This window comes from Eumetopias jubatus, unplaced genomic scaffold (genome assembly GCF_037043125.1).
Source record: "Eumetopias jubatus isolate StellerSeaLion01/CBP00866 unplaced genomic scaffold, mEumJub1_p1.0 scaffold_1, whole genome shotgun sequence".
In the NCBI taxonomy this organism is placed as follows: domain Eukaryota; kingdom Metazoa; phylum Chordata; class Mammalia; order Carnivora; family Otariidae; genus Eumetopias; species Eumetopias jubatus.
In genome coordinates this window covers 105,286,155-105,358,243 of record NW_028274807.1, presented here as the reverse complement: position 1 = coordinate 105,358,243, position 72,089 = coordinate 105,286,155, and the positions used below count along the sequence as shown (strand labels likewise).

Genomic DNA, 72,089 nt, shown 5'->3' with positions numbered 1-72,089 from the left:
TTCTTGTTCTTTCTTTTGTTAATATATTGTATCATGTTGATTGATTTGCGGATATTGAACCAACCTTGCAGCCCAGGGATAAATCCCACTTGGTCATGGTGAATAATCCTTTTAATATACTCTTGGATCCTATTGGCTAGTATTTTGATGAGAATTTTTGCATCTATGTTCATCAAGGATATTGGTCTGTAATTCTCCTTTTTGATGGGGTCTTTGTCTGGTTTTGGGATCAAGGTAATGGTGGCCTCATAAAATGAGTTTGGAAGTTTTCCTTCCATTTCTATTTTTTGGAACAGTTTCAGGAGAATAGGTATTAATTCTCCTTTAAATGTTTGGTAGAATTCCCCTGGGAAGCCCTCTGGCCCTGGGCTTTTGTTTGTTGGGAGATTTTTGATGACTGCTTCAATTTCCTTAGTGGTTATAGGTCTGTTCAAGTTTTCTATTTCTTCCTGGTTCAATTTTGGTAGTTGATGCATCTCTAGGAATGCATCCATTTCTTCCAGGTTATCTAATTTGCTGGCACAGTGTTGCTCATAATATGTTCTTATAATTGTTTGTATTTCTTTGATGTTGGTTGTGATCTCTCCTCTTTCATTCATGATTTTGTTGATTTGGGTCATTTCTCTTTTCTTTTTGATAAGTCTGGCCAGGGTTTCTCAATCTTGTGAATTCTTTTGAAGAACCAGCTTCTAGTTTCGTTGATCTGTTCTACTGTTCCTTTGGTTTCTCTTTCATTGATTTCTGCTCTGATCTTTATTGTTTCTCTTCTCCTGCTGGGTTTAGGCTTTATTTGCTGTTTTTTCTCCAGTTCCTTTAGGTGTAGGGTTAGGTTGTGTATTTGAGACCTTTCTTGTTTCTTGAGAAAGGCTTGTATTGCTATATACTATCCTCTCAGGACTGCCTTTGCTGTGTCCCAAAGATTTTGAGCAGTTGTGTTTTCATTTTCATTGGTTTCTATGAATGAATTTTTTAAATTCTTCTTTAATTTCCTGGTTGACCCATTCATTCTTCAGTAGGATGCTCTTTAGCCTCCATGTATTTGAGTTCTTTCCGATTTTCCTCTTGTGATTGAGTTCTAGTTTCAAAGCATTGTGGTGAAAATATGCAGGGAATGATCCCAATCTTTTGGTACCAGTTGAGACGTGATTTGTGACCTAGGATGTGATCTATTCTGGAGAATGTTCCATGGGCACTAGAGAAGAATGTGTATTCCGTTGCTTTGGGATGGAATGTTCTGAATATGTCTGTGAAGTCCATTTGGTCCAGTGTGTCATTTAAAGTCTTTATTTCCTTGTTGATCTTTTGCTTAGATGATCTGTCCATTTCAGTCAGGGGGGTGTTAAAGTCCCCCACTATTATTGTATTGTTGTCAATGTGTTTCTTTGCTTTTGTTATTAATTGCCTTATATAATTGGCTGCTCCCATGTTAGAGGCATAGATATTTACAACTGTTAGATCTTCTTGTTGGATAGACCCTTTAAGTAGGATATAGTGTCCTTCCTCATCTCTTATTACAGTCTTTGTTTTAAAATCTAATTTGTCTGATATAAGGATTGCCACCCCAGCTTTCATTTGGTGTCCATTAGCATGGTAAATGGTTTTCCACCCCCTCACTTTCAATCTCGGGGTGTCTTTGGGTCTAAAATGAGTCTCTTGCAGACAGCATATTGATGGGTCTTGTTTTTTAATCCAATCTGATAGCCTGTGTCTTTTGATTGGGACATTTAGCCCATTTACATTCAGGGTAACTATTGAAAGGTATGAATTTAGTGCCATTGTATTGCCTGTAAGGTAAGTGTTACCGTATATTGTCTGTGTTCCTTTCTGGTGTATGCTGCTTTTAGGCTTTCTCTTTGCTTAGAGGACCCCTTTCAATATTTCTTGTAGGGCTGGTTTCGTGTTTGCAAATTCCTTTAGTTTGTGTTTGTCCTGGAAGCTTTTTATCTCTCCTTCTATTTTCAATGACAGCCTAGCTGGTTATACTGTTCTTGGCTGCATTATTTTCTCATTTAGTGCTCTGAATATATCATGCCAGTACTTTCTGGCCTGCCAGGTCTCTGTGGATAGGTCTTTTGCCAATCTAATATTTCTACCATTATAGGTTACATATCTCTTCTCCCGAGCTGCTTTCAGGATTTTCTCTTTGTCTCTGAGACTCGTAAGTTTTACTATTAGATGTCGGGGTGTTGACCTATTTTTATTGATTCTGAGAGGGGTTCTCTGTGCCTCCTGGATTTTGATGCCTGTTTCCTTCCCCACCTTAGGGAAGTTCTCTGCTATTATTTGCTCCAATGTACCTTCTGCCCCTCTCTCTGTTTCTTCTTCTTCTGGGATCCCAATTATTCTAATGTTTTTTCGTCTTATGGTATCGCTTATCTCTCGAATTCTGCCCTCGTGATCCAGCAGTTGTTTATCTCTCTTTTTCTCAGCTTCTTTATTTTCCATCATTTGGTCTTCTATATCGCTGATTCTCTCTTCTGCCTCATTTATCCTAGCAGTTAGTGCTCCCATTTTTGATTGCACCTCATTAATAGCCTTTTTGATTTCGACTTGGTTAGATTTTAGTTCTTTTCTTTCTCCAGAAAGTGTTTCTCTAATAACTTCCATGCTTTTTTGAAGCCCAGCTAGTATCTTTAAAATCATGATTCTGAACTCTAGGTCTGCTGTCGCACTACTGTCTGTATTGAGTAGGTCCCTGGCAGACGGTACTTCCTCTTGTTCTTTTTGTGAGGTGATTTTTTTTTTGTCTTGTCATTTTGTCCAGAGGAGAATAGATGAATGCGAGAAAAAATGCTAACAGGTTAACAACGTCCCCAGAAAATGTACTCTAAACAAATCAGAAAAGACCTGAAACCAGGGGGAAAGAAAGGGAAAGAAAGAAAAAAGAAAGAGAAAAAAAAAGAGGGCACCTGGGTGGCTCAGTTGGTTAAGCCACTGCCTTCGGCTCAGGTCATGATCCCGGAGTCCCGGGATCGAGTCCCGCATCGGGCTCCCCCTTCTCTGTGGGGAGCCTGCTTCTCCCTCTGCCTCTGCCTGCCACTCCCCCTGCTTGCGCTCACTCTGTCTCTCTCTCTCTCTATGTCAAATAAATAAATAAAATATTAAAAAAAAAGAAAAAGTTAAAAACAGACAAAAATAGAACAAAACAAAAAAGACAGAATATGATCAAATATGATCAGGCTGGTTTATAGATCAGTGCCACACACTAGATTTTGGGTGTATTTTGGTCTGTTAGAAGAAAGTGCCTCCTAAAAGTTTAAAGAAAGAAAGACATATATGTAGAAAATAAGGGTTGATCTGATGAAGGGATGGAATATGAGTATAAAGATGAAAATTATAATAAATTTTAAAAAGAATTCATAAAATTTTGAAAAAATAAAGAAGAGGATGAGAAAAAAAAGAAAGAAAAAAAAGGGGGAGAGAATGTGATCAGGCAGGGATTGGAACAAAGCCATCCACTAGAGATTTAGGGTATACTTTGATGTTAGAAGAAACTATCTCAGAATTTTAAAGAGAGAACAACTTATATATATATATGCCAAAAATAAGGGTAACTACTATGAAGGGATAGAATATGACTCTAAAAATGAAAAATAATTTTTTTTTAAAAAAAAGGATTGATAAGATGTTGGTTGAAAAAGGGAAAAAGAAAAGAAAGTTAAAAAAATTAACTTTGAAAGACTAATGAATCATGGTAAAAAAGCCATGAATTCTATGTGCAGTATTCCCCTAGCGCTGGATTTCTCCCGTTCTCCTTGATTGGTAAACCTGGTCTTGGCTTGCTGGCTGTTCCTGCTGATCTTCTGGGGGAGGGGCCTGTTGCTGTGGTTCCCAAATGTCTTTGCCGGAGGCGGAATTGCCCCGCCCTTGTCGGTCCGGGCTAAGTAATCTGCTCTGGTTTGCTCTCGGGAGCTTTTGTTCCCTGCAAGCTTTCCGAACAGCGTTGGAGAATGAGAGTGAAAATGGCGGCCTCCCAATCTCTGCCCGGGAGGAGCCAAGAACTCGGGACCCCGCTCCTCAGTGCGCCCCCAGAGAAAAGCAGTCACTCCCATCTCCCCGGTCTCCGGCCGCACTCCGTGCTCACCCGGCCTGTGACCGAGCGTTTCTATCTCTGGCACCCGACCGCGTGTGGAGTCTCCAAACCCAGCAGATCCCTGCGGTGCGTTCCCGCGCCGCTCCTCCCGGGGGAGGAAGGGGAGTCTCCCCGGATCTGCTGCTTTTTGGGTCCCTGCTGGAGGAGCAGTGGCCCGACTGGGCCGCGGATCACAGTTTATGGCAACCCCGAGCTGAGAGCCCGCACCTCAGCTCCGTCTCTGCAGCCGGCTTCCCCGCTCTAATACCTGGGAGCTCTGCTGCACTCAGGCACCCCTGGTCTTTCTGTGACCCCGAGGGTCCTGAGACCACCCTGTCCCACGAGGGTTCCACCCCCCGCTTAGCCACTGGAGCGACATCCCTCAGCGGAGCCGACTTTTAAAAGTTCCGATTTTGTGCTCCGCGGCTCTATCACTTGCCAGAAGCGGCCGACGGAGGCCCCCCTCCCCCGCCGTCTATCCTCCCGAATATCACCTCGGATTCACTTCTCTGCACATCCTACCTTCCAGAAAGTGGTCGCTTTTCCATTCAGAGAGTTGTTGCTATTCTTTTCTTTGATCTCCTGTTGAGTTCATTGGTGTTCAAAATGGTTTGATCTCTATCCAGCTGAGTTCCTGAGACAAGACGAAATCCAGGTCTCTTACTCCTCCGCCATCTTGCTCCACCCTCGTATTTTCTATTTAAATGTTAATCACAATTCATTTGTGGTCTGGGACCATAGTTTGGAAAAAAAACGTAAATCCTCCCATAGTAGGAGCCTCCATGGGAGTTGCATTATTTCTCATCTTCCAAAGAAGGGCCTACATAATTGCCTGCATCCTTTCAGCATTAATGCACACAGTTTGTACAGAGTTAATTTACACTTATCACTCAAAGTATTCTGGCATTTTGGGGGGGTTCATATTGTATTCTTGTTCTCTTCTTCCATTTTTAAAAAAACATTTGTCATCTTTGCAGTGAAAACTAGGATACAGGAAATTTGAACTATGTATCAGCATCCTGTAGTAAGTAGTTTAACAAACTTAAATACGTTTGAAATTATTTTTCAATGTGGCATAAAACATGATTATAATAGAGCCAAATATTTTCTGTTTCTCTGTAAAAACTTAAAAGCCAAAGTAGATAAACTTTTGTTTACCATTTAATGTTTATCTTATTTGTAAATGATTTAGGTATTCAACTAATATCCATTATTCGATTTAACTAAGTATAAACTTTGATCTTAGTTTTATTTATATTTGTTTCACTTATTTGCTTTTAATACTTATTCTTGCATTAGACATTAAACAGCCAACCATCATCTTATTTCTCTCGATAATTCTGTAACATAAAGATGACATGAGCTATTTGATTAGTAAACCCATGTAGAGAAATTGTGTATCTGCATTATATTTAATGCTATAACTCTGAATACATGCCTTCTTATTATTAAATCAACAAACTTAGACTAGCATTTAATTTATCAGAGATTATCTCAGATCATATGAGCTTGAAAATATTTCCATTTCCATATTTCTGAGGACTTATTTGACTTATATAAATGCTTAATTTTCCTTAAGCCAATTAAATAGAGCTCTTTTCAAAATAATTTTAACAATACTATCTGGAGGTAGAAAAATATCACATATTTATAACATAGACACATATCATGCAGAGATTTTATACATTTGTTTAGAAATTGTAGCCATGTTTTGGGGACAAAACTCAAGGGAAAATATAGTTGACCCTTGAACTATGCAGGTTGGAATTACAAGTTCACTTATATATACATTTTTTTAATGGATAAATATAGTACAGTACTGTGAATGTATTTTCTCTTATGTTTTTATTAATGACATTTTTTAGCTCTTTTCTTGTAAGAAGATAGTATTTAGGGGCACCTGGGTGGCTTGGTTGCTTAAGTGTCTGCCTTCAGCTCAGGTCAGGATCCCAGGGTCCTGGGATCGAGTCCTGCTCTGTGGGGAGTCTGCTTCTCCCTCTGCCTGCTGCTCCCCCTGCTTGTGCTCTCTCTGGCTCGCTCTCTCTCTGACAAAAAAAAAAAATGCAGTATTTAGTACACATAACATACAAAATGTGTGTTAATCAACTACTTATGTTATCTGTAAGGTCAACAGTAGACTATTAGTTAGGTTTTGGGGGAGTCAAAAGTTTTATATGTGGATTTTTGACTGTGTGGCAGGGGGTAGATCCCTAACGCCTGCATTGTTCAAGGCTCAGCTGTAATGGGATCCAAACTGTGCAGTTGGGCTAAGTTAATATTACCTGCTCAGATGACCAAAGCTTTTCCTAAAGACATTTTTATTTGCCTCCTCTAAGGATCCTTTCAGAACTATTTGTCAAGGCATTTTGTCCTTAGAAGATTCTGCACATCAATCAATAGATGCATGCCTTCATCTCCCAGAGGTTTGTAATCCTCTCTTTTAAGGCTCCCCTTAAGGTGGACTTATCTGAAACAAAGTTTTGCCAGAATGGCCATTACAATTCACATTCTCCAAAAGCTCACCTATGTTCTTTTTCTTTTCCTTAAGATTTATTTTTTTATTTGGGAGAGAGAGAGAGAGTGTCTGTGTGCGCGCCCGCGCGCGTGCCCATGAGTGGGGGGAGGGGCAGAGGGAGAGAGAGAAAAGCAGACTCTCCCCTACCCCCAGCTCTGAGCCTTGGTGAGGCTGGATCTCAGGACCCTGAGATCATGACCTCAGCCAAAATCAAGAGTCACATGCTTGACCAACTGAGCCACCCAGGTGCCCCTCACCTATTTTTCAAGAAACACGAAAGATGCCGGTCCAGAGAGACCAGGTAGAGCCTATCTTGCCTTTGGATTCCTTAAGATGTCCTTAAGGGGCCCTGTTTTCCAACCGCTGTTCTAAAATCCCAGGAATCATGTGTTTTCCCACCTTGTGAACAGGTTGGGTGACTTACCAGGAAGTTTCAAAAACCAGAAACAAAAAGATACTCACTGGGAAGGGTGATGCCTTCATAAAAACAAAAAGAGATCCCAAATAAGCCCAGAGAGCTCACACTAAAAAGAGTGGATTTCAATATCCAGGAAAGATACACCCTCAGGCTCCAGGGTCAGCAATAAAGCAATGAACTCAGTGGGTTTTGTGGGTACTGGCATTTGTTGGTTACCCATCTCCAAGTTGTGGGGGTCTTCTCTGGATACCCCTTCTTTGACACCATTTAATGTCAACTTTAAAATAGCCAGTTATTTTACTAGAAAAATGAGTTTATTCAGGAATAGCAGAGGAATTGCAATTTGGGACTAGCAAACTATGGCAAACTAATGGTGAGTCCAAAGACACAAAATGAAGGTCAGCTTTTATTAGGTTTTAGGAGAAAAATGGGGAGAGTTGTTTCAAACAAAAGTTCACTGGAGAACAGAATTTGAGGGTGTGGTAATTTCTCACTGGCTGCAAGCAATGGTTAGTTCTTGTTGCTAGGGCTGAATGGGATCTTCCTTCTTTTTCTTAAAAGCAGGAGATAAAATTCCTGTGAGGATGTCTTACCTTGTCAAGATAAGAATTCTCTTCCTTCTTCTGGTTATGCAGGCTGCAAGGAGTGGTATGTACATGAGAGCCCCCCCGCTCCCTTTCAGGGCTTCCTGATTCCATTTTAAATGAGGTTTCCTTTACTCATTTTCACAGGGAAAAGCTGTATGAGGACCCACAGGCCCTAGCCTACCCAATGGGCAATAACCCCTTTGAAGGCAGAGCTCCAGGTGACTGGACTGCCTTGGCAGGGCAGGGCTGGGAGAGCTGGCCAGGGTATTGCCAGGGCATCCTCTAAGAAGAGACTCCTGGGAGCCCTGTCCTCTGGAAAAGTTCTGGAACCGCACAGGTAGCAAGTCCAAATGGTAAGGGTCTGTCTCCAATTTGCAGCTACTGCCCCAGGGTGATATTTGGGGGCAGTACCTTCCACACTGAACCTATGCAGGAATTTGGGGTCAAGACCCAGCTACCCTGACCTGCTGGGGCCTGGCTTCTTGAGGCTGGCAGAAGGGCTCCCAACTCCAGGTGCCTTGACAGTACAGTTCAGGGGAGCTGGGAATCCGGAACTTGGCAAGAGTCAGGGGAGCCTGGGTCATGGGTGTGGGCTACTAGAGGTTCAAGGCATCTGCCTCAGTCCAAGCCCTAACCTCCACAGATGCACACGTGGGGTCAAGGGCAGGCCACCACAAAACATGCCACCTCAGCAGATTGGTTATTTTGAGTTACAGTTCCTTATAAAATGGCCAGTGCAAGAATAATACCCTGACCTCCCTTTATCTCCACAAAGCAAAAAATAAATCTCCCATGTAAAATGTACCTTCCCTTTACCAGGTGGTAAAGAGACATCAGTATCGCCAGAGATCTGGAATTCAGAGCTAAGAAGGCTGTGTAAACAAGCCTTGTTACTTTTACAAATTTTACGACCCCAGCTCAAATTCTGTTAGAATTTCTTGAAAATTGAAGCTTGCAAACATAAGTTTTCTTTGTACTGTCAACTCATCACAGATGTATTATTTCTGTGTCTAAAAGAAGCCTCGAAGCTGCCTGCCTTGGTGGTTTCCTTGGATCTCAGTGTTAATATCAGGCCTCTCTGTGTACGGAATTAAACTTTCTGTTTTTCTCCTGTTAATCTGTCTCTTGTCAATTTACTTCTTAGATCACCTGGGAGAATCTGGAGGCGCAGAGTTGTAATTTTTCCTCCTTAACAGCTGGTAGAGTCGGCAGGATAAACGCTAACTGGCCAGACTGCTGCAGCTGAGAGATGGTGGGACATCTGACGAGTGACAGAAGGGAAGAAGCCTCACCACCACATCACCTACTGGATCTCTGCCTGCACAGGCTCAATTTAGGCTAGCAGGAGACAATATTTGTGGAACTAGTTCCTTGGCTTTAAGGACTCTGGTGACGTCGGTAGAGCTCTCGTGGCTTGAGAGCTCCATTTCCATCCAGAGATGGCCACAGTTTTCCTTTGTCCTTGTCTTTTGTGTCATTTGTCATAAAAAAAGAATTACCATAGAAAAGAACACAGGCACGGGTCCAATCAGCCTGTAGTTTGAGTTGGCCTCACAGACTGGTGAGTTCACAGTCCTCATCATAACCTGCATCTGTTTAGACAGACTTTGCTGTGGGTCCTCTCTGTAAAAGCTGGAGGAGGTTTATCCTTTTGTCTTGTTTCATGTCCTAAGAGCTTTGGTTTGTGACCAGTGAGGATATTCTCTCTGGTCTCTATACTCCAAGGGTCCACTTACCGGGGTGCACCTTGGTGGCCCGTTGAGTTGAGTGGGGTTCTGAGACTCACACTCGCAAGCAGTACTCTGATTGTCCACCCATGCCAGCTCACAAGGGAGTGTGTTGTAAGAGGTCCCAGCCCAGAAAGGACATTTGTCATCTTAACCTTTGTTAGTTCTGGAAAAGTTTCATTACAGTTGTGCTTGTCCCATGTCACTGATTTGTGACAGATGTCTCACATTTTTGTGGGAGACTTGAGGCTACCGTTTTCTCTACACCATCTTTACTGCCTGAACAATGGAGGCCTTTGCTGTCTTAGACTATTTTGGGGAGTAAAATTTTAGGTTATGGGGAATGCATCATTTATTCCTTCTACAGGCATTCCTCTTGTATCCATGGTCTGAGCCTGGAAGGTTGCCTCTGTGTCTTCCCACAAAAACAATTATTGGTTGAGTCACTGTTGAGATTAATAAGATCCTACTCATCATTGCCAGATAATGGAGGCTTTAAATTAATTATATTTTAATGAAAAAAAACCCCAGAAATTAGACTTAAGACAAAAATGAATGTCCACATGGAATGTAAATTCCCCTTCTCAGAATCTGGCCCCATTTGCCTATTTTAATTTTCCTTTCCCAACAAGATTACAGAGAGCACTGTGTTCTAATCTCAAGGTTTAAACTATACAGGTGTTAAACTTAAAAATAAATTGCAAAAAAGGTTTTTTTTAATAAAAATTAAATTGCCAGTTATTTTAGCATCAAAAGATGGTTTTTTTGGAAGTAGCAAAAACTTCCAACCTGGGGCAAGCATAAGGCAAGTCCTTGGAACAAAGGAGAAAAAGGACCTTTTATAGAGCAAAGTTGGGAATTGGGATGGCTGTTGAAAACAAAAAGTCATTGGAGTAAACTTGGTGCTGGAAGTATAATGGCTTTTCATTGGCTGAGTTGTGATGGTCTCTAATTGGCTGGGCTGTTGCTGGGGGGAGGAGAAAGCCTTCCTTCCTCCTGCTTGGAATGTAAAGTCCTATCCCTGAGCAAGGTCTAGTCTTTTCCTGTCGGGTCTGCAACTGACATCCAGGAGTGGTAGGATGTGAGAGCTCTCCTTTCCAAATCTTGTAACTCCATTCTGGTGAGGTTTCCCTGTATTAATTTTCACACAGGTTATTTATATAAATGCTGAAAGGCAGGAAATGAATTTTTTAAAAAAATCACCAAAGACTGGCAGTAAAACTTGCTTTGTTCCTACTTTCCAGGGCTCTATCATCAGGCCGCCAGCTTCAGGCATTTCTGTGCAGTGTCTTTTGTAGGTGTATCCTAGGACACGTCCACTCCCCCACACCGCCAGACAGACACACATATACAATTTGTGTCCCCTGGACAGCGGCAGATATTTTAAATTACAAAGCTCCTTTACCTCCATTTTCAGAAGTTCCTACCAAATTTAGAGAAGAACTAGAAAGATTAGTGGCCATTCACCATACCCTTCTTCACAGAGAAAACGATGGCCAAAATGTGTCTCCTAGGCCCTCTTGCAAAGGATCAGCGGAGGGTCAATGTTCAGGGGCTAATAGAAACCATGGTTAGAATGTATACTCAGAAGGCTTTTGTTAAAATGTTTTGTACAGACTTTACAAAGGCATAAATATTTTGATTCCCATTTTAGTTAAAAATCTCTCTGTTATAAAGAAGCAAGTTTAAAAAGGTGGGTCAGTCCCTTGATATTTAGGTTGTAATGCAGTTCTTTGTGGTAATTAAAAATAACTGCCTTTGTCTTGCAAATCTCTACAAAACCAGAAAGGCAACTGTGGAAACAAGTCAAAGCCCACCTATTTTACGAATCCCCAAAGTGTGCCTTGTCCTCTCAAATGCTTGTAGGTATATATTTTTTTAAGATTTATTTATTTTAGAGAAAGAGAGATTGGGGGAACGCGCGGGAGGGGCAGAGGGAGAAAAATCTCAAGCGGACCCCCGGTTGAGCATGGAGCCTAAGGCCAGGCTCAATCCGGAGATCATGACCTGAGCCAAAACCAAGAGTCCACCATCAACTGAGTGAGCTGTCCAGGATCCCTCAAATGCTTGTAGGTATTATAAAAGATCATAATTTTGGAACAAAATTATCCTATACTTAAGGTAACTTGTAATTGCCCCAAAATTCTTTTTTTATTATTAAAGATTTTATTTATTTGACAGAGAGAGAGAGAGAGAGACAGCAAGAGAGTGAGCACAAGCAGGGGGAGTGAGAGAGGGAGAAGCAGGCTTCCCGCTGAGCAGGGAGCCTGAAGTGGGACTTGATCCCAGGACCCTGGGATCATGACCTGAGCCGAAGACAGATGCTTAATGAGTGAGCCACCCAGGTACCCCGCAATTGCCCCAAAATTCTTAGGAAAAAAACTTGGCATTCTTTCTCTGTCCTTTTAAGTTATAAATTTTATCATGTCTTTGAAATGTAACACAGTCTACAGTTACCTGAGACTGAATAAAAAAATAAAAGGAAAAAGGCCTTTTTAAAATATAAACTGCTGGGGCAGCTGAGTGGCTCAGTTAAGTGTCTACCTTTGGCTCAGGTCATGATCCCAGGGTCCTGGGATGGAATCCCATATCGGGCTCCGTGCTCAGTGGTGAGCCTGCTTCTCCCTCTTCCTCTGCCTGCCATTCCCCCTGCTTGTGCTCTCTCTTTCACTCTATCTCAAATAAATAAATAAAATCTTTAAAATATAAAATAAAATACAAACTGTAAATGGGCTTTTGTGACCAAACTCTAGCACAGCTTCCTTAAGTTTATTGCAAGGGGCAATACAAATCTTAAAAGTCTTCTCCACAAATAGTGAAAGACATTAGCCATCTGAGTGAATAAACTTAATTTATTCCAATTGTTATATAGAAAGTAGTGAATTTTATATTGTTTTAAGCAGAAGGTATAAGATTTGGCTTTATGTGTATGTATGTACATTATAGATATGTTTTTTTCCTACCTCTAGATAATATTACTAAAAGTAACTTGCAAAAGAGCTCTATTTAATTGGCTTAAGGTAAGTTAAACACAGGGGTGCCTGAGTGGCTCAGGTGGCTAAGCATCTGCCTTCGGCTCAGGTCATGATCCCAGGGTCCTGGGATCAAGTCCCGCATCGGGCTCCCTGCTCAGTGGAGAGCCTGCTCCTCCCTCTTCCTCTGTTGCTCCCCCTGCTTGTGCTCTCTCTCTCTTTCACAAATAAATAAAATCTTAAAAAATAAAAGCCAAGCACTTGTATAACTTTAGTATTCATAAAAACTCTCAAAAATAAAATAGAAATAATCCAAATGAATTTCAACTTCATGTGACCTCAGAAAATATTTAGTATTAAAAGTAATGTAAGATTATTGGTTTAATTAGAATAGCCATGTCTTTAGAGTTTTCAGCATTAAATATAAGACTTTGATCCTACCTGAGTTTACTAATCAAATAAGTTATTATCCCAGTTACAGATTTTGTCAGCAAAAGAACTTAGAATGATAACTGATTTTGTTTAATATCTCCTGAAGTTTTCTTGGGTAATCTAAACATAATTCTTGGGAGCAAATTATTTAGATAAGTGGAATAAGAGTTTATAAACTTTTTAGCAACAATGATATTTAATGGTATCTTTAAAAAAAAAAAGACTTGCAAAACTTTTTGGTAATCTGAAATCTTAACTCATTTAATTTAGCAAAATTTTAAGTTGAATTCATTGAGTATCCAGATCATTTCCAAATAACATAATGAAACATTAATTACTAAACATAGTTTATCTGCTTTTGGCTTCCCTATTACAGAGTAACATATTTTGTGCTTTACTGAGTGATTGTACTATGAAGAAGTATGTGTTTCTAGAAATTATAAAATGTATTCATAAATTAGCGAAATTAAAAAAAATTTTGGTATAACAGTTCACAATTGCTTGGCACTTGATTTTCACTAGGAATTAAGGTTTCTAAGAGTTAAGAATAGTAAGTAATATATATAGTTAAAGCTACTAGATATAATAAGGGAACCATGTCCATATGCAGGAAAAGCAGGATGTATGCTTTTGGTAAAAGAAAGTGTGAGGAAGAGAAATGCTTTTTTGTTGAAGGAAAGGAAAATAATTTTGTCCTAAGAAGGCTGAAAAGGAAAATATAAGACAAAATCTAGGGCACCTGGGTGGCTCACTTGGTTAAGTGACTGTCTGTGGCTCAGGTCATGATCCTGGAGTCCCAGGATCGAGTCCCACATTGGGCTCCCTGCTCAGCAGGGAGTCTGCTTCTCCCTCTGACCCTCTTCCCTCTCATGTGCTCTCTATCTCTCATTCTCTCTCTCTCAAATAAATAAATAAAATCTTTAAAAAAAAAGACAAAATCTGAATGTAAAAAATGAAGTTGTAAAAGGTTTATAAAAAATAAAAAAAGGAATTTTATGTGTGATAAAGACTGAATAAGATTGAAATAAATTTAATTAAGTAAATGAGTTTTAATGTCAAAAGTACACTGGTGCAAAACTAAAGTTTGGGTTTCTCTTTGTTAAAAGGATGAAGTTTTCTTGAATAATTGGTCTGCTTTAGATAAGAGATTATAAAAGTTTTTGTGTTTTGTGTTTTTTTACCTTTTAAAGTTATCTGCCTAGAAAATAAGGATGTTATGTTTTATCAAAATACTTTCCTGTGCTGCATGATATCTTTATCATCAGATCTGTGATTTTCAAAGAATGCTGAGTCTTCTCAATACTACAAGCTAAGTTTTGCTCACAACTATACAACCTTCTGGTTTTGCCTTTGAAATATTTTATTGTCACTTTGGAAACATAATTAAGTATTGTTCCATACTAGTCTGTGATGCTATTTAAACAGATTTTCAAACCTTTTAATATATTTTTATTATTACTGAAATATACTTGACATACAATATTGTATGAGTTTCAGGGGCACAACAGAGTGATCAATAACCATATATTATGTGATGCTCACCACAGTTGTAGCTACCATCTGTCACCACCCATCACTATTATGGTACCATTGACTTCAGTCTCCATGTTGTACCTTTTATGTCTGTGACCTATTTATTCCACAACTGGAAGCCCGTACCTCCCACTCCCTTCATTTTGCCCATCCCCTAACACCCCTCCCCTCTGGCCTCTACCACTTTGTTCTTTGGTTTTATGGATTTGATTTTGTTTGTTCATTTGTTTCTTTGTTTTTTAAGGTTCCACATATTAGTGAAATTATATGGTATTAGTCTTTCTTTGTCTGACTTCTTTCACGTAGCATTATACCTTCCAGGAGCATTCAAGTTGTTGCAAATGGCAAGTGAAATTTTTTTCTTTCATATGGCCTGTTCTCTCCACTTAAAGAATTCCCCTTAACATTTCTTGTAAGGCTGGTATAGTGGTGATGAACTCCTTTAACTTTTGTTTGTCCGGGAAACTTTTAATCTGTCCTTTAATTCTGAATGACATGCTTGCTGGATAGAGTATTCTTCGTTGTAGGTTTCTTCCTTTCAGCACTTTGAACATATCCTGCCCCTCCCTTCAGGCCCGCAAAGATTCTGCTGAAAGATTGCCTTATGAGATTTCACTTGTATGTTACTGTTTGCTTTTCTCTTGCTGCTTTTAAGATTCTCTCCTCATCAGCAATTTTTACCATTTTAGTTATTATGTGTCTTGGTGTGGACTTCCTTGGGTTTATCTTTTTTGGGTTTTTTTCTGCTTCCTGGAGCTGGATATTTGTTTCCTTGCCCAGATTAGGAAAGTTTTTCATTATTATTTCTTCAAATACGTTTTCTGCCCACTTCTCTCATTCTCTTCCTTCTAGGATCCCTATAACGTGAATGTTATTATGCTTGATGATATAGCAAAGGTCCCTAAGCCTGTTCTCATTTATTATTTTTCTTTTTACTGTTCAGCTTGATTGTTTTCCATTACCCTGTCTTCCAGATTAATGATCCATTCTTTATAATCCCAACTGATTTTTTAATTTTTATTTTATTTATATTTTTCAGTTATTCTTCAGCTCTAACTCATTTTTTTAAATATATTTTTTATCTCTTAATTGACATTCTCACTGAGTTCATTCACTCTTCTCAAGTCCAGGGAGTATCTTTATGACCATGACTTTAATGTCTTTATCAAGCATATTGCTTATCTCCATTTCATTTTGCTCTTTTTCTGTAGTACTGTTTTGTTCTTTCATTTGGGAGATCTTTGCTTCCTCATTTTCTCTCTGTGTTTGTTTTTATATATTAGGTAGATCAGCTGTGTCTCCTGGTCTTGACAGTGATGACTTGCTCCCTGTGAGGCCAGCTAAGCTGTGGGAACTGGGGGTGTAAGGGTAGGTGTGGTTATCTCCCCTTTGTCCCAGGGCAGGAGTCCCTTTAGAGGGTCGCTGGCCCCAGCCAGTGTTGCCTGCCAGGTATGGTAGGGCAGGAGCCACTTTGGAGGGGTGTCTACCAAAGCCCCTGGATTGGGTGGGGCAGATCTGCTGAAGTGGGGCCTGCAGTGCTAGCAGGGTAGATGCAGGATGTTAGAACTGACTCCTACAGGTGCCCAGCTCTCTTGGCTGAAGGAGGGCAAGAAAAATGGCACCCACCCACACCTCTGTTCCCAGAGAAATCTACTACAGATCCTGCCCCTCCGCAGCACATGTTCTAAGATGAATAAATGAATCTCCTTCATATATACCCCAGGCACTTTTCAAACCGCTACTTTGTTGCTGTCTCAGGCCAAGTTATTTATTGTCCTGGTTTTCCTGTCCTCCTCCAGCTCTCCCAGAATTAAGCACCACTGATTTTTAAAGCTCCTGGAATTAGACCCATAGATTTTCAAAGCCAGAAATTATGGGGAGTCATCTTCCCAGGGGGTCCCCAGGGGGTGGGGATCCCCAGTGTGGCCTCTGATACCCTCCCTCCTCTGTGCTTAGGCTGTCTCTCCCATTTGTGGTTGGTCCTGCTGGGGTCTGGTTCCCGAGCATGTCTCTACCCCTCTTACCCCTTTTGATGTGGTCCTTTATGACTAGCTGTGGAAGATCTTTTCTGCCAGTCTTTGGGTCATTTTCAGAGTTGGTTGTAATAGATGCCTCAGTGTGTCTGTGGCGCAAGGTGAGCTCAGGCTCTTCCTACTTTGCCATTGTCCCCCCCACTCTCCCGCACCTTTTGATATGTTTTGCCAAACTTCCCCAAATCATATTCTAAAATGAAGTCTATTGACCACAAACTAACTTTGAAGTTTTTTGGAGGGTCCATGATACATTTAGAAAAATGTGTCCTCCTCAGAAAAGAGAGAGGAAACTAATTAGACTTCTTTGGTATATTAAATTACATGAGAAACATTGTCAAATAAATAATGGTAAACCTGCTTTGATTACATTTGTGTAGATGTATGTTAAAGCAAATGTTGTAGAAATTGTATAAAATTCCTAAAAATCTGATACATCCTGGTATGTTATCACTTGTAATGTTACTTATCTTGAAGTGTATGTCACAGATAGCCAAAATTTTCTTTTCAATTGTGTTATAATGAACTCGTAATCAGATATTTAATCATTGTCCTTTTTAAGGCTTGTTATTTACAAATAGCTATACTTTTACTCAAAAGCTTTTACAAAAGCGTTCTTGCAAAAATAGTGCATTTTCAAGAAGATTCATGAAAAATCTCTGGTATACAAATTTCTGATAACCTTAAGATAATAAAATTGAACTGGTAAAAAATTTCCAGAATTAATTAAAACACTGCATTCGAGCCAAACAAAAATTAATTACATGGGACTGAATAAACTGAGGAGGACTATAAGTTATATGACTTTTGGTTTGAAATGTTGCTGAACTTTTCATGTTTTGTTTTTCCAGATTTAAAGAAACTTTCTCTTAAGCTGATTTACATTTTTGCAAGCAGAATTCAGACACTTCTTCTTACCTAATCCCTTCAGAATTTGGAACCTGAGTATTTTTATATTTTCATGGCACTATATTTATTTGTATAAGTTTAAGGAACTGAGGTTGGCTTTATGGAACCAGTAAAGGCCCTTGGAAATATCAGCCTGATGCCGCTTACCAGGTAACCAGCAGCCTTACCAGGTACATAAAGAAGGTCACTTCCTGAGAGGTGCAAGAACCTAGGATATTTTGGGGGCCTTGAGAAAAGAGGAAGTAACCCTAATTTGTGGGTATCGCAAGTGAAGTCTGATGGCCAAACACTTGGCTTGGCCTCTTTGCCTTAAGAGGCCATTAAAGTTCAATCTACAGATTCCTTTATTTATTTATTTATTTTTTATTTTTTTATTATTTTTATTTTTTTTAAGATTTTATTTATTTATTTGAGAGAGAGAGAATGAGAGAGAGAGCACACGAGACGGGGGAGGGTCAGAGAGAGAAGCAGACTCCCTGCCGAGCAGGGAGCCCGATGCGGGACTCGATCCCGGGACTCCAGGATCATGACCTGAGCCGAAGGCAGTCGCTTAACCAACTGAGCCACCCAGGCACCCTCAATCTACAGATTCCTAATGAAAAGTTCTAGCAAAGAAAATTTAAAAGAGCCTGTAGGATCCATCACTATTTTTGGTGTCCTTATGTAAAGAATCAGGCCAAGTTTATTAAAAGTAAACTTATTTTATAAACAAATTAGTCTTAATTTGGCTAATTTTGAAAATGAGGATGACTTCAGAGAAAAATTATGTGTCAGTAACATTTTCATGGTTATTAGATTTTAGTTCTATTGATTGTCTTTGAGATTTTGTTTTCTACCTGTAAACTAGATTCTGAATTCTAATTTCCTCCAACGTCTGGCTACAACTCTCCAAACTAATATTTCTAGTATTTCCCCCATCATTGTGACTTGGAATCATTGAGAACTAAAACTGACCTTTTTCCTCAAGCCTGGCAAACCGAATATGGATGACTTAATGTAATTTTCAGAGAAATCACAGTAACTTACATAGACAATGTTTTTGCCTGTTACTCTATGGGCCACTCAAAAAATGACCAGAGACATTCAAACAACAAACCAGAAAAACTTGTCCGACTGCCACAGCCTGTCTTCACTCCACCTGAAAGTACTGAGCCTGACATCTATGCAGGGGGTTGTGGGTGGCCTGAGTTCCACAGCCCTGGAGGGCCCAGCTGCATAAGGCCACCTGACCAGGCATGGTCTGCACATGCTTGGGCAATGCAGGTCAGGTTAGCCAGGGACCTGGGACTGGACATGTGTTTTGAGGGGCCTGTTGGAGATACAAGGTTTCTGCCTACTTCCAAGCCCTTACCTAAACAAATGTGCATATACCCCTGAAGGTGTAGCTGGAAGGATCTGGACTGCCTTGACAGAGCAGAGCTGAGAATCCTGACTGGGGTTTTCTCTAATAACAGATACCTGGACGCCTCGGTTGCTGGAGATGTTCAGGACCTCATCAGATAGTCCAAATGGGGACTTACTATCACCAATTTAAAGCTGCTGCCTCAGAAATATTTTTGAAGGGAGGGCTCTCTCCACCCTGAGGTCATTCAGAAAGTTGGGGCATAGCAGGAGCTCCACAGGACAGGTATGCCCCAGCAGCCCAAGGGTGGCAAGCACTGAGTTTACTGCACATGCATAGGCCAGCACAGGTCAAGGTAGCCGGGGACCTAGAACCGGGCAATGTCATGCAAGGCTGGCTCACAGGAGTACGCTATTGCATGTACCTGGCATCCTTCTATTTCTAAGCCCTGATCTGCACAATTGCACATATTCCTGCTAAAGCAGAACTGGAGAAATCTGGACTGCTTTGCCAGGGTGGGACCGGGAGGGCTGGTTAGGGTCCTCTCCTATAACAAACTCCTTGGAGACAAAAGAGCCTTGTTTGCTGGAGAAGCTCAGACTCCATCCAAATGCGGATTGACAGTCACCAGTTTAAGGCTGCCTCCTCAGAAAGCTTTCAGTGGGTGGGCTCTCCATCCTGGAGGCTAAGTAGGTGGTCTGGTATGGTCTGTAGGGCATCGCAGCCAAAGGCCGGCTGACAGGGTATGGATTGCACATGCTTGGGAGGCCAGGGACCTGGAACAGGACAATGTCAGGCAAGGCTGGGTCACAGGAGGGGGATATTGGGGGTACCTGGAATCCACCTAATTCTAAGCCCTGGCCTCCACAAATGCACCTATTCCACTTGAAGGCAGAGCAAGAGGAATCTGGCCTGCCTTACCAGAGCTAAACCAGGTGAACTGGCTGGGGTCCCTTGTAATAAGAGACACCCGGGAGCCTGGACAGCTACAGAAGCCTGGGACCCCAGCAAACAGTAAGTACAATGGCAACTGACTTTTGGCCATTTCAGGGGGTGCCTGAGAGCTATTTGGGGGGGGGTGCTCCCTCCACCCTTGAGGCGATGCCAGTGGTTGGGGATGGGCTTTGATTCCACAGGCCTGGGAGGCCCCCGGCTGCCAAGCATGGCCGATGGCGTGCAGACTGCTCCTGCTGGGCAGCCAGGTCAGGGGAGCTGGAATTCTGGGACCGGGCATTGTCGGGCAAGGCTGGGTCAGAGGAGAAGGCTATTGGTGGTACCTTGCATCTGCCTAAGTTCTGAGCCCTGACCACACAAATGCACATACTCCCACTGAAGGCTGTTCTGTGGTGGGAGACAAATAATGCTCACAGACTGATCTTGTCTTTGCGCAGTGTATTTAACACAGGTCCACTGTAAATTTCACAAGCCAATAGCACAGAATATAATGTCTTCTGTTAGCTGATAAATTCATAACCTACTCCAACCCAGTGTTAGATTAATGACACTGTTGTTCCAGGGAAGGTGAGATGAATGAATAAAGTCCAATTTTAAATTGAGGTATAGGGTGCCTGGGTGGCTCAGTTGGTTAAGCATCTGCCTTCGGCTCAGGTCATGATCCCGGGGTCCTGGGATCGAGTCCCCCATCAGGCTCCTTGCTCCTCAGGGAGCTTGCTTCTCCCTCTGTGTTCTGCCCCCTCTCTCTCATTAATAAATACAATTTTTTAAATAAATACATAAACTGAAATGTACCCTTAGAGGAACTGGCACTCAGAAGAGAAAGCTTAACCAATCACGAGTGGACATGCCAGCGACTAGTACAAAAATAAGAGCCTCTGTTGATAGAGCACATTGCTAGAGAACAAGGGTGCTGGTGATGACCAGCAAGATGATCTTCTAGCCTCCGCATGGCTTTTGTCCCTGTCAGTAAGAGTCCCCTTATCTCAAAAGAACCTAATTGCCCCAAGGTCTTCAGAGACCTGTTTAGATGAGCAAAGCGTAGCCTTGCCCAGAGTGAAGGGTCTGGATAGTCCTCACACTCAGCAGTTACAGTCTTCTGTCCCCTTGCCGTAGTTGCTTCTTCCTATGTTTTTATTGTTAAGCCTCCCCATGGGGCCCCTCAGCAGCTGATGTACAAAGTTCTTATGGGTAGGAACAGATGAGATGATGACATCCTGACACAGTTTTCTTCATTGTTATATCAAAACCGCTTTTGTTCTAAAAACAACTGTTTTCAGTCCTTGTCATAAACTAGTGGATTTGAAATCAAATCAAGCCCATATACAATAATCCATCCAGTGATTTCAAATCACTCACATGCTTATTTATACTCAGGGCCTAATGTCCTATAAAAACCTAAGTTCACAAAAATATCCACCCACCCTGTGACTCTACATCACATTCTTAATCACAAAAAAACATATTTGGGGAGTATTTTTCCTTTGACACAGACACATTTACACCATAGTTTAATGAGCAGTTTAAACAACCATATTCCTAATTATGAGCAATCTAAGCCTAACAAGGAATGCTTTACCACGATACCATATCCAATCTCCAAACAACCAAAAGATAGGTTTCTTAAACCAGGCAGTTTAACAATGACATTTCCAAGGAAAGATCATTTTTACCGAGCTCCAGGGAGTACACACTTGCATGGCCCCGTCAGGCACATGCCCACCTGCATAACATCAGAATTCAAGGCTGTCATTATTCTAGGGAAGGCATGCTTTTGTTCTCTTTCCAATTTTGTGAAGTTATTTTTACTTTATTAGTCCCATCTTCCCAGTGTTCCTTTACTTAAGTTTTCTAAAGCATAATTTACTTTTATTAATTTTAAGAGGTTCTATGTGAAATATTTCTCCAGTTATTTTAATAGGCCCTTTATCTTGGCCTCAAATAATATCTTTTTCCTTCTGTTATCACATTCATTACCTGTTCTGTTTTTACGCATCCCATTGTGTTGGGTTCGTGTTTTTCCCTGGACGCCTAATAGGTTAGGGTGGGTTTGGGCTTAGAGTACCCTATCCTGGTCCAATGTCCCATATTACATGTAACTAGCTGAGGAGCGTCAAGGCCATAGTCCTCAGTACTTGTACTACACGTATGTCCAAAGGTCTTGCACTAATAAAGTTATTTTAGATCCATTCCACCAGGATATCCTTAAGTACATTGTTTCCTTCTATCATAAGGTGGCTTTCTGTGGCATTCTGATATTGAAAAGCCACAAAAGTGTGGTACCCCTATGTCACCTGCCTCTAAGAGCCAATATTGTATTTTCACAGTCACCCATTGAATCACAGCCCCTAGAATATATGGTATCTACTTTACTTCTGCCTGGGTTGTCTGTTATCTCAGGTGACCACTATTACCCCAAGAGTATAGCTGTTCTAAGAATATTCCACATATTGACCAACCTCAATGGCAACAATTCACAATCTACATTCAGAGAAACATCTTCTGGGGCACCTGGGCGGCTCAGGCCAGGAAGAGGAAGAGCCTGCTTCTTCCTCTCCCTCTCCCCCAGCTCATGTTTTCTCTCTTACTTTCTCTCAAATAATCTTTAAAAAAAATATATCTTTTATGTCTTTTTTAGTATTATGTTAGTTTTAGCATTTTCTGCTTTATGTCAAATTTCCTTTGCTGTATTTCCGTGTGAAATTCTTTTGTTTTTTAATATATTGCTAATTTGATCCAGTTGTGTGCCCAACAGTGACAAAGCTGCCATTGCCAGTGTGTTAAATCCAGATTGGTTTCAAAATTTTTTATTTAAAGATTTTTTTTTTAATTTATTCATTTGAGACACAGAGATAGGGCATGAGCCGGGGAAGAGGAAGAGGGAGAGGGAGAAGCAGGCTTCCCGCTGAGCAGGGAGCCTGATGCGGAGCCCAATGTGGGGCTCGACCCCAGGACCCTGGGACCATGACCTGAGCCGAAGGCAGACGCTTAACCATCTGAGCCACCCAGGCGTCCCTGGTTTCAAAATTTTTGAAACAATGGGATTTAATCAATTTCGAAGTGAGAAAAAGCAGCTACTCTTTTTCCTCAGGTAAACTTCTTGCCAGTCTGATAAGGAATTGTAAGGGTTTCTTTCTTTTTAGTGAACCTGTTATTGGCATAGTTGTGAATTGCACAGTAGCAAAGATGCACACAACTGAGGACAATTTGGGGATCTGTATCTGGTTGGAAGTCCTGAATATACAATTTCAGGGTGTAGGCAATTATGTCAGTTCCAGTATGACCACGAGAGGTCTTATTAACCTGGGTTCCCATATTCTTGGAGTAGAAATCTTTGGTGTGAGATAGAAGCCTGATGTGTACCACCAAGGATAATGATATGTTATATGCTAAGTTTCCTATGCGTCCTCTATACACCTTACAAGTTGTCTCTTTTTTCAAAGTCTGGAAACAGTGACCTTGGATCTATTGTTAATTTTCTAATAGGTGACAATGGATTGTACAGTGTAAGTTGAGAGTGTTGTAAATGATCATTTTTGGGCCTATTCATATTTAAATATATAATAGCCCATTCAGTATAGTCAGCTGCTACTCTTTTAGAATAAACTGCTGCCACACAAAGTAAATCAGGAATTAAATTGGGGTCATTTCCAGAGTCTCTGCCATGTATCCAGTATTGCACTCAACTCAGTAAGATAAGGGAAGAGTATAAGTGTGTACTAACCAGACTTGGCCTATATGCTGGGTTGTATTACCAAGAGACAATTAGTATTTCATGTCAATCTTTATGATCCAAGTCAGTGTCAAATAGGAAGTGTTGATCACGATCCTCATTGATTCTTGTGGAGATTGAAGTGGAGGTTACCACTGCCTCATCAGCTTTTCTTAGTATTTGGTTTCTCCATTGACTGAAGTTTTCCCAAGAAGTAGATGGTGCTGATAGTGAAGGGAGGGGTGAAAAGGCTGAGCTTGGTGATGCTGGTAACGCAGTTAAGTCTTCAGTCACAATAGGGTGACCAAAATGGCGATCCATGGAGGAATAAGAGGATGTCACAGACTCGAGGTGTATCTGGAGCAGAATGTTCCAATTTGGAACAGTGGCATGACTGCTATTGCTGGAGATATCAGAGAAGTATCCATAGCTTTACTGAGTATGATATACAAAGTGAGTGTCAGGAAGCGAGAATTCCTGGCCCCTCAAAGGTCCTTCTAGCTGGACTAAGAATCAAATTGACATGAGAGAGAATAACAGGAGAAAACAGAATCTAATAGCGTATGTATGGGAATCCACATAGACATGGAAATTCCAAAGATAGGCAAAATGGAGTATATATGTCATTCAGAACTGAGGAGAAGGGGGCAGGCGTGTGGGGTTTCAGAGGAAAAGAATGCACTTCACAGGTCAATGTGAAGAGTGGGTGTTTGGTAATTCGATGTTTGCCTTTCCATGCAGATGGGGCGCTCAGATAAAATTTACTTCTGTTAATAACCCTTATCCTGGCAAAGACCACCGATTTAGATTCTTCTGGGTGGTTAAGGAAGGGACAAAAGTTTCTCTTGAGCCCACATGATTTCAAGTGCCTTCAGAACAAAATAGTATGTATCCGAAGTGGTACATTCTGGGGTGACTATCCTGAACCCCTTCATGAACAATAGGCAAAGAAGGATGGCCTGCAGGCAGCATGGTACACTGACCTGTTTAGTAGTTATAGGGTTAAAGATGCATAGCGGAGTCAGGACTGCAAAATGTAATGTCCTACAAATTTGTAATTCTTCCTTGTTGTTCTTGCCATCTAAGGAATTCTATTGTTGTCATGGTCATTATTGACCATCTTGGTGCAAGCAGAATCGCTCTGCATTGTACCATGCTAAATATTAGTCTAGTTTTGACAAAATACAGAATGGTGTTCTACATGGCTGAGACTTTTATAGAGGCATATTGTGGTCTTTTTTTGCTGTAGTATGCCTTTTCCTTTGGTCACCCAGTAGGTGTTATTATTATGGCAGGTGGTATGTCCCCAGTACCATATATGTTTTTATGTTTTTAGTTAATACTTTCAACTGAGATTCTGGAGTGCTGTTAATACTAATTCCCATCTCTGTCGGTGCCTGCAATATTAATTCACTGGAAGTTTTTACACCTCTTCTATCTGTGCCTCTCAGATTGTTTTAGTCTAAGCTTTCGTATTCTAGATTGTTAGTAAGTAACTTTAAGCTTTGCTTAAGCAAGACATGATACCTTTCAACTGATCCAGAGGCAGTTGGGTTATAGGGTAAGAGGAAGTTCCAATTATGTCTTGTTTCTTAGCCCATTCTTGTATTAGCTTTCCTGTGAAGTGGGGGCCCTGATCTGATTTTATGATGGTTGGAAAACCAGAGCAAAAAAAATCCAGATTCCTAAGGCTTAGATGGTGGATTTTTGATCATTTCTCCTGCAAAGATAGGGCAATGCTATTCCTATGTGCCTACAGTGGTGCATGCATATGGTTTATTCTCTGATTTAGGCCAGGGTTCCATGTAATTAGTTTGTGTAATTTGGAAAGATTGTTACCTTTGACCTTACCCAGATGACTCATTAATGTAATGAAGAATGAATGAATGAATAAGCTTCAAAATGTTGATATTTCTCACATTTCCTAATTTTAAAATTGAAGCTATTTGGGAGTCATATTTGTGTTTCTTTTTGCCAGCAGTGTTCTAGTGCCACGTATGCCTGCGTGGCCTGTTTGGTAATGTGCCCAAGCAGTGATCCTCTCATTTGGCGTATCTGTGAGTCCATATTTTATGTTTTGTTGTCCTTCTTGCTTAGATTTGCTACCTGGTTATTGAACTTGGTTACTTCCGAGTTGTCCTTCTGATGTGCAGAGACCTAGATAATCACTACAGAGATGTCATCCAGTGCTATTTTCTGCCATATGTCCTTACCCCATATCTTCTTGTATCCTATTTCCCATTTTCCTGCCATGACGTGACCAAAGAGCTATTCATTTACACACTGGCCTTGGGTCCAAAAATATTTATATACCTCATTCTGATTTTCCTTAACAGAATGTTCAGTTACCAGTTTCATGGCTACTAATTTAGTCTATTGTACTGATTGCCTTCGGCCTGATTCTGATAGACCATTCTTAGTTCTCAAGGCCACAGACTGCCAGCATACTCTGGATAACAGCAGGGAGCCTGATTCGTCTAAAACCATAAATCTGTTGATGGATGTGGACCAGGCTGGTCCCTCTTGTCCAGCTGTTCAACCTTATGCCTTGAAATCCAGCAAGTCCACTACTGGCATTGCTGAGACATTTTTCAGTTCATACAGAGGTCAACCTTTCCTCTGGATGCCCCACTCAGATACGTACTATTTTTGTCTTAGGATTTTATGCTCATGAGTAGTTCTCATTTATTTGTCAGGGGTCTGCTTTACCTACTCCAGAAGGGGTTGTTAAAGTATAATTGGTTTATTTTCTATCAGTGGTTCTATATTTCATAAGGCCTCATAGAATGTCTGGGTGAACCTTTCAATTGCTTGGTGTATGTTCTCAGACAATGGGAACTCCATAGTGTAAAGCCCAGTCAGGTAAAACTTGGGGTTCTGTGGTGTTTCAGGCCACAGCGATGCTGCTGCAAACTCTCTTGAGTATAGGAACTCTAGTTTATATTTAGAGTCCTCATTAGCTGGTGCCCAGGTTTAAACATTCTGACGGCATTTTTCAAATAAATAAAGCCTGCATCTTAAGTCTCTATCCATCTAAATTCCCTGCTCTTCCTCTTTATTTCATAAATGTGTCTTAATATTATCCCCATAGATGGTATGTGCTGTGGCCAATATTCAAACAGTCCCATCAGTTTGAGCTGCTTCTTTTGTGGTAGGAGTTGATATGCAATCTATATTGTTTATGACTGGGTATGGTATTTTTATGCCTTCAGAGAACCAAATTTTGCCTAGAACTTTTACTGTGGTATGGGGTCTTCAGATCTCACCTGGGTCAATTTTTCATTTTCTGAGTGTAGAGAATTCAGTTAACTCTTTTTTTTTTTTTTACTAGCCTGTTTTTCCTAGTTATCGCCATAAATAAGGATGTCCTCAATATATAGGAAATACTGGGTTTTGTGTGTGTTTTCATCAAAGGCCTGGGTGTCTTGTGTTGGAAGGTTGTGGGCCATTACTGGGCTGCTAAGGTACCCTTGTGGTAGCACAGCAAACTGATCTCCTCTGCCTTCCCACGGAAATGCAGTCATGGGTTGGCTCTCCTCCTCAATTGAAATAGCAAAGAACATGTCACATAAGTCTCTCACTGTGTCATAAAGTCTGGATCCGGTGGTGATATTGGTTATGATGGTGCCTATATCCCAGAGTGCTCCCTCAGTTTGGGGAGAGTTTTTAAATTCCTATAATCTACTGTAAAATGATATGGCCTGTCTGGCTTTTTAACAGTTCAGATTGGGCTATTATGTAATGAAATAGTAGGCACTTTAATTTTTTCCTCTAGGAGTTCCTGAAGGTTTTCCTGATTTTGAGTATGTTCTATTACATCCATGCCAGGAATGTTTTGTGTATTGGGAAATTAGAAGGCATTTAACCTCAGTGGGTGGTCTATCATCTCTTGTTAGGAATCTCCATATCCATGTCCCTGGGGTTAATTTTCCTCCTAATCTTTCATTAGTCCTTTTTTGTTGTTAGGTTTATTGTAGATGAGTGGGCTAGCCTTGTATCATTGTTATGAACCCTATATCTAGTAACACGGTAGTGTATGTAATATTCTTATTTACCAAGGTGTTTCTATTGATATGGCCAGCACAAACTATGCACCAGTCTCCAGTATGGGCCAGGAGGGCTCAGTGGTGTGCTCTACTTTAGCTATCAGTGACTTGTCTAGTAATGGATTAGGTTTTTTATGAAGGGGTTGGTATGACAGTAAATGGGTTAATGGGTCTATGCGTTAATTTTCTGTAGGTCTATTTACTCTAAAACATTGGTTTCCATTTCTCTGCCACAGTTGTGGTTTCTGGGGTGTCTATTTGTGTTTCTATCTTTATAATTTTGTTAAAGTGGGGTGGTCTAAGTGGTTTATGTGGCCAAAAGGGCCTTGGAGATTTAGGTCTATATGGTCTATTTTGATGAGGTCTATTTATATTCGGTGTAGGCCTGTTTTGTCTCTATACATGCGTGTTAAAGAAAAAGCGTTTATCTTGACTTAGTTCCTCAGCTGTTCTTATCAAGTCAATCAGCTCTCCAGTGTTTCTGGTTCCTGCAAATACTATAAATAATGCTTTCTTGTCTGTGGGGGTTCAGCTTTTAGGATGACTTTTAAATTTGTTCTGGAGCAGTGAGGGTGTCTGTCCTCTATTATAAATCATAGTCAAAGGCCTATTTCATTATTGTCTTAGCTTCCCATGCCGTTTTCCAAAGAGATGTTTGAAGGAATAATATACTACATATAGGCCATCTTAATCTTTTTTTTTTTTAGCTTTTACTTATTTATTTGGCAGAGAGAGAGCAGGAGAGCACACGCAGTGGGATTGGCAGAGGGAGGAGAAGCAGGCCCCCTGTTGAGCAGGGAGCCCGATGCAGGGCTCGATCCCAGGACCCTGGGATCATGACCTGAGCTGAAGGCAGTCACTTAACCAACTGAGCCACCCAGGTGCCCCCAGGCCATCTTAATCTTTAGGTGGCTGCTACCCAGCCAAACCAAATTCCTTGTAAACTAGTAGTATTTTCTCCAAATGCTTGAAAGTTTTGATTAAATTTACCATCAGTACTCATGGGCCCAAGTTGCACAATCTCTGCTCCTTGTAAGGATCAGGTTTTGTCTTCCTTTGGAGCCTAACTTTCATAGCCACTGGATTTCTGGGTCCAGGTCTGTTTGTTGGAATTCCATTTTAGTTTTTCTGTTACAATCTCTCCCTTCAGTCACTCTGATTGGTTTCATAGTATCATTTGTTGTTATTTTGTCTCTTTTCCTGGGCCTAGCAAGAGCTGTTGCAAGAGCTAATTGTCCCAAGGTCTTCACAGAGCTATTTTAGACCGGCAAAGCGAAGCCTTGCCCATACTGAACACTCTGGATGAGTCCTCACACACTGTCAGTATTTACAGTCTACATGTCTCCTTGCCATAGTTGCTTCTCCAAATATGAAGGGGGCCCCTCAGCAGCTGAGCTACTTCTTGTTGTCAGAATGGATGAGATGATTCCTGACCAGCTTACTTCATTCTTAGATGAAAATAACTCTACTTCGAAAAACACTGTTTTCCTTTTTCATAAAACCAGTACACTTAAAATTAGATCAAACTAGTATACAACACAGGCAAACTTGGAGGGATCTGGACTGTCCTCCCAGGATGGGTCTAGTCTGGCTGGCCAAGGTATCTTTCACTAAGAGACACCTGGGAGTCTTGATTGCTGGGAAGCCCAGGACCCCACTGGCATCCAGTCCAAATGGGAGTGCCACCAGCATCAAGTTGCTGCCACAGAAAGATTTTCAGGAGTAGGTTTCCTTTGCTCTGGAGGCTATGCAAGTGGTTGGGGACTAGCCTAGCTCTACAGCCCGGGAGCACCTTGGCTCCCCCAGGCTATGCAAGTGGTTGGGGACTAGCCTAGCTCTACAGCCCGGGAGCACCTTGGCTGAGCAGGTGTGTATGGGGCATGTACCAGTCATGCATGTCCGGGAAGCCAGGGACCTGGAACTGGACAATGTCAGGAGAATACAGGTCTCTAGAGTGGGGTCTTAGGGGTCCATAGCCTCTGCCTAATTCCAAGCCCTTACTTAAACATATGCGCATAATAACCTTGAAGGCATCACTGAAGAAAACTGGATTGCCTTCTAGACCAGAGCCAGTAATCAAGGCTCCCAGGTGTTTCTCATTAGAGGATGCCTCATCAGTCCGCCAGGCCCCACCCTGGTAAGGCAGTCCAGTCTCTTCTATCTCTGACGTACACATTTATGTATGTTAAATCTTGAATTGAGGTGGAATCCTTGTACCCCTAAGGGCCTGTTCCTGTGCTCCAGGCTCTCTTGACACTTGTGCTTTAACAGGTCTCTGGCTACCTTGAGCTTTACCCCCAGCATATGCACCCTTTCAGATGCCCTTAGGCAGCCAAGGACCTCCAGGCTTTTAAGCTCAGGTTGTTTGAAACCACTTGCATAGACTCCAAGGCAGAGAGAACTCACCACCCCCCCCAAATCTTTCTGAAGCAACCTTTTTAAACAGGTGACAGTCCCCATTTGGACAGGCTGCCTGATGGGGCCCCAGGATTACCAGTATTGAAGACTCTGAGGTGGAGTCTTAGTGGAGAATGTCTAGGCCAATACCCCCCCGCCCCCCAGCCCAGTCATAGCAAGATAGTCCATATTCCTGCAGCTTTACCTTCAGGAAGGTTATGCACATTTGTGTACGTTAGGGCTTGGAATAAGAGGAGTTATACCCCCCAAAACCCACTGCTGTGACCTGGGCTATCCCAACACTTGCTCTGGAGTAGGTCCCTGGTCTCCTTGATCTTCATGGCCAGCGCACCTGCAGTACATGCCAGTCAGCTGGTCTTGGGCAGCTGCGCCCTCCAGGGCTAGGGAGCCTAGGTCAACCGCAGAAGCCTGCAGAGCCTCCAGGGTGGGACGCCAGCCCCTCGAAAATCTTTCTGAGCCAGCTTTAAACTGGTGACAGTCAATCCCCATTTAGTCTAGCTGCCTGACAGAGTCCTAGGTTTACCAGTATGGGGAGGGGCCCAGGGATGGCTGCTCCCCAAATTTTCCACAATGGCATATTAGTTATTTTGAATTAAAGTTACTTAAGAAATGGGGTAGTAAGTAATCTCCTGTGTGAAATAAATCCCCTGTGTGAAAGGTACCTTTCCTGCACCGGGAGGTAGAGAAATCTTTTTCTTTTCCAACAGTTTATGTAGTGAGCAGGACCAGCTTCCCTGGCTGGACATTGCTCATTGGTGAGGTTTCTGGATCTCTGTCTGCAGAGTCTAACGGAGTGAGAGCCGTTTTTCTCTTTCTAAATTTATATTAGCTATCCCTTTAGGTATCACGACTCTGGTAAATTTGGTGGAGTACTCTTGATTTAACTGATCTATTTCCTCCCAGAGATGGTCACTTTTTCTTGGTCTCCATCTTTTATGTTGTTATAAAAAGGAACTAGATAGGGAAAGAGTGCTGGGGATAGGCCCTTATAAGCCTATTGTTGAAGACAGCCTTACAGACTCAGGGGTTAATAGTTCTCATCAGACTGGCATCTGTTGAGCTAAACTTTGCTTTGAGTCCTCTATGTTAAAACAAAAGAAAAGGGTTTTTTCCTTTCACATTTTTAATGTCCTGAAACCTTGGCTTTGTGGCCACTGCCATCTGGAGGGTGCCCTCACTGTGGTGTACTGTGGTGGCCAAATGGACAGTTTCTGAGGCACAAAGTTACAAGCAGCACTCTTTGTCCAGCTGTGCTCAGGGGAGTTTCTCGTAAGAGGTTCCAGCACATAAGGGAACTTTGTGGTCCCAACCTTCATTGCTCCAGTGGTGTCCGCTTGGTGTCACAGATCAGTGAGTTGGTGCCTGGAGGCATCTCACATATTTACAGGAGACCAGAGATACTCTTCACTACCCTAGCCGTACAACCCAGGCAAAGAGGGCTTTTGCTATCTTAGATCATTTTGGGGAGAAAACTTTTGGATCATTAGGGCTGATCATCTTTGTCCTCTCCACAAACACCTCTTGTGTCCATGGTCTAAGCCAGGAAGTTTCCACTGGGTCTTTCCATACAAAGACTTATTTGGGGAGGGTATGTGTTATGGTGAGCGCTGTGAATTGTGTAGGTCTGATGAATCACAGACCTGTACCCCTGAAACAAATAATACATTGTATGTTAATAAGAAAGAAGGAAAGAAGGCTTATTTGAGTTGGTATTGAGATGATTCTACTCATGAATGGCCAAATGATGGATCCTTTAGATTAGCTATATTTGAAGGAAAAAATTCTTTATGGAGAAGTCTTTTTTTTTTTTTTTAAGAATTTTTTATTTGAGAGAGTAAGAGAGAGCGCATAAGCAGGGGGGAAGGGCAGAGGGAGAGGGAGAAGCAGGCTCCTCGCTGAGCAGGGAGACCAATGTGGGGCTTCATCCCAGGAACCCGGGATCATGATCCCAGGGTATCATGATCTGAGCCAAAGGCAGACGCTTAAGTGACTGAGCCACTCTCCTCTTTATGGAGAGTTCTTCATTGTCTTATTGTAACCAAACTCAAGTTCATGTGCCCGATGTCCATCAAAGTCGATCACTGAGACATTGAGCATGTGGCAACAGTTTATTTGAAAGGCTGCCAAATGAGGAGATGGGAGAACAGCTCCAAAACCATCTCTCGGAGAGGGAAACTCGAGGGTTTTTTTGTTTTTGTTTTTTGGGGGGATTTTTTGTTTTTTTTAGAGGAAAGCAGAAAAGAGTCTGGGTAAACGGGAAAGGAGCTATGCTACTCAAATCAGATAAAGAAAGTAACCAAGTCAAGGAGGGTTAATTTCATTTTGTTGTGCTCAAAGAAGAGTTCAGTGGTCCTGACTGGTTCTGGCTGGCTTCTTGATGAAAACTTGAGTTCCTGCAAAACAACTAAATTAACACTCAATTGTTTTGGCATCAGGCAAGGATATATAATCTTATAGGAACTTGGGGGCAGAGAGCATTCCAAGAACAAGCAGATCTTTGCTTATCTGCCTGGTTAACTCCTTGGTTACCAGTTTTATTTATTTATTTATTTATTTATTTATTTATTTTTAAGATTTTATTTATTTATTAGAGAGAGAGAGAATGAGAGATAGAGAGCACGAGAGGGAAGAGGGTCAGAGGGAGAAGCAGACTCCCTGCTCAGCAGGGAGCCCAATGTGGGACTCGATCCCGGGACTCCAGGATCATGACCTGAGCCGAAGGCAGTCGCTTAACCAACTGAGCCACCCAGGCGCCCGGTTACCAGTTTTATTATCAGTATAATGGCTAGCCTTAGAGACTATATTAACAAGATGGAAAAACAGAAATTAGATGGACTTAAGACAAAAATTAATGTCCACATCCAAAGTAAATTCTCCTCAAAATCTGGTTCCCCACTACCTGTTTTAACTTGCATTTCCTTAGAGAGCCGTCTAGCCTAATCTGTAGGCCCTAAATGCACAGGTTATTCCTGTAAATGCTTAAAAGCCAGGAAGAAAATGTAGCAGAACCTGTTCCTTACATTTTTTCCTACTTTTCAGGGCTCTGTAATCAGGCTCTGTCAGCTTCAGACATTTTTTTTTTTTAAAGATTTTATGTATGTATGTATGTATGTATTTATGAGAGAGTGTTAGCACATTGTGGGGGGGGAGTGCAGAGGGGCAGAGGAAAAGGGAGAAGGAGAAGTAAGCTCCCTGCCCTGCCCTACGTGGGGCTCTAACACAGGACCCCGGGATCATGACCTGAGCCCAAGGCAGACATTTATTTTTTTTTAAGATTTTATTTATTTATTTGACAGAGAGAGACACAGCGAGAGAGGGAACACAAGCAGGCAGAGTGGGAGAGGGAGAAGCAGGCTTCCCGCCGAGCAGGGAGCCCGATGCAGGGCTCGATCCCAGGACCCTGGGACCATGACCTGAGCCGAAGGCAGACGCTTTAATGACTGAGCCACCCAGGCGCCCCAGTTTCAGACATTTTTATGCAATGTGTTTTGCAGATGTATCCTATACCCCTCACTGAAAAAAAATAAATATGTCCCCTGAACAGCAACAGATCTTTAAAATTATAAGACCCTTTTACCTCCAGTTTAAGAAGATCCTACCAAATTTAGAGAGAAATTAGATTACTAACCATTCACAACCCCTCCCTCACAAAGAAAAGAGACGACCAAAATTTCTCCTAGGCCCTCCTATGTTAATCAGCTAAAGGCCAATATTCGGGGGCTGATAGAAGCCAAGGTTGAATTTAATACTAAGAAAGAAGGTTTTTGTTAAAATACTTTATACAGTCTTTACAAGGACACAAATTTTGATTCTAATTTTAGTTAAAATTTTCCCAGATATAAAGTAGCAAACTAAATTAGAAAAGTGGGTCAGTCCCTTGATTTTCAGGATGTAATCCAGTTCTTGGGGGAAATTAGAAACAATGGTCTTTTTCTTGCAATCCTTACAAACCAGGAAATACAACTCTAGAAACCAAAACCCACTATCTTTACCAATCACCAAAACTCACCTATTCCTTTCAAATGTTTCTAGATATTATAGAAGATCATGATATAGGGCGAAAATTATCCTGTACTTTGGAAAAGGAGAAAAAAAGGAAAAAATTAAATAGCAAATATGCCAAAACTCTTCAGAAAAAAATTATATTTTTTCTTTCAAGTTTTTATTTTAATTATTCTTTTAATTCTTTAAGTTTTTATTTTGATTCCAGCTAGCATACAGTGTGAGTTTCAGGTGTACAATATAGTGATTCAACACTTCCATACACCAGCCGGTGCTCATCACAAGTACTCTCCTTAATCCCTATCACCTGTTTAACCCATCCCTTCCATTTCCCTTCCAGTAACCATCTCTTTGTTCTCTATAGTTAAGAGTCTGTTTCTTGATTTGTCTCTCCCCTCTCTCTTATTTTTCAATTTGCTTGTTTATTTATTAAATTCCACATATGAGTGAAATCATATGGTATTTGTCTTTGACTTATTTCACTTAGCATTATAGTCTCTAGTTCCCTCTATGTTGTTGTAAATGGCAAGATTTCATTCTTTCTTATGGCTGATATTCCGTTCTCTCTCCCTCTCTCTCTCTATACATATATATAACCACCTCTTTATCCATTCATCAGCTGATGGACACTGGGGATGCTTACATATCTTGGCTATTGAAAATAATGTAGCTATAAAGATAGGGGTGCCTGTATCCGTTTGAATTAGTGTTCTTGTATTCTTTGGGTAAATACGCAGTAGTGAGATTAATGATCATAAGGTATTTCTATTTTTTACTTTTTGAGGAACCTCCATACAGTGGCTGCACCAGTTTGCATTCCCACCAACAGTGTACGAGAGTTCCTTTGTCTCCACATCTTTGCCAAAAACCTGTTGTTTCTACTGTTGTTGATTTTAGCCATTCTGACAGGAGTGAGGTGACATCTCATTGTAGTTTGATTTGCATTTCCCTGGTGGTAAGTGATATTGGGCATCTTTTTATGTGTCTGTTTGCCATCTGTGGGTTTTCTTTGGAGAAATGTCTGTTTATGGCTTCTGCCCATTATTTTCATTGCATTGCAATGGGCTTCTGCCCATTATTTTCATTGCATTATTTGTTTTTTTTGGTGTTGAGTTGTTTAAATTCTTTATATATTTTGGATATTAACCCTTTATCAGATGTGTCATTTGCAAATATCTTCTCCCATTCAGTAGGGTGTCTTCTGGTTTTGTTGATTGTTTCTTTTGCTGTGCAGAAGCTTTTTATTTTGATGTAGTCCCAATAGGTTATTTTTGCTTTTGTTTCCCTTGCCTCAGAAGACATATCCACAAATATGTTGCTAAAAGCAGTGTGCAAAACGTACTGCCTATTTTTTTTTAGGAGTTTTATGGTTTTAGGTCTCACGTTTAGGTCTTCAATCTATTTTGAGTTTACTTTTGTGTGTGGTGTAAGAAAGTGGTCCAGTTTCTTTCTTGTATGTAGCTGTCCAGTTTTCCCAACACCATTTGTTGAAGAGGCTATCTTTTTCCCACGGCATATTCTTGCCTCTTTTATCAAAGATTAATTGATTATATAATTGAGTTTACTTCTGGATTTTCTATTCTGTTGTATTGATCTATGTGTCTATTTTTGTGCCAGTACCATAGTATTTTAATTACTACAGCTTTGTAATATAACCTGAAGTCTGGAACTTCCCGTTTTGTTTTTCTTTTTCAAGACAGTTTTAGCCGTTTTGGGGTCTTTTGTGGTTCCATACAAATTTTAGGATTGTTTGTTCTAGTTCTGTGAAAATCGCTATTGCTATTTTGATAAGGATTGCCTCAAATCTGTAGATTATTTTGGGTAGTCTGGACATATTAACAATATTCCTTCAAAACATGAGCATGGAAAAGCTTTCCATTTGTTGTGTCATCTTCAGTTTCTTTCATCAGTGTCTTACAGTTTTCACAGTACAGGTCTTTTAAGTTTATTCCTAGGTGTGTGTGTGTATGTGTATTGGTGCAATTGTAAATGGAATTATTTTCTTAATTTCTCCTTCTGCTACTTCATAATTGACATACAGATATGCAACACATTTCTGCACATCGATTTTGTATCCTGCAGTCTTCCTGAATTCATTTATTAGTTCTCTAGTTTTTTGGTGGAGTCTTTAGGGTTTTCTATATATAGTATCATGTCATCTGCAAGTAGTGAAAGTTTTACTTTTTCCTTACTGATTTGGATGACTTTTATTCCTTTCTCTTGTCTGATTGCTATGGTTAGGATTTGCAAGACTATGTTGAATAAAAATGATGAAAGTGGACATCCTTGTCTTGGTCCTGATCTTAGAAGAAAAGCTCTCAGCGTTTCACCACTGAGTATGATGTTGGCTGTGAATTTTTCATAGATGGCGTTTATTATTCTGAGGTATGTTCACTCAAACCTACTCTGTTAAGAGTTTTTATTATGAATGGATGTTGTGCTTTGTCAAATACATTCTCTGCATCTATTGAAATGATCATATCATTTTTTATCCTTCCTCTTGTTAACATGATGTATCACATTGATTTGTAAATATTGAACTACCTTGCAGCCCAGGAATAAATTCCACTTGATCATGGTGAATGATTTTTTTAATGTATTGTTAGATCTGGTTTGCTAATATTTTATTGAGGAGTTTCCATAATATGTTCATCAGCCTTTATATTTCTTTTTTTCTGGTGTCTTTATCTGGTTTTGTTATCAGGGTAATGCTCATAAAATGAATTTGGAAGCTTTCCCTTCCTCTTCTATTTTCTGGAAGAGAGTATCTTCTTAAATGTTTGGTAGAATTCACATGTGAAGCCAGCTCATCCTGGATTTTTGTTTATGAGGAGTTTTTGGATTACTGATTCAATTTCATTGCTAGTAATCAGTCTGCTCAAATGTTCTGTTTCTTCCTGATTCAGTTTAGGGAGGTTATAGGTTTCTAGGAATTTATTCATTTCTTCTAGGGTGTCCAATTTGTTAGCACATCATTTTCCATAACATTCTCTTATAATCCTTTATATTCTGTGGTGTTATTTTTCCTTTTTCCTTTTTGATTTTATTTAAGTCCTTTCTCCTTCTCTCTCTCTCTTTGTTTTTGAGTCTGTTAAAGGTTTATCAATTTTGTTGATATTTTCAAAGAACTATCTTTTGGTTTCACTGATCTGTTCTATTTTTTTAAATCTCTAATTTGTTTCTGTTCTAATCTTTATTATTTCCTTCCTTCTGCTAGTTTTGGGCTTTGTTCCTCTTTTTCTAGCTTCTTTAGGTTTAAAGTTAGGTTGTTTGAGTTTTTTTTCTTATTTCTTGAGGTAGGCCTGTATTACTATAGACTTCTCTCTTAGAATAGCTTTTGCTGCATTCCAAAGATTTTGGACCATTATGTTTTCATGTTCATTTGTCTCCGTGTTTTTTTATCTCTTCTTTGATTTCTTCATTGACCCATCTGTTGTTTAGTAGCATGTTCTTTAATCTCCATGTATTTGTGCTTTTTGTAGATTTTTTTCTTGTGATTCATTTCTAGTTTCATAGCATTGTGGTCAGAAAAGATGAATGTTGTGATTTCAGTCTCTTCAAATTTCTTGAGACTTGATTTGTGACCTAATGTGATCTATTCTGGAGAATTTTCCATGTGCATTTGAAAAACATGTGTATTTTGCTCTGTTGGTGTGGAAAGTTCTGAATATATCTGTTAAATCCATCTGGGCCAATGTGTCATTCAAAACCACTATTTCCTTGTTGATTTTCTGTCTAGGTGATCTGCCCATTGATGTAAGTGTGGTGTTAAAACCCACTACTATTATTACATTACTATTGACTTCTTCCATTATGTTTGTTCTAGCTGCTTTATGTATTTGGGTGCTCCCATGTTGGATGCATAAATATTTACAATTGTTATACCTTTTTTTTTTTTAAGATTTTATTTATTTTAGAGAGGGGGAGGGAGAGGCAGAGGGAGAGAGAGAATCCTCAAGCAGACTCCCCACTGAGCACAGCACCTGATGCAGGGCTCCATCCCAGGACCCTGAGATCATTACCAGAGCCGAAGTCAAGATTCAGCCACCCAGCTGACTGAACCAGCCAGGTACCCCCACAATTGTTATACCTTCTTGTTGAATTGTTCCTTTTATGATTACATAGTGTCCTTCTTTGTCTCTTATTACTAGTCTTTGTTTTAAAGTCTATTTTGTTTGATATAAGTATTGTTACCCCAGCTTTCTTTTCACTTCCATTTTCATGATAAATATTTTTCCATCCCTTCTTTTCCAATCTGCATGTGTCTTTAGGTCTGAAATGAGTCTCTTGCAGGCAGCATATAGATGGGTCTTGCTATTTTATCCATCTGTTATCCTATTTTTTTGATTAGGTAGTTTAGTCCATTTATATTCGAAGTAATTATCAATAAGTGTGTATTTATTGTCATTATCTTACTTGTTTTCTGCTTGTTTTTGTAGTTCTTCTCTGTTCCTTTCTTGCTATCTTGTGGTTTGATGGCTTTCTTTAGTGATATGCAAAAACTAAAAAGAAAGGAATCCAAGCATATCTGTGACAGGTTACCATTAGGTCTGTGGTTTGATTTGTGGCTACCATTGGGTTTATATATAATATCCTATGGGTATGGCAGTCTATATTAAATTGATGGTTTGAACTAAAGTTTGAACTCATTCTAAAAACATTTTATTCCCTCCACCCCACATTTTAGGTATGTTTTCATGCTTTACATCCTTTTATTTTGTGAATGCCTCGACTGATTTTCATAGATATATTTGATTTTACTGCTGTTGTGCTTTAACCTCTATTGGTTTTATAAGGGATTCATATACTATTTTTATATGTATATGTAATTATATGTAATTACTGACATTCATATACTATTTTTATCATGTTTATATGTTCCTGTGAAAAATTTTCCTTTCCTATTTTTCATACTCCTGCTTATGTTCTTTCCTTTCCACTCAAAGACTCCCCTTTAACATTTCTTGTAAGGCTGGTTTAGTGTTCATGAATTTCTGTAATATTTTTTCAGAGGAGGGGTCCTGGGAAACTCCCTTTCTCTCTTATAATTCTTAATGGATAGAGTATTATTGGCTGCAGATTTTTCCCTTTCAGCACTTTGAATATATCGTGCCAAAAATCAGCTGATAGTCTTGTGGGGTTTCCCTTGTACGTAACTGTTTTCTCTTGCTACTTTTTTTTTAAGAGAGAACATCTTTTTAAAGATCTTACTCATTTATGAGAGAGAGAGCATGAGCAGGGGGAGAAACAGACTCCCTGCTGAGCAGAGAGCCCAATGCAGGGCTCGATTCCAGGACCCCGAGATCATGACCCAAGCCAAAGGCAGATGCTTAACCGACTGAGCCACCCAGGCACCCCTCTTGCTACTTTTAAAATTCTTTATCAGTATTTTTTGCTGTTTTAACTATTATGTGTCTTGGTGTGGACCTCCTTAGGTTGATTTTGTTGGGGGCTTTCTGTGCCTCCTGGATCTGGATTTGTTTTCTTCCCCAGATGAGGGAAGTTTTCAGCTATTTAAAATAAATTTTCTGCCCCCTCTCTCTCTCTTCTTCTGTGATCCCTATAATGTGCATGTTATTATACTTGATGGTGTCACTGTGTTCCCTTAACCTATTCTCATTTTCTAATATTTTTTCTTTTTCTCATTCCATTTAGTTGTTTTCCATTACTCTGTCCTCTAGGTCACCGATCCGTTCCTTTTGCTTCCTCTAGTCCATTATTTATGCCATCTAGTGTATTTTTAATTTCACTTATTGAGTTCATCTCTGAGTGGTTCTTTTTAATATTTTCTGAGATCCTCCACTCTTTTCTCAAGTCCAGTGGGTATCTTTATGACCATTACTTTGAATTCTCTATCTGGCATATTGCTTATCTCCTTTATGTTAAGTTCTTTCTGTGAGTTTGTCTTGTGCTTTCATTTGGAACATATTCCTCTGTCTCATTTTGTCTTTCTGTCTTCCTATGTGTTAGGAAATTCAGCTATGTCTCCTGCTTTTGAAATCAGTGGTCTTATGAAGAAGAGGTCCTGTGGTACCCTGCAATGTGATATCTCCTAGGCAGCAGAACCTAATGTTTCAGGGTTATCTGTTATGTGTATTGTGTGTACCCTACTGTTGTGATTGGGATGTATTTAACTTCAGTCCCATTGTCTGCAATGGCTCTTTGCCTGTTATGGGCAGGGTTTGGTCCCTATGTTATTAAGGGACCAGTCTGGGGCCACAGTGGGCTTGAGTTGGGGCAGACCAGATGCCGGCCCTCGGCTCATTTGCCAGAACTGTGGCTGCACTGAACTGCAGGGTGCTCTCCAGCATTGTCCCCTGAGAGGTGTTTGTTGGTGGGTGCGACCTGCAGTTGAACCAGATGTCTGCCCCAAGCCCACTGCTGGGGCTGCAAACTAGTGTGTATGGTTATCCTCCACTTTCCCTAAGGCACTTTGGAGTGGTGCTGGCCCCTCTCAGGGCTGCTTGCACACTGCCAGGCTTGTGGTGCCACTTTGGATGGATTCTTGGGTGGGTCGGATGGGATAGTCTGCAGGAGAACACAAGGGTGGGATGCACAGTGTAGGCAAAGTTTGCACCCGTCTGCTTGTAGGAAGAACCCTGCTGTGGAAAAATGCCTGGAGCTGTTTTGGACGAACTCCTGCCCAGTGTGGCTGGTTGGATGGGGGCAGATTCATAGGAGAAAGTGGGGGTGGGGTTTGGGCTTGTCCCCATAGGTGTCCATGTATCTAGGCATTCTTAATGTGGCTTCTTGTCTAAGATTAACTAAGAAAAGTCTGTTCTGTCAGTCCTTGTGTGGTTTTCTGGGGTATTTACAGTGATGTGTGTGTAATCCAGGTATATCCAGGGGATGACGGAAGCCTAGGATCCTCCTACTCTGACATCTTCCCTGGAAGTTTGATCAGGTTATAGAATTTTTCTATAACAGAAAACATGAAAGAGTGGCTGACTTTGATATCTTATGAAGTTTTTATGGGTAATCTAAAAGTTTGTAAATAAACTTTTAAAATAGTTTCTCCACAAAGTCTTTTTGGTAGCCTGAAACCTTAAAGCTTTGCTAAGTGATGAGTTCATCTAGATATTCAATGAATTAACTTCTTTCCCAATAAGATAGAATAAAACATTAATTACTGACCATATGTTAATCTATTCTTTTGGCTTCCCTATCACAAACTTGAGTCTCTAGTAAATAGTCTTTCTTTTGGTAGAAAAAACTTTTATTGGAAGATTGTTATGAAGAAGCACATATTTCTAGAAATTTATGAATATATTCATAATTTGCCAATCTAAAATACACTAAATGTAACAGTTCACAATTGCTTACAACTTATTTTTCACTATAAAGTTTCTAAGGGTTAAAAATTCTAATATATGTGGTTTAGAACTACTAAAAATAAGGGGAAACTCTCCATATGCAAGAAAAGTAGGACATGTGTTTTTGATAAAGAAGAGATCTTAAAGTGAGACTATTTAAAGAGGAAAAACAAAAGATCTACATGTGAAAAAAAGTCTTAAAACATTTGTGAACCAGGAATCTTTAAAATGAATTTTAACATATGGCTTAAAGATTTCTGGATAAGATTAAAATGATTTATTTAAATTTTAATATAAAAAGCTAGTACAATATGTATTCTGCTTTTAATAAATTATAAACAAAGGTTTAACTTTTAATGTAATCTATCTAGAAAAAGTGTTTTATCTTCAAGTCTTTGGTTACCTAGAAAAACTATAGTTAAATGGATAACTGAGTATTGTTTTATAGTGATCTGTGATTCTGTTTAATGAAAAGTCTGAATTCTGTATTTTTTTGACAAACCTCCCAAAATGAAATTCTAAAATGAAGTCTTCTTGAGTTTGCAATTTCCCAGAGGATCCCTGGAAGATTTTATTTATTTATTTGATAGAGAGCACAAGTAGGCAGAGGGAGAATTGGGCTCTCCACTGAGCAGGGCGCCCAACGCGGGGCTCAATCCCAGGAGCCTGGGATCATGACCTGAGCCGAAGGCAGACGCTTAACCGACTGAGCCACCCAGGCACCCCTCCCTGGAAGATTTCAAAGCTTTGTCCTCCTTATAAAAGAAAGGTGTTAATTGTTTATTTGGTATGTTAAGTTACAGGGGACTCGTTGTCAAATAAGTGATGCTAAACCTTATTAGATTATATTTCCATAAATATAATTAAAATAAATATTCTAGAAATTGTATGAAACTCCTAGAAATCTGTCTGGGTATATTATATAATATAATGTATTTTGCTTTTGCAAAAGTGCTTCATCTTCAAGGAGATGCAGGGAAAAGACTGATGAATCTCTAGACTACAGGTCTCTAATAACTTAAGATCACACCACTGAACTGAATATAGGAATTTAGAGAACTCTAATGGAGAAACCCATAGCTTTATAAAACAGAAGATCAAAATCAACAGAATTACAAATAGGACTGAATAAACAGAGAATTACAATTTTTATGACTTTTTGTTTGAAATACTGTTTTTTTTTTTAACCTTCTTTTCCAGATGTAGGAAAACCTTTCCTCAGCAATTTGGTAAATTATACCTTTGTGAGCCAAATTGAAATAATGATCTTCTGCCTACCTGATTCTCCCAGAATTGACTCACTGAGAGTTTCCAATTTTATACACGCATGGAAATATATGTATTTATGCTCAATTAGAAGCTATCTTCCTTAGGACATAGTTGGGAACACTGGTTTTATTACTAAGGTTTTGACAGGAATGTCATATTTAAGAGAGAGCTGCATAGGCTCAGATATTACCAGACAGCTGTAAGGAACTAAGGTTAACTTTATGGAGCCAATAACATGCCTTGGAAATATCAGTGTGATACCTGGCTGACGGGGATTTCAACATCCTTACCAGGTAAGTAAAGGAAGGCCACTTCCAGGCAGGTGTAGGAACCTCAGGATATTTTGGGGACCCTGTTAAGAAAGGAAGTAACTCAAGTCAGTAGGTATTGCAGGCAAAGAATGATGGCATTATGTCTTAGCCTCAAGAGGCTGTTAAAAATTCAGTCTGTGCCGCCTTATGAAAATTTCCAGCAAAGCAGATTTAAAAGAGCCCGCATTATCAGTCACTACGCTCACTGTACTAATGTATGTAATCAAGCTAAATTCACTGAAATTCTTCGCAAATTGTCTTACTATGGTTATAATTGATAGAAATGGGAGTAATTAGAGAAAAATTGTTTTAACTGAAACTATGAACTTTTTAGATTTTAGATCCTAGTTCTGTTACTGGTCTTTGAGGTTTTGTTTTCTTCCTGTAAGCTAGATCCTGAATCCTTCTAGTTTCTCAAACATCTGGTTACATCTTTCCAAAGTAACATTTCTGATAATCTTCCGTTCTTTTGACTTGAAATCATTGAAAAATAAAATTGCTTTTTTTTTTTTTTTTTTGAAGCATTGAAGAATGACTGCATGGGACCAGAGAAATCACAACAGTTTATGTATAGATAATCTTTGACCACAGAGCAACCAGTACAAAGATCACCAGAGACATTTAAACTGCAAACCAGAAAAATCTGATTGTGACTCCCTGCCCTCACTGTATCTAAAGATGCTTTGAAATGGACATCTAGAGGGGGGCAGAGCAAGATGGCGGAGGAGTAGGAGACCTGGATTTTGTCTGGTATCAGGAATTCAGCTGAATAGGGATCAAACCATCCTGAACACCTACGAACTCAACAGGAGACTGAAGAAGACAGTAGCAACAAATCTCTGAACAGAGAAGCGACCACTTCTTCTGGGTAGGATGTGCAGAGAAGTGAATTCGAGGCATATTTGGGAGGATAGATGGCGGGGGAGGGGGCTTCTGTCGGCTGCTTCTGGCAAGTGATAGAGCCGCGGAGCACAAAATCGGAACTTTTAGAAGTCGGCTCCGCGGAGGGACGTCGCTCCAGTGGCTAAGCGGGGGTGGAAACCTCGCGGGACAGGATGGTCTCAGGACCCTCACGGTCAGAGAAAGACCGGGGGTGCCTGAGTGCGGCAGAGCTCCCAGGTATCGGAGCGGGGAAACCGGCTGCAGAGACGGAGCCGAGGCGCGGGCTCTCAGCTCGGGGTTGCCATAAACTATGATCTGTGGCCCATTCGGGCCACTGCTCCTCCAGCAGGGACCCAACAAGTGGCAGAGCTGGGGAGACTCCCCTTCCTCCCCAGGGAGGAATGGCGCGGGAGTGCACCGCAGGGATCTGCTGGGTTTGGAGACTCCACACGGGGTCGGGTGCCAGAGATAGAAACACTCGGTCACAGGCCGGGTGAGCACGGAGAGCGGCCGGAGACCAGGGAGACGGGAGTGACTGCTTTTTTCTGGGGGCGCACTGAAGAGCAGGGCCCCAAGTTCTCAGCTCCTCGAGATTGGGAGGCCACCATTTTCATCCTGGTCCTCCAAAGCTGTGCCAGAGCTTACAGGGAACAAATCTCCTGAGGGCAAACCCGAGCAGCTTGCTTAGCCTGGACCGACAAGGGCGGAGCAATTCTGCCTCTGACAAAGACATTTGGGAACCACGGCAACAGGCCCCTCCCCCAGAAGATCAGCACAAACAGCCAGCAAGCCAAGACCAAGTTTACCGATCAAGGAGAATGGGAGAACTCCAGTGCTAGGGGAATACTGCACATAGAATTCATGGCTTTTTTTTACCATGATTCATTAGTTTTTCAAAGTTAATTTTTTTGAATTTTTCTTTCCCCCTTTTTCAACCAACATCTTATCAATCCCTTTTTTAAAAAAACATTTTTTATTTTTCATTTTTAGAGTCATATTTTATCCCTTCATAGTAGTTACCCTTATTTTTGGCATATATATATAAGTTGTTCTCTCTTTAAAATTTTGAGATACAGTTTCTTCTAACAGATCAAAATATACCCTAAATCACTAGTGTATGGCTTTGTTCTAGTCTCCTGCCAGATCACATTCTCTCCCCCTTTTTTTATCAATCTTCGTTCTTTTTTCAAACTTCTTATCAATTCCTTTTATAAAATCTTTTATAATCTTCATCTTTACAGTCATCTTCCATCCCTTCATTGTATCAACCCTTATTTTGTACATATATGTCTTTCTTCCTTTAAAATTTTAGGAGGCACTTTTTTCTAACAGACCACAATGCACCCAAAATCTAGTGTGTGGCACTGATCTATGCACTAGCCTGATCATATTCTGTTTTTTTTTTTGTATTGTTCTGTTTTTATCTTTTTCTTTTTGTTTTTCTTTCTTTCTTTTCTCTATTATCTTTCTTTCCCTTTCTTTTCCCCTGGTTTTGGGTCTTTTCTGATTTGTATAGAGTATATTTGCTGGGGATGTTGTTAGCCTGTTAGCATTTTGTTCTCTCATTCATCTATTCTCCTCTGGACAAAATGACAAGACGAAAAAAAAATCACTTCAGCAAAAAAAACAAGGGGTAGTACCATCAGCCAGGGACCTACTAAATACGGACATTAGTACGATGTCGGACCTAGAGTTCAGAATCATGACTTTAAAGATACTAGCTGGGATTGAAAAAAGCATGGAAGTTATTAGAGAAACCCTTTCTGGAGGAATAAAACAAAAATCTAACCAAGTCGAAATCAAAAAGACTATTAATGTGCAATCAAAAATGGGGGCACTAACTGCTAGGATAAATGATGCAGAAGAGAGAATCAGCGATATGGAAGACCAAAAGATGGAAAATAAAGAGGCTGAGAAAAAGATAAACAACTACAGGATCACGAGAGCAGAATTCAAGAGATAAGCGATAAGATAATACGAAACAACATTAGAATAATTGGGATCCCAGAAGAAGAAGAAAGAGAGAGGGGGGCAGAAGGTATATTGGAGCAAATTATAGCAGAGAACTTCCCTAATGTGAGGAAGGAAACAGGCATCAAAATCCAGGAGGCACAGAGAACCCCTCTCAAAATCAATAAAAATAGGTCAACACCCCGACAGCTAATAGTAAAACTTATGAATCTCAGAGACAAAGAGAAAATCCTGAAAGCAGCTCGGGAGAAGAGATATGTAACCTACAATGGTAGAAATATTAGATTGGCAACAGACCTATCCACAGAGACCTGGCAGGCCAGAAAGGACTGGCATGAGATCTTCAGAGCACTAAACGAGAAAAATATGCAGCCAAGACTACTATATCCAGCTAGGCTGTCATTGAAAATAGAAGGAGAGATAAAAAGCTTCCAGGAGAAACACAAACTAAAGGAATTTGCAAACACGAAACCAGCCCTACAAGAAATATTGAAAGGGGTCCTCTAAGCAGAGAGAGAGCCTAAAAGCAGCATAGATCAGAAAGGAACACAGACAATATACAGTACCAGTCACCTTACAGGCAATACAATGGCACTAAATTCATACCTTTCAATAGTTACCCTGAATGTAAGTGGGCTAAATGCCCCAATCAAAAGACACAGGCTATTAGATTGGATTAAAAAACAAGACCCATCGATATGCTGTCTGCAAGAGACTCATTTTAGACCCAAAGACACCCCCACATTGAAAGTGAGGGGGTGGAAAACCATTTACCATGCTAATGGACACCAAAAGAAAGCTGGGGTGGCAATCCTTATATCAGACAAATTAGATTTTAAAACAAAGACTGTAATAAGAGATGAGGAAGGACACTATATCCTACTTAAAGGGTCTATCCAACAAGAAGATCTAACAGTTGTAAATATTTATGCCCCTAACATGGGAGCAGCCAATTATATAAGGCAATTAATAACAAAAGCAAAGAAACACATTGACAACAATACAATAATAGTGGGGGACTTTAACACCCCCCTGACTGAAATGGAGAGATCATCTAAGCAAAAGATCAACAAGGAAATAAAGACTTTAAATAACACACTGGAACAAATGGACTTCACAGACATATTCAGAACATTCCATCCCAAAGCAATGGAATACACATTCTTCTGTAGTGTCCATGGAACATTCTCCAGAACTGATCACATCCTAGGTCACAAATCACGTCTCAACTGGTACCAAAAGATTGGGATCATTCCCTGCATATTTTCAGACCACAATGCTTTGAAACTAGAACGCAATCACAAGAGGAAAGTTCGAAAGAACTCAAATACATGGAGGTTAAAGAGCATCCTACTAAAGAATGAATGGGTCAACCAGGAAATTAAAGAAGAATTAAAAAAATTCATGGAAAACAATGAAAATGGAAACACAACTGTTCAAAATCTTTGGGATACAGCAAAGGCAGTCCTGAGAGGAAAGTATAGAGCAATACAAGCCTTTCTCAAGAAACAAGAAAGGTCTCAAATACACAACCTAACCCTACACCTAAAGAAGCTGGAGAAAGAACAGCAAATAAAGCCTAAACCCATCAGGAGAAGAGAAATAATAAAGATCAGAGCAGAAATCAATGAAATAGAAACCAAAAGAACAGTAGAACAGATCAACAAAACTAGGAGCTGGTTCTTTGAAAGAATTAACCAGATTGATAAACCCCTGGCCAGACTTATCAAAAAGAAAAGAGAAATGACCCAAATCAACAAAATCATGAATGAAAGAGGAGAGATCACAACCAACATCAAAGAAATACAAACAATTATAAGAACATATTATGAGCAACTCTATGCCAGCAAATTAGATAACCTGGAAGAAATGGAGGCATTCCTAGAGATGTATCAACTACCAAAATTGAACCAGGAAGAAATAGAAAACCTGAACAGACCTATAACCACTAAGGAAATTGAAGCAGTCATCAAAAATCTCCCAACAAACAAAAGCCCAGGGCCAGATGGCTTCCCAGGGGAATTCTATCAGACATTTAAAAAAGAATTAATACCTGTTCTCCTGAAACTGTTCCAAAAAATAGAAATGGAAGGAAAACTTCCAAACTCATTTTATGAGGCCACCATTACCTTGATCCCCAAACCAAAGACCCCATCAAAAAGGAGAATTACAGACCAATATCCTTGATGAACATGGATGCAAAAATTCTCACCAATATACTAGCCAATAGGATCCAACAGTACATTAAAAGGATTATTCACCACGACCAAGTGGGATTTATCCCTGGGCTGCAAGGCTCGTTCAACATCTGCAAATCAATCAACGTGATACAATACATTAACAAAAGAAAGAACAAGAATCATATGACCCTCTCAATAGATGCAGAAAAATCATTTGACAAAGTACAGCATCCTTTCTTGATCAAAACTCTTCAGAGTATAGGGATAGAGGGTACATACCTCAATATCATAAAAGCCATCTATGAAAAACCTACAGTGAGTATCATTCTCAATGGGAAAAAGCTGAGAGCTTTTCCCCTAAGTTCAGGAATGCGGCAGGGATGTCCACTATCACCACTGCTATTCAACATATTATTAGAAGTCCTAGCCACAGCAATCAGACAACAAAAAGAAATTAAAGGCATCCAAATAAGCAAAGAGGAAGTCAAACTCTCACTCTTTGCAGATGATAGGATACTGTATGTGGAAAACCCAAAAGACTCCACCCCAAAACTGCTAGAACTCATACAGGAATTCAGTCAAGTAGCAGGATATAAAATCAATGCACAGAAATCAGTGGCATTCCTATACACCAACAACAAGACAGAAGGGAGACAAACCAAGGAGTCAATCCCATTTACAATTGCACCCAAAACCATAAGATACCTAGGAATAAATTTAACCAAAGAGGCAAAGGATCTGTACTCAGAAAACTATAAAATACTCATGAAAGAAATTGAGGAAGACACAAAGAAATGGAAAAACGTTCTATGCTCATGGACTGGAAGAACAAATATTGTGAAGATGTCAATGCTACCTAGAGCAATCTACACATTCAATGCAATCCCCATCAAAATACCATCCACTGTTTTCAAAGAAATGGAACAAATAATCCTAAAATTTGTATGGAACCAGAAAAGACCCCGAATAGCCAGAGGAATGTTGAAAAAGAAAAGCAAAGCTGGCGGCATCACAATTCCGGACTTCCAGCTCTATTACAAAGCTGTCATCATCAAGACAGTATGGTATTGGCACAGAAACAGACACATAGATCAGTGGAACAGAATCGAGAGCCCAGAAATGGACCCTCAACTCTATGGTCAACTCATCTTTGACAAAGCAGGAAAGAATGTCCAATGGAAAAAAGTCTCTTCAACAAATGGTGTTGGGAAAATTGGACAGCCACATGCAGAAGAATGAAACGAGACCATTTCCTTACACCACACACAAAAATAGACTCCAAATGGTTGAAAGACCTAAACGTGAGACAGGAGTCCATCAAAATCCTAAAGGAGAACACAGGTAGCAACCTCTTCGACCTCAGCCGCAGCAACTTCTTCCTAGAAACATCGCCAAAGGCAAGGGAAGCAAGGGCAAAAATGAACTATTGGGATTTCACCAAGATAAAAAGCTTTGCACAGCAAAAGAAACAGTCCACAAAACCAAAAGACAACCAACAGAATGGGAGAAAATATTTGCAAATGACATATCAGATAAAGGGCTAGTATCCAAAATCTATAAAGAACTTATCAAACTCAACACCCAAAGAACAAATAATCCAATCAAGAAATGGGCAGAAGACATGAACAGACATTTTTCCAAAGAAGACATCCAAATGGCCAACAGACACATGAAAAAGTGCTCAACATCGCTCAGCATCACGGAAATCCAAATCAAAACCTCAATGAGATACCACCTCACACCAATCAGAATGGCTATAATTAACAAGTCAGGAAACGACAGATGTTGGCGGGGATGCGGAGAAAGGGGAACCCTCCTACACTGTTGGTGGGAATGCAAGCTGGTGCAGCCACTCTGGAAACAGTATGGAGGTTCCTCAAACAGTTGAAAATAGAGCTACCATATGATCCAGTAATTGCACTACTGGGTATTTACCACAAAGATACAAATGTAGGGATACGAAGGGGTACATGCACCCCAATGTTTATAGCAGCAATGTCCACAATAGACAAACTGTGGAAAGAGCCAAGATGATCATCGACAGATGAATGGGTAAAGAAGAGTGGTATATATACACAAAGGAATATTATGCAGCCATCAAAAGGAATGAGATCTTGCCATTTGCAACGACGTGGATGGAACTGGAGGGTGTTATGATGAGTGAAATAAGTCAATCAGAGAAAGACATGTATCATATGACCTCACTGATATGAGGAATTCTTAATCTCAGGAAACAAACTGAGGGTTGCTGGAGTGGTGGGGGGTGGGAGGGGTGGGGTGGCTGGGTGATAGGCATTGGGGAGGGTATGTGCTATGGTGAGCGCTATGAATTGTGCAAGACTGTTGAATCACTGATCTGTACTTCTGAAACAAATAATGCAACATATGTTAAGAAAAAAGAAAAAGAAGATAGCAGGAGGGGAAGAATGAAGGGGAGTAAGTCGGAGGGGGAGATGAAGCATGAGAAATGATGGACTCTGAAAAACAAACTGAGGGTTCTAGAGGGGAAGATGGTGGGGGATGGGTTAGCCTGGTGATGGGTATTAAAGAGGGCACATTCTGCATGGAGCACTGAGTGTTATGCACAAACAATGAATCATGGAACACTACATCAAAAACTAACGATGTAATGTATGGTGATTAACATAACAATAAAAAAATTAAAAAAAAAGAAATGGATATCTAGAAATCTTCTCAAGTGGCTACCCTCAGAATGGAGAAACTGATTTATAATTTGCTCCAATTATTAACCATTATTTTATTCTCTCTATAGGAATGACTTATTGAGGGATGACTGGGTGACTCAGTTGGTTAAGCAGCTGCCTTTGGCTCATGATCCCAGGGTCCTGGGATCGAGTCCCGCATTGGGCTCCCTGCTCAGCAGGGACCCTGCTTCTCCCCTGCCTGCCACTCCTGCTTGTGTTCTCTCTGACAAATGAATAAGTCATTTTTTTTTAAAAAGGTTTTACTTAATACTTGATTACCTGAACCACAGGCCTAACTTAGGGAACATACCTGTGAGACCATCTCCGGAAGTGAGTTTAACTGAACTAATTCTTTGTCAGGACTGAGACTGGCTTGACAAGATGGAACAATCTCCAGACTCAGTTGTTAGTTCCCTCTTCAGAAACTTTCCTGGAAGTTTCACATATTATCAGGACCCAGTGCTGGCCACCGAAAATGTGCCACGATGGCATAATTATTTTGAATATAGCCAATGTAGGAAGAACAGTCTGACCTTCCTTTGTCTCCAGAAAGCATGAAATAAATCTCTCATGTGAAAGGTACCGTCCTGGGGCACCTGGGTGACTCAGTTGGTTAAGTGACTCTTGGTTTTGGCTTGGGTCATGATCTCAGGGTTGTGGGATTGAGCCTCAGCGCAGAGTTTGCTGGAGATCATCTTCCCCCACTGCCCCCCTCCACAGGCACACACACATGCTGGCTCTCTCTTAAAAAAAAAAAAAAAAAGTTACCCCTCCCTACACCAGGAGGTAGAGAGACATTCTTATCAGAGACAGGGAATTCAGGGCCAGAGAAGCCTATATACACAAACCTTGTTACTTTTACTGATTTACTACCCCAGCCCAGATTCTGTTTAGAATTCCTTACTAATGTAAGTTTTCTTTACCCTCTAATATTCCTCACAGATTTAGGTTTCTTTGTCTAAAACATATGAAAGCTGCATGCACTGGTCATTGCTTTGAGTCTCAGTTTCATTTTTGAGTCTCTGTATGCACATCATAAAACTTCCTTTCTCTTGTTAAATTGCTAGACAATCTAGAAAAACCTTGAAGGAAAGAGTAAAAATTTTCCTTTCCCAAACCAGTGATCAAGGCTCCTAGGCCTACCCTAGTGGCCCCACCCTGACAAGACAGTCCAGATTCCTGCAGGCAGATGCCGTGAATCCACTCTAAACACCTGGACATTCCTGACACCCTGTTCCAGATCTCTGGCTACCCTGATCTCCATGGCCTGTGCCTGTACGGTATGTACCCTGTCAATTGGCTTTGGGCAGCCAAGGGCCCTCTAGGCCAGTGAAGCTCTGGCTGGTCCCCAGCCACCTGCATCACCTGTGCAGTGGGAGTCTAAGTCTTAAGTCCACTTAAGATATTCCTGAAGTGTCAGCTTTAAACTAGTGCTATTCAGCCCACATTTGGACTGGTTGCCTGATAAGGTCCAGGATTCCAGCTGTATCTCATTGGAGGATACCTATGCCAGTCAGATTGGCTCACCCCTAGCAATGTGGTCCAGTTTCCTCCACTTCTGCCTTGAGGGGGAGTATGTGCATTGGTGTAGGTTAGGGCTTGGAACTGGGCAAATGCCAGGTACCACTAATAGCCTGCTCCTGTGACCTGGGCTGGCCTAACATTGCCGAGTTCTGGATTCCTGGCCATCCTGACCTTGCTCCCCTGCACAAGCAGTGTGCACCCTGTCAGCCACACTTGGCAGCTACAGCCTCTCCCCAACCATCTACATTTCATAGGGTAAAGGGAGCCCGCTGCCCCAAAATCAGAGGTAGCCACTGAAATGTACACCCCATTGTACTTACCGGTTGTAGGGTTCCTAGGTTTCTGTACCTGTCAAGGCTCCCATGTGTCTCTTACTGAAAGGTATCTCAGCCATTTCATTCAATTTAGCTCTGGTAAGGCAGGCCAGATCCCTCCTGCCCTGCCTTTAGGGGGAACATGAACATTGGAATAGGTTAAAGCTTGGAATTAGGCAGATGCCTTGTACCCCCAAGACCCATTCCTGCGACCAGGTTTCTCTTGACACTTTCCCTGTAACAAGTCCATGGCTACTCTGACCACTGTGGCCGGCATATGCAACTATATGCACCTCATCATCAGGCCTCCATAAGAAATATTTGGAAAAATACTTCAAAAGGCAGGAGGTCAATTGCAAACGTTGCTCACTAACTCTACCAAAATTGCCCAAGAGGTGGCTTAGGTGTACAATGGATTATAATAAATTTTCTGAGGATCCCTGGAGACCTATGGAAGACTTAGTCCAGACAAAACTTATAATTAAGGAAACTCCAGATGTTGGCCTGATCACCCAATGCGGTGAGTTATAGCCTGTATTTTAAAAAGCAATAGAAATTTTTTTCAGTGCACTTCTTAGAAGCACGAAGTAACATGCCAATAGACAGAAAAGTACTAGCAACAAAAGTAATCTCCAGAGAAGGAAGAAACCCAGGTCCTTTGTTCCCTAAAAGCACCAATCCACACCTTACGGACAATGAATACTTGAACCCTTTCACCCTGGTAACTAACTTACTAGAGGCTAGGCCCAGGAAAAGAGACAAAATGACAACAAATGATACTATGAAACCAATCAGAGTGACTGAAGGGAGAGATTGTAACAGGTATGAAATGACAAAAACTAAAATGGAATTCCAACAAACAGACCTGGACCCAGAAATCCAGTGGCTATGAAAAGTTAGGCTCCAAAGGAAGACAAAACCTGATCCTTACAGGAGCAGAGATTGTGCAACTTGGGCCCATGAGTACTGATGGTAAATTTAATCAAAACTTTCAAGCATTTGGAGAAAATACTACTAGTTTACAAGGAATTTGGTTTGGCTGGGTAGCAGCCACCTAAAGATTAAGATGGCCTGGGGGCACCTGGGTGGCTCAGTTGGTTAAGCGACTGCCTTCAGCTCAGGTCATGATCCCAGGGTCCTGGGATCGAGCCCTGCATCGGGCTCCCTGCTCAACAGGGGGCCTGCTTCTCCTCCCTCTGCCAATCCCACTGCGTGTGCTCTCCTGCTCTCTCTCTGCCAAATAAATAAGTAAAAGCTAAAAAAAAAAAAAGATTAAGATGGCCTATATGTAGTATATTATTCCTTCAAACATCTCTTTGGAAAACGGCATGGGAAGCTAAGACAATAATGAAATAGGCCTTTGACTATGATTTATAATAGAGGACAGACACCCTCACTGCTCCAGAACAAATTTAAAAGTCATCCTAAAAGCTGAACCCCCACAGACAAGAAAGCATTATTTATAGTATTTGCAGGAACCAGAAACACTGGAGAGCTGATTGACTTGATAAGAACAGCTGAGGAACTAAGTCAAGATAAACGCTTTTTCTTTAACACGCATGTATAGAGACAAAACAGGCCTACACCGAATATAAATAGACCTCATCAAAATAGACCATATAGACCTAAATCTCCAAGGCCCTTTTGGCCACATAAACCACTTAGACCACCCCACTTTAACAAAATTATAAAGATAGAAACACAAATAGACACCCCAGAAACCACAACTGTGGCAGAGAAATGGAAACCAATGTTTTAGAGTAAATAGACCTACAGAAAATTAACGCATAGACCCATTAACCCATTTACTGTCATACCAACCCCTTTATAAAAAACCTAATCCATTACTAGACAAGTCACTGATAGCTAAAGTAGAGCACACCACTGAGCCCTCCTGGCCCATACTGGAGACTGGTGCATAGTTTGTGCTGGCCATATCAATAGAAACACCTTGGTAAATAAGAATATTACATACGCTACCGTGTTGCTAGATATAGGGTTCATAACAATGATACAAGGCTAGCCCACTCATCTACAATAAACCTAACAACAAAAAAGGACTAATGAAAGATTAGGAGGAAAATTAACCCCAGGGACATGGATATGGAGATTCCTAACAAGAGATGATAGACCACCCACTGAAGTTAAATGCCTTCTAATTTCCCAATACACAAAACATTCCTGGCATGGATGTAATAGAACATACTCAAAATCAGGAAAACCTTCAGGAACTCCTAGAGGAAAAAATTAAAGTGCCTACTATTTCATTACATAATAGCCCAATCTGAACTGTTAAAAAGCCAGACAGGCCATATCATTTTACAGTAGATTATAGGAATTTAAAAACTCTCCCCAAACTGAGGGAGCACTCTGGGATATAGGCACCATCATAACCAATATCACCACCGGATCCAGACTTTATGACACAGTGAGAGACTTATGTGACATGTTCTTTGCTATTTCAATTGAGGAGGAGAGCCAACCCATGACTGCATTTCCGTGGGAAGGCAGAGGAGATCAGTTTGCTGTGCTACCACAAGGGTACCTTAGCAGCCCAGTAATGGCCCACAACCTTCCAACACAAGACACCCAGGCCTTTGATGAAAACACACACAAAACCCAGTATTTCCTATATATTGAGGACATCCTTATTTATGGCGATAACTAGGAAAAACAGGCTAGTAAAAAAAAAAAAAAAGAGTTAACTGAATTCCCTACACTCAGAAAATGAAAAATTGACCCAGGTGAGGTCTGAAGACCCCATACCACAGTAAAAGTTCTAGGCAAAATTTGGTTCTCTGAAGGCATAAAAATACCATACCCGGTCATAAACAATATAGATTGCATATCAACTCCTACCACAAAAGAAGCAGCTCAAACTGATGGGACTGTTTGAATATTGGCCACAGCACATACCATCTATGGGGATAATATTAAGACACATTTATGAAATAAAGAGGAAGAGCAGGGAATTTAGATGGATAGAGACTTAAGATGCAGGCTTTATTTATTTGAAAAATGCCGTCAGAATGTTTAAACCTGGGCACCAGCTAATGAGGACTCTAAATATAAACTAGAGTTCCTATACTCAAGAGAGTTTGCAGCAGCATCGCTGTGGCCTGAAACACCACAGAACCCCAAGTTTTACCTGACTGGGCTTTACACTATGGAGTTCCCATTGTCTGAGAACATACACCAAGCAATTGAAAGGCTCGTCTAAACATACGATGAGGCCCTAGAAAATACACCTCTCCAAATCAGCCCCTGCCAGGCCATACCTGGCAGGTAGCCCTGGCTGGGGCCAGGGCCCCTCCAAAGGGATTTCTGCTCTGAGGCAGAAGAGATAACCCCACACACTGGCACACTTGCAGTTCCAACAGCTGGGCCTCCTTGCTGGCTGTGCAGGGATGAAGCCTTGCCATTGCTATACCTGCAGCTCTTATAGAGGCTAATTACAGACAGGCTGAGTACCAGCCCCACCAGACAGATTCCACAGTGGCTGCAGTTAGGCCTCTCATCAGCACAGGGAGCAAACCCTGCCCACAGCACCAGGAGTAAGTACACTGGGTCAGTAGAGCTGGCTGGGCTGAAGACAAGCCCCACCCACTAGCACATCCACAGCAATCACAGCACAGCCACACAGAAGGGTGCAGGCAGTCCACACAGGGAATGCCCCTGGGGCACCTGATTCTGGTGAGCCGGGGAACTGCACTACAGGGTACTACAGAACCTCTTCTACACAAGGTCATCACTGTCAAGACCAGGAGACACAGCTGATCTACCTAGTACATAAAAACAAACACAGAGAGAAAATGAGGAAACAAAGACCAAATGAAAGAACCAAAAACAATACTACAGAAAAAGAGCAAAACAAAATGGAGATAAGCAATATGCCTGACAAAGAGATTAAAGTTATGGTCATAAAGATACTCCCTGGAGTTGAGAAAAGAGTGGAAGAACCCTGAGAACTTCAACAAAGAGATAAAAAATATTTTAAAAGGACCAGTTAGAGCTAAAGAATAAATGAAATAAAATTTAAACTAGAGGGAATCAACCACAGATTAGAAGATGCAGAAGAATGGATTTTTCAGCAGAAATTTTGTAGGCCAGAAAAAAGTGGCATGATATATTCAAAGTGCTGAAAGGAAAACAACAACAACAACAACAAAACCCCAAAAACTACAACTGAGAATACTCTATCCAGCAAGGTTATCATTCGGAATTGAAGGAGAGATGAGGCGTTTCTCAAACAAAAGTTTGAGAAAGGCGTTCACCACTAAACAAGACTTATAAGAAATGTTAAAAGGAATTCTTGGAGAATGAGAATTATGAAAGAAAAAAAATCTGTAGTAAAAAAAAAAACATATAGTAAAGGTGGATGATTAATTACTTAGAAAGCCAGTGTGGAGGTTAAAACACAAAAGTATTAAAATCAATTATATGTACTAAAATTAGACAAGGGATACACAAAATAAAAGGATGAAAACTATGACCTCATTTACATGAAATGTTGAGGGGGTAGTAAAAATTTAGTGCTTTTAGTTCGTGTTTGAACTTAAGCAACATCAACTTAATATAGACTGCTATATACATGCAATGTTATTTATGGTAACCACAAATCAAAAGCCTATAATAGATAGACAAAAAAATAAAAAGAAAGGAATCAAAGCATAACACTAAAGCCATCAAATCACAAAAAGGAGAGCAAGAAAAAGAACAAAAAGAACTACAGAAACAATTCAGAAAATAATTACCAAAATGGTAATAAGTACATGCTTATCCATAATGACATTAAAAGTAAATGAACTAAATGTTCCAATCAAAAGAAATAGGGTAACTGGGTAAAAAAACAAGACCCATTTATATGCTGTCTCCAAGGGACTCACTTCAAACCTGAAAACACGTACAGTCTGAAAGTAAAGGCATGGAAAACAATATTTCATGCAAACGGAAGGGAAAAAATCTAGGGTAACAATACTAGATTGGACAAAATACTTTATTGGACAAAATAGACATTAAAACAAAGACTGTAGCAAAAGAGAAAGAAGGGCATTGCATAATGATAAAATGATCAAGAAAACAAGGGAACATAAAAATTATAAATGTATATGTACCCAACACAGAAGCACCTAAAAACTTAAAGCAATATTAAGAGGCATAAATGGACAATCTGACAGTAATATAATAACAGTAGGGGACTTTAACACTTAACAAAGGACAGATCATCCAGACAGAAAATCCAACAGAAAATTAAGCTAACAGTGGCTTGGAAAAACACATTATACTAGGAAGAGCTAATAGATATATTCAGAACATTCCATCCCAAAATAACAAATTACACATTTTTTTTCAAGTTGCACATGGTACATTCCCCTGCATAGATGACATATTAGGCCACAAAACAAGCCTCAAAAAATTTAAGAAGACTGAAATCCTATCAAACATCTTTTTTGGTCACAGCAATATTACTAGAACCAATTACAAGAAAACAACTGCATAAAATACAAACACATGTAGGTTAAACATGATACTAAAAAAAAAGAAATGGGTCAAAGAAGAAATCAAAAGAAGAAATTAAAAATTACATGGAGACTAATGGAAATGGAAACAAAATGATACAAATATTTTCAAGACAGCTAAAGTAATTCTAAGAGGAATGGTAATAGCAACATAAGCCTACCTCAAGAAACAAAAAAATCTCAAAACAATTGAACCATACACATAATGGAACTAGAAAAAGAAAAACAAAAAGTCCCAAAGTTAGTGGAAAAAAGGAAATAATAAAGATTGGAGCAGAAACAAAAAGATACTAAAAAAAAAAAGTCTGATTAAAAAGGGGAGCTATTTGAAAAGATAAAATTGATAAATCTTTAGCAAGAATCACCAAGGAAGGAAGGAAGGAAGGAAGGAAGGAAGAAAGGAAGGAATAACATCAGACAACACAGAGACAAAAAGGATTGTAAGAAAAATATGAAAAATTAAATCCCAACAATATTGACAACTTAGAAGAAATAGATAAACACCTATAAACACACAATCTTCTAAAATTGAATTAGAAAGAAATAGAAAATTTAACAAATTACAAAAAAGGAAATGCAATCAGTAGAGAAAAAAACAAAAAAACAAAAAACCTGCCAGAAGCAAAAATCCAGGACAGATGACTTCACAGGTGAATTTTCCCAACATCTGAAGAAGAGTTAATACATGCTTTCATGAAGCTAGTAAAATATATATATATTAAAAAAGAAACAAAAACAGAAGAGGAAGCAAAGTTTTAAATTCATTCTGCAAGGTGAGCATTGCCCTAATACCTTAACAAGACAAACACACTGTAGAAAAACAGAACTTCAGGCCAATACCCCTAATGGCCACAGATGCAAATATATTACCAAACAAATATTATTACCAAACTGAATTCAAAATTATATTAAAGAAATGATTCACCATGATCAAATGATATATATTACCAGGACACAAAATGATTCAATATTCCAAATCAAACAATCTAAAACAACACATTAACACAAAAGCAAGGATAAAAACTATATGATCATCTCACAAGATGCACAAAAATATTTGACAAAATTCAACATTTGCTCAAGATAAAAATTTTCAAAAAAATGGGTATAGAGAAACATAACTCAACATAATAAAGCCATATAAGAAAAACACACAACTAAACATAATACTAAATGAAGAAAAGCTGAAATCTTCTTCTCTATAATCAGAAACAAGACAAATATATCCACACTCACCACTTTAATTCAGTAGAGTACTAGAACTCTTACCCACAGCAATCATACAATAAGTTAAAAAAAAAAAATCCAAACTTGTAAGAAAGAAGCTGTCATATTTGCAGGAGACACAATTTATATATATATAGAGAGAGACAGAGAGAGATATCGCCAAAGACTCCACCAAAAAAACTATGAGAATGAACAAATGCATAAGTTAAAGGATACAAAATTAATATACATAAATTGGTTGTTTCAAAATACAACTGAGAACAAAGTAGGGGAAAGAGAAATTGTATACACACAAAAATTACAATTGCATCAAAAAGACAAAAAGACCTAGAAATGAACTTAACCACAAAGGTTTCTACTCTGAAACTATAAAACACGGATGAAACAAATTCAAGAGAACACAACTAATGGAGATATATATATATATATATAACATGCCCATAGTTGACAAGAACGAATAATTTTAAAATTCCGCACTACAAAAAGCAAACTACAGATTCAATGCAACTCTATCAAAATTACAATAGATATTTTTCAAAGAACTGGAACAGATGAATTACAAGTGTATGGAAATTGCAAAACATTATGAAGAGCCAAAGCAATCTTAAGCAAAACAAAGCTGGAGGTAACACAATCACTGATTTCAAAATGTATGACAAATGTATAGCCATCAAAAGAGTGTGGTACAGGAACACAGACACATAGAAAAATGGAACAGGAGAGGAAGCACAGAAGTAAACCCACAACTATAAGATCAAGTAACCTGCAACAAAGGAGGCATGAATAGTCAATGGGAAAAAGACAGTCTCTTCAATAAATTGTGCAAGGAAGACGAGACAGCCAAATGCAAAAGAATCAAATGGAACCATTTTTTATATCATTAACAAATATGAGCACAAAATGGACCTGGAGTCATTAAACTCCTAAAAGAAAACATACATAGTAATCCATGGCCATTGGCCTTAGCAACATTTTTCTATGTATGTCTCTTTAGGCAGAAGAAACAAAAGAAAAAAAAAAAAACTACTAGGAGTATGCTCAAAAAAAAAAAAAATCTTTTACACAGCAAATGATACCATCAACAATACAAAAGGCAACCTACTGAATGGCAAAACATATTTGCAAATGATATATCAGAGAAGCTTAATATTCAAAATCTGTAAAGAAATTATACAACTCAACACAAAAAACCAAACACTCCAATTAAAAAATGGGCAGAAGACCTAAATAGGCTTTATTCCAAAGAACTCATCCAACTGGCCAACAGAAACATGCAAAGATGCTCAACATCACTAATCATCAAGGAAATGCAAAATAAAACTAAAATCAGGTATAATCACCCACCAGTCACACTAGCTGGGATCAAAAAGCAATAACAGGTGCCGGCCAGGATGTGTAAAAAGGGAAGCCTCATGCACATTTAATGGGAGTGTACATTATGAAACTCCGTGAAAAATGTATGGTGGTTCCCCAAAAGCATTAAAAATAGAAATACCATGTTTTAGCAGTTCCACTCCTAAGTATTTACACAAAGAAAACAACACATTCAAAAAGATATAGGCCTATGTTTATTGCCACATTGTTTACAATAGCTAACATATGGAGGTGACATAAGTGTCCACCCATAGATAAATGGATGAGGAAGATGTTTTATGTGTGTGTGTGTATATATATATGTATATACACACACACACAGGAATATAACTCAGCCACAGACGAGAATGAGAATGCCCCATTTGTGACCCATGGACGGGTATGATGCTAAGTGAAATAAATCAGACAAAGACTAATACCATGTGGTTTTACTTCTATGCGGAATCTCAACATCAAAACAAATGGACAAGAAAGCAAACAAATGGAAGGAAACCCATAAACACAAAGAACAAACTGGTGGTGGACTGGGATGAGGAGAGTGAGAAGGGAACAATGGGTGAAGAAAGTGTGAGGTAAGAACTTCCATTATGATATAAAAAGTCATGACAATTAAAGTATAGCAGAGGCAACATAGTCAAAGGTACTGAAATAGCATTCTGTGATGACAGATGAGAGACGCACTTGTTGTGAGCACTGTGTAATGTCAAGAGCTGTCACATCACTATGTTGCTCACTTGAAGCTAATTTAACATTAATGTTAACCAAATGTTAATAAAAACACTGGGTGTTATACACAACTAAGGAACCATTGAACATTATATCAAAAACTAATGATGTAAAAAAATAAATTAAAAAATAAAATTACCGTAAAAACAAACAAACAAAAACCCATTAAATTAAAAATGATTACTACCTGGGCACCTGGGTAGCTGAGTCCATTAAGCATCTGCCTTCGGCTCAGGTCATGAGCCCGGGGTCCTGGGATCGAGCCCCACATCGGGCTCTCTGCTCAGTGGGGAGCCTGCTTCTCCCTCTCCCTCTGCCTTCTGGTGTGCACCCTCTCTCTCTCTCTGTCAAATAAATAAATAAAATCTTTAAAAAAATGATTAATAACTAACTTTTAAATCAGTATATAACATAGAAGCCAAAGGACAACTTCCAGATTCACTCTAGAGATCAAAATCACCTTGACCAAAATTAGACCAAAATTTGTCTACAAAGACAAAAAAACACACAAAGTTTTCTATTTCTATACTACAGAAACAAAAAACTTCAGACCAATATCCCTGATGAACATAGATGGAAAAATCCTCACCAAAACAAACTCAACAATACACTGAAAGAAGCATTAAAAAGAACAGGAGGATTTATTAAAGGGATGCAAAGAGAGTACAATATTGCAAATCATTCGGTGTGATACAAAACATAAAAGGGGAAGGATAAAATGTACAGGACCACTACAACTGATGCAAAAAAAAAAAACCCATTTTTTAAAAGACTTTATTTATTTACTTATTTAATTGACAGAGAGAGAGAGAGAGACAGTGAGAGCAGGAACACAAGCAGGGGGAGTGGGAGAGGGAGAAGCAGGCTCTCCACTGAGCTGGGAGCCTGATGTGGGGCTCGATCCCAGGACCCTGGGATCATGATCTGAGCCGAAGGCAGTCATCTAACCAACTGAGCCACCCAGGCACCCCATAAAAAAAAAACATTTAACAAAAGTCAACACTTGTTCATGATAAAAACTCTAAACTAAATTTAGAAGAAACATACCTCACCATACTGAAGGAAACATATGCAAAACAACACATGATATTGCCCTCAGTAGAAAAGAACTGAAATAATCAGAAATAGACAAAGATGTTCGCACTCATCAATTTTTTTCTCAACAGATTGCTGGAAGTTCTGGCAATGGCAATCAGACAAGAAAAAGAAATAAGACATAGAAAGTAAAAATGAGAAAAGTCATATTTAAAAAGACATGATATTATATATAGAAAATCTAAAGACTTCACCAAAGAACTCTTTAAACTGATAAATGAATTCAATAAAGATGTAGAATACAAAATTAATACACACAAATTCACTGCATTTCTACACAAGAATAAGGAGGTAGGAAAAAGAGAAAGAAAACAATCCCATTTACATTAAAACCCAAAAAACCAAAAACACAAAAAAGGCAGAAATGTAACCAAGAAAGTGAAAGAACTCTACTCTGAAAACCATAAAACACAGATGAAAGAAATTGAAGATAGCACAAATCAATGGAGAGAGATAGAACACCCATGGTGGAAGAATCAATAGTGTCAAAATGTCTTCTCTACCCAAAGCAATCGAAAGATTTAACGTGATTCCTATTAAAAGAATAATCGTGTTTTCCACAGAACTAGAATAAATAATCCTAAAATGAGTATGAAATTACCAAAGACCCCAAAGAGCCAAAGCAATCTTGAGGAAGAAGAACAGAGTGGGAGTTATCACAGTCCCTGATTTCCTGATATACTAAAAATCTGTACATAACCAGAAGAGTATGGTTCTGGCACAAACAAGTGGACACATGGATACCTGGAAGGACCTAGAGAGCCCAGAAATAAACCCACCATTATATTGTTCATTAGTCTAGGGCATAATGGACAAGAATAGACAAGGGGGAAAAGACAGCATGTTCATTATGCGGTGCTGGGGCAACTGGACAGCTTCACACAAAAGGACAGTGGACAATGTTCTTACACCATGTGCAAGAACAAACCCAAAGTGCAAAGGAGACCTGAAGGTGACCCCGGAAACCATCAAATTTGCTCAAGTAGAAGTAGGCAGTAATCTCTTGCACAGAGCCAGAGCAATAGTTTTCTAGATAGGTCTCCCCAGGCAAGAGAAACCAAAGCAAACATAAACTATTGAGAGCACACTGGCATGAAAAGCTTTTGCCCAACAAAGGGAAACATCAATGAAATGAAAGACACCCTGTTGAATGGCAGAAGTGCTTTGCAACTGATACATGCCATAGGGGGTTAATATCCAAACTGTATAACATGCTAGTACAACTCAACACCAAAAAACCCCAAATACTTAGTGAATAATTGGGCATAGTATTTTTTTTCCTGCCCTGCAAGGGAGAGATTCAGCTAGCCAACAGACCCAGGAAGAGATCCTCAACATCAGATATCATCAAGAAGACCCACTAGGAAACCCCATGAAATACCATCTCACACCAAGCACACTGTATAGGATCAAACATACAACAAATAGAAAGTGTTTGCAAAGATATCCTCAAGGGAACCCTTGTTCTCTCCTGGCAGGTATGTAAATTGGTGCAACTACAGGGGAAAAGACTATGGCAATTCTGCACAAAGTGAAAAAGTACATACCCCAGGATCCAGTGATTCCACTCCTAGGTATTTAGTCAGAGGAATGGAAAACCACTACTTCAAGAAGATATATGCACTCCTAAGTTTATCACTTCATTTTCTTTTGCAATATCCAAGATATGGAAGCAATTTCTGTATACATCAATAGAGGAATAGATAGGAAGCTGTGGTATATATTTACATGAAATATTACTCTGCCACAAGAGAATAAGACCTTGCCATTAATGACGACATGATTGGTCAAGAGGCTATTCTGCTAAGTGAAGCAAATCTCACAGTGGAAGACTAATATCATAAGATTTCACTTACATGTGGCTCTACAGAGCAAGAACAAAAATTTACAGAGTCCTTGAAAGTAGGAGCAAAGCAAGCCTTGCTGCTGGTCTTGGGTGCTTTTGTTAAATTTATTTCTTGCCTTTTGGCATTTACATGAATAACCTACATACTTTGAACTTAGAGATTAGGTCAGAGTGCTCTCTCTACAGCTTGCTGGGAAAGGGAAATTAAAATAGGCAAATGGAGCCAGATTTTGAGAAGAGAAATTTACATTGGATGTAAACATTAGTTTTTGTCTTCAGTCTAATTTTTGGTTTGTTTTTTTTTCCATATCTTCAACAGGGTCCCAAAGGCTAGCCATAAGACAACTGAAAACTTCCTATAAAGAATTTTTTTTCTTTCAAATATAGCCAATGTAAAGGATCCAGCATCTGGCTATGATGAATAGGATCTTATTAATCTCAATACTAACTCAAACCAATAAGCACTTTTATGGGAAGACACAGGGGCAACTTTCCAGGCTTAGACCATGGACCCAAGAGGCATACTTGGAAAACACAGACGATGCATTTCCCATGACCCAAAATTTTACTCCCCAAAATAGTCTAAGACAGCAAAGGCCTCCATTGCACAGGCAGTAAAGATGGTGGAGAGAAAACAGGATGTTCAGTCTCCTACAAAAATGTGAGACATCTCTAGTCATAGACCCACTAATCTGTTACATGGGGCAGACACTACTGTAATGAGATTTTTCCAGCACTAACGGAGGTTATGATGACAGAGGTCCCTGATGGGCTGGGACCTCTTAGAACACACTCCCTTGTGAGCTGCATGGGCGGACAATCAGAGTACTGCTTGTGTGAGTCTCAGAACCCCACTCGACTTGACGGGCCACCAAGGTGCACCCCGGTAAGTGAACCCTTGGAGTATGGAGACCAGAGAGAATATTCTCACTGGTCACAAACCAAAGCTCTTAGGACATGAAACAAGACAAAAGGATAAACCTCTTCTGGCTTTTACAGAGAGGACCCACAGCAAAGTCTGTCTAAACAGATGCAGGTTATGATGAGGACTGTGAACTCACCAGTCTGTGAGGCCAACTCAAACTGCAGGCTGATTGGACCCGTGCCTGTGTTCTTTTCTACGGTAATTCTTTTTTTATGACAAATGACACAAAAGACAAGGACAAAGGAAAACTGTGGCCATCTCTGGATGGAAATGGAGCTCTCAAGCCACGAGAGCTCTACCGACGTCACCAGAGTCCTTAAAGCCAAGGAACTAGTTCCACAAATATTGTCTCCTGCTAGCCTAAATTGAGCCTGTGCAGGCAGAGATCCAGTAGGTGATGTGGTGGTGAGGCTTCTTCCCTTCTGTCACTCGTCAGATGTCCCACCATCTCTCAGCTGCAGCAGTCCGGCCAGTTAGCATTTATTCTGCCGACTCTACCAGCTGTTGAGGAGGAAAAATTACTCTCTGCCCTTCCAGATTTTCCCAGGTGATCTAAGAAGTAAATTGACAAGAGACAGATTAACAGGAGAAAAACAGAAAGTTTAATTCCGTGCACAGAGAGGCCTGATATTAACACTGAGATCCAAGGAAACCACCAAGGCAGGCAGCTTCGAGGCTTCTTTTAGACACAGAAATAATACATCTGTGATGAGTTGACAGTACAAAGAAAACTTATGTTTGCAAGCTTCAATTTTCAAGAAATTCTAACAGAATTTGAGCTGGGGTCGTAAAATTTGTAAAAGTAACAAGGCTTGTTTACACAGCCTTCTTAGCTCTGAATTCCAGATCTCTGGCGATACTGATGTCTCTTTACCACCTGGTAAAGGGAAGGTACAGTTTACATGGGAGATTTATTTTTTGCTTTGTGGAGATAAAGGGAGGTCAGGGTATTATTCTTGCACTGGCCATTTTATAAGGAACTGTAACTCAAAATAACCAATCTGCTGAGGTGGCATGTTTTGTGGTGGCCTGCCCTTGACCCCACGTGTGCATCTGTGGAGGTTAGGGCTTGGACTGAGGCAGATGCCTTGAACCTCTAGTAGCCCACACCCATGACCCAGGCTCCCCTGACTCTTGCCAAGTTCCGGATTCCCAGCTCCCCTGAACTGTACTGTCAAGGCACCTGGAGTTGGGAGCCCTTCTGCCAGCCTCAAGAAGCCAGGCCCCAGCAGGTCAGGGTAGCTGGGTCTTGACCCCAAATTCCTGCATAGGTTCAGTGTGGAAGGTACTGCCCCCAAATATCACCCTGGGGCAGTAGCTGCAAATTGGAGACAGACCCTTACCATTTGGACTTGCTACCTGTGCGGTTCCAGAACTTTTCCAGAGGACAGGGCTCCCAGGAGTCTCTTCTTAGAGGATGCCCTGGCGATACCCTGGCCAGCTCTCCTAGCCCTGCCCTGCCAAGGCAGTCCAGTCACCTGGAGTTCTGCCTTCAAAGGGGTTATTGCCCATTGGGTAGGCTAGGGCCTGTGGGTCCTCATACAGCTTTTCCCTGTGAAAATGAGTAAAGGAAACCTCATTTAAAATGGAATCAGGAAGCCCTGAAGGGGGGGGGGGGCTCTCATGTACATACCACTCCTTGCAGCCTGCATAACCAGAAGAAGGAAGAGAATTCTTATCTTGACAAGGTAAGACATCCTCACAGGAATTTTATCTCCTGCTTTTAAGAAAAAGAAGGAAGATCCCATTCAGCCCCAGCAGTAAGAACTAACCATTGCTTGCAGCCAGTGAGAAATTGCCACACCCTCAAGTTCTTATTCTTCAATGAACTTTTGTTCAAAATAACCCTCCCCACTTTTCTCCTAAAACCTAATAAAAGCTGACCTTCCTTTTGTGTCTTTGGACTAGCCATTGGTTTGCCATAGTTTGCTTGTCAAAGGAATTGCAAATTGCAATTCCTCTGCTATTCCTGAAGAAACTCATTTTGCTGGTAAAATAAATGGCTGTGAGTCCCTTTTAGGTTTTGAGCTCTGCTCTCTTTGTATTGTGTGTGAACTCTCTGGGTTTATTTGGGATCTGTTTTTGTTTTTATGAAGGCATCACCCTTCCTGGTGAGTATGCTTTTGTTTCTGTTGTTTGAAGCTTCCTGGTAAGCTACTCATTGTAGTCAAAAGAGAGGAAAACACGTGATTCACATTGTTTTAGAATAGTTGTTCAAAAATAAGGCCTCTCATAGTTAAGACATTTTAGGGAATCCAAAGGCAGGTTAGGGTCCACCTGGCTCTTTAACCAGCATCTTGTGCCTTTCTTGAAAAATGCATAACCTTTTGAAGAATTTGGAATTGTAATAGCCATTCTGGTGAAACTTTTAGATAAATCCACCTTAAGGAGCCCCCTTAAAAGAGAGGATTACAAACCTCAGAAAGACAATGAAATGCATTCTTTGATTTATGTGCAGAATCTTCTAAAGACAAAAATGACTTTTTAAAAAGTTCTGAAAGGATCCTTATGGTATACAAATAAATACTTTAATAAAAGACTTTGGCCATCTTAGCAGGAAACATTAACTTAGTTGACCTGAACAATTTGGATCCCATTAAGTTGAACCCCTGAATAATGCAGGGGTTAGGGACACCAACCCCCACAGTGCCAAAAAGCCATGTATGACGTTTGACTCCCCCAAAACTTAACTACTAATAGCCTACTGTTGATGATGTAGGAAAGATGTTGGGGTTTGGAGCCCAAGGCCAAGAAAGAATTCTTGAGACATCTTTGGTGCAAAAAGGTGGTTCTATTAAAGCACAGGGATAGGACCCAAGGGCAGAAAGAGGGGCACTGGGGTCATGAGGAGTGACTGATTATATACTTTCAAGTTGGGAGGGGGTTAGGGATAGTGTAATTCTCTAAGGAATTTTGGAAGCAAGGTTGCCAGGACCTTGAGGGACTAGCTATTGTTAGGAAAACATCATTTATTACTGTTTAATAAGACCTGAGTCATGATCCTTCAGATGTACATCGGTGTGTCATATGCTTGGGGGATGATTACCAACATGTATCTTGGGAGATAGAGATAAAGGAAATTTCCAAAGGAATGTTTATATGTTATAGTAGACTCAGAATCCTGGGGGTCAGGCTAAGGTTGTCTTTTGCCCTTAACAAAGTATTAACACTTGAGGCAGCTGAGCTCCTAGAAGAAGGTCACTCTGCCTGTTTCAAGGACTAGTCAGTGGGATGTAAGTAGTAAGGAAAGGTAATTTTTCTTTTGGCTTTGTTTTCCACATCATTGACAATAAGCCTTACCAATAACATAAGCAGTCAATTAACATATTTTGTATATGTATTATATACTGTATTCTTACAAAAAATCAGAGAAAAGGAAATATCATGACATAAATCGCAAGGAAGAGAAAATACATTTATAGGGGCACCTGGGTAGCTCAGTCGGTTAAGTGTCTGCCTTCAGCTCAGGGCATGATCCCAGGGTCCTGGGATGGAGCCCCACATTGGGCTCCCTGCTGGGTGGGGAGCCTGATTCTCCCTCTGCCTGCCACGCCCCCTGCTTGTGCATACTCCGTCAAATAAGTAAAATCTTTAAAAAAAAGGAAAAAAATACATTTATAGTACGGAGGAGGGAGCAGAAGTCTAGTTAAGAACAAAGCACAAAGGGACAACTTGCAGCCTCCCCCCACCCCACTCTTTGGCGGGATATGTGTGACATTCTTCCAGGAAGCTCCCAACTATCTTAATGCCTTGCTAGAGGGAAAAACAACCTTAACTTGACAATGGCAAGGCCTCCTGTATCTCCTAGGTCCTCTTTAGCATATGAAAGTTCTTTTGAAAAACCTCCTTTTTTCCTTACCTCCTCCAACCCCACAGTATATAATCAGCCACCCCGCACAACCCCAGTGTTGCAGCTCTTTCTGCCCATGGGTCCTGCCCCTGTGCTTTAATAAAACCACCTTTTTGCACCAAACATGTCTCAAGAATTCTTTCTTGGCCCTGGGCTCTGGACCCTACCCCAGCAAACCTCACCTGTATTCCAAAACCACATCAGTACTGTATTGTATTTATTGGGGAAATAAAAAAAAAAATCCACATGTAAGGGAACCTGCACAGTTCCAACCCACATTGTTCAAGGTGAACTTTATTGTCTCTTGAGTTTTGTACCTGAGACTTGGCTAAAATTTCTAAACAAAAGCTACAATATATCTGAATCTATATGTTGTGTATGTCTATGCTATATGTTACAGATGTGGGATATTTTTCTACCTCCAGATGGTATTACCAAAGTTAATTAGTAAAGAGGTCAATTTAATTGGCTTAAAGGAAATTAAACATTTATATAAATCAAATATCCTTTCAGAAACATATAAACTCAAATGTTTTTCAAGTTCATATGATCTGATATAATCTCTGATATATTGGTAGTTTAAGTTTATTGGTTTAATTTTTTTGTTGTTTTTTTTAAGATTTTATTTATTTATTTGACAGAGAGAGACACAGCGAGAGAGGGAACACAAGCAGGGGGAGTGGGAGAGGGAGGTGCAGGCTTCCCGCTGAGCAGGGAGCCCGATGCAGGGCTTGATCCCAGGACCCCAGGATCATGACCTGAGCTGAAGGCAAACGCTTAGCGACTGAGCCACCCAGGCGCCCCCCTGCTGGTTTAATTTTTAAAAAGGCATGTCTTCAGAGTTCTCAGCATTAAATATAATGCAGATAAACAATTTTTTCTACCTGAGCCTACTAATCAGATAGCCCACACTATATATTACAAACTTGTCAACTTCTTGTTTTTAAAAGTATAGTCCCAGGCCATTGATGAATTATGATTACACTTATATAAATAGAAAATATATGTATTGTCAATGTCTACATAGATATATATCTTCTATTTTATCTATAATTTATAAATGGATTCACTATAGATTATAAACAAAGTAATTTCATAAATCCTATAAAATGCAAAAGAGTAATGTATGGCATATACTGGAAATAGAAAATACATGTTAGTTTATTAAACTTATTTCAGTTACTTATACATATACATACACATACAAACACACGTATGTACCAGGCCATAAAACACACTTTCGTACTGTAGAATGACACAGCATGTCTGAAAGTCACTGCTCTTATATCACAGTAAATTGTGCAGCAAAAGTCTGTGTGGCCAGCTCAAAAGGCCAGCATAAGAACAACCACTTTTGGGCACCTGGGTGGCTCAGTCGTTAAGCATCTGCTTTCAGCTCGGGTCATGTTCCCAGAGTCCTGGGATTGAGCCCTGCATCAGGCTCCCTGCTCAGTGGGAAGCCTGCTTCTCCCTCTCTCACTCCCCCTGCTTGTGTTCTCTCTCTCGCTGTGTCTCTCTGTCAAATAAATAAAATCTTTAAAAAAAAAACCACTTTCTCCGTTTCATACATACACAGCGATAACTCCTCAAGACCAAGCTGTAATAGTCACTGTTCGATAGGCTCATGCTTCTTTGCCAGGCAGCAATCTATTTGAAAGAACTTCCTCCATTTCTTAGAACTACTTACAAAGCTGTTAATTTGGGTGGGGGCTCCCAGGTATTTATAACTCTGCCTTCAGTTTAGAAGTTGTTTTTCACATCTTTATTCTCCCTGCTTAACTTAGAGCAACGCTCTTCATCAATAGTGAGGGGATACTGTTGCCCCTGCCTGTTCTGTCTTCCCTAGTCTAACACAGATAGGTCAGGATGAGCCTATAGACCTGAGTAAGCCTCTTACTGTCCCCATTTCCAAAAAGTGTATGGTTCAGCTATATTATAGAGGAGTTTATATTCATTAAATGTAATGCATAAGCAATCACACTATCTTCTAAATCTGGAATTATTTTGGGACAACTGCCTTACAGTTCTTTTTAGAAAAGCTTTATAAGTTTTTGAAATTGAGAAAATAATATTTAAACTAATGAAGATGAAAATTATCAATTTTTTCCCTACAAAACTATTACAAATAATAATGAAAGAAAAGGACTATATGAAAAATACATAAGGAAAACAGAATGTGGTGAGGGTTTTTTTGGGGGGGATAAGGAAATGTATGAAGAACACGGTTGTTTTGGTAAAGGGAGAAAAAATGATTTCGTCCTCAAGTAAAATGATTGTTCTGGAATAAGGAAAAAGACAAGTGGAATCTAAATAGATACAGAAAATTATTGAAGGTTTATGGAAAAGAAATTTTATGTATGGGTAAGCTGGCTGAAAACTGAATTGTTATTATAAGGATTTTAAAACTGACCCTTAATACCAATAATGTACTTTTGTAAAACTAACTTTTTTATGTGTTAAAAGGGCAAAGTTTTCTTGGACTATTGGTCTGCTGCTGAAAAGATAGTGTGAACCATTTTTTTTTCCCTTTTAAAATAATGTACTTGGAAAGCAAAGACTTTGTTTTATCAAAATAATTTCCTGTACTTCATGCTATCTTTATCATCAAGTAGACAATCTTCTGGAGATTAAAAAAAGCTAAGTTTTGCTTACAACCACATGACCGATTGTATTTTTTTTTTTTTGTAGATTTTATTTATGTGTGAGAGAGAAAGAACAGAGAGTGAGAGGGAGAAGCAGACTCCCGGCGGAGCAGGGAGCCTAATACAGGACTCGATCCCAGGACCCTGAGATCATGACCTGAGCAAAAGGCAGACACTTAACCGCCTGAGCCAGCCAGGTGCCCTGATCCTTTGTATTTGCCTTGGATATCTTTTATTGTTGCTTTGCTTGAGTAGACAATTAACTATTATTTCATAATAATCTGTGATCCTATTTGGTCAAGTGTCCAAAACCTATTGATTTTTTGTTTACAAATTTCTGAACATCAAATTCTAAATAGTCTTTTTGACCTAAAAGTAACTGATAAATTTCAAAGAGTCCCTGACATTTTTCAAAAGATTTGTTCCCTTTCCTTATAAAAAGGGAGAGGTTTTACCGATTAGGATTAGTTGATATGTTAAATTACACGGGGAGCATCATCAAATGAGAAGTAGTATTATGCTTTGTGGTGTATTTGTATGGGTATACATTATAAGTGTCCTAGGAATTACAAAAAAATACCCCAAATTCTGTTATGTCCTCGTATAATGTTATCAGTCATAATTCTAATTACTATCTTGAGATGTTGTGTGTCACAGAAATAACCAAATTTCCTTGCAAATACATCATAATGAACTCTTATTAGCTCTCTAACCATTTCTATTTTTACATCTTTTGTCATTTATGCC

General features: G+C 40.0%; 1 long non-coding RNA gene across 3 annotated transcripts; it reads right to left on the bottom strand.

Moving 5' to 3' along the window:
* Nucleotides 1-31,542: 31,542 nt before the first annotated feature.
* On the bottom strand, nt 31,543-66,993 carry LOC114209147 (uncharacterized). 3 transcript variants are annotated; one of them, XR_015768784.1, is made up of 9 exons: nt 66,484-66,993; nt 66,194-66,402; nt 64,987-65,402; nt 61,172-61,328; nt 52,145-52,267; nt 50,834-51,043; nt 42,542-42,603; nt 33,677-33,741; nt 31,543-32,060 (listed from the first exon to the last, which is right to left on the bottom strand). It is a non-coding gene; the product is annotated as an uncharacterized LOC114209147 (long non-coding RNA). The 3 variants fall into 3 exon arrangements; XR_015768785.1 differs by lacking the exon at nt 50,834-51,043; XR_003609257.2 differs by lacking the exons at nt 33,677-33,741; nt 50,834-51,043.
* Between the last annotated feature and the right edge of the window lie 5,096 nt (nt 66,994-72,089).